At 44.9% G+C, this 57143-nt stretch overlaps 1 protein-coding gene across 1 annotated transcript; it reads left to right on the forward strand.

Annotated features, from left to right (window-relative positions):
- The first annotated feature begins 23220 nt into the window (after nucleotides 1–23220).
- Nucleotides 23221–55247, forward strand: LOC135506240 (zinc finger protein 513-like). The gene is made up of 5 exons (XM_064925760.1): nucleotides 23221–23333; nucleotides 24040–24177; nucleotides 26870–27007; nucleotides 45980–46789; nucleotides 53629–55247. Exons 2-5 carry the CDS (start codon nucleotides 24138–24140, stop codon nucleotides 54555–54557), a joined length of 1917 nt encoding a protein of 638 aa, XP_064781832.1. The 5' UTR covers nucleotides 23221–23333; nucleotides 24040–24137; the 3' UTR covers nucleotides 54558–55247.
- The last annotated feature ends 1896 nt before the right edge of the window (nucleotides 55248–57143 follow it).

Raw genomic sequence — 57143 nt, forward strand, 5'->3', positions numbered from 1 at the left:
CTGTGTCCTCTCCGTACTCTCTGCCTGGGCCAGTCATAAAGATCTATCTGTCCCGACCAGTACTGTGTCCTCTCCGTACTCTCTGCCTGGGCCAGTCATAAAGATCTATCTGTCCCGACCAGCACTGTGTCCTCTCCGTACTCTCTGCCTGGGCCAGTCATAAAGATCTATCTGTCCCGACCAGCACTGTGTCCTCTCCGTACTCTCTGCCTGGGCCAGTCATAAAGATCTATCTGTCCCGACCAGTACTGTGACCTCTCCGTACTCTCTGCCTGGGCCAGTCATAAACATCTATCTGTCCCGACCAGTACTGTGTCCTCTCCGTACTCTCTGCCTGGGCCAGTCATAAAGATCTATCTGTCCCGACCAGCACTGTGTCCTCTCCGTACTCTCTGCCTGGGCCAGTCATAAAGATCTATCTGTCCCGACCAGCACTGTGTCCTCTCCGTACTCTCTGCCTGGGCCAGTCATAAACATCTATCTGTCCCGACCAGTACTGTGTCCTCTCCGTTCTCTCTGCCTGGGCCAGTCATAAAGATCTATCTGTCCCGACCAGTACTGTGACCTCGACAGATGACAGCCACCAGAAAAATGGCAACAGAAAGTGCTGATTTGGTGCTTTCTTCACTTGGCTGAAGTGGGGACATGGAAGCTGGGCTTTTTCTCAATCTGTTAGGCACGGCATGGCTATAGTACAACCACCAGTGTTCTCAAAACAGACCAAAAGGTAGACGTTCTTGGCTCCTAAAACTACCTCTTCACTTCCTTCATAGTGGACACGCAGACATGAAACATGTATCCATGATTTCATCTGACTCTGATGAAGTATATCAATTATATTATTATTATTATATAAAGGGCCTCATTGTCAAAAATCCTGAGGTGTCCTTTTCATAGTCGGGCAGTAAGGAGTCTACATATTAACTGGTGAGGAGGACAAACATAAAAATATAAGCCGCAAGAAAAGTGAGGATAAATTTCGTATTTCGTACGACTTTGAATTAAGACAAAATAAAGCGAGCAACCAGGGTAAGTTGCTGTACGATAGTTATCTTAGTATTGTTAAATGTGTGAGGTGAAATAGTGGTGAGAATACCATGCATAGAGTTAATTTCATGTTATTTTTTTTTTCCTTTGTCGTCTTAAGAAGAACAGTCCACACAACACCAGTGTACTATCTGCTGCTAAATCAGCTGGGATTAAAGTGGAACCGACAGCGTTTTAAACAACATGAAATCTTATTCAAATCTGTTCATATAAACCCCCAGGAAGAATATGACAGTATTTTGTATTTTTACAAGTGAGCACTTTAAGATATGGTCATTTTCACATTATCATGAATTCATAGAATGTATGGAAATGACTTAAAGTAAGACATTTGTAAAAAAAAAAATTATATAGCAATATAGAGTGGGAAAACGGCCGTGTGATTGGACAATTAACACATACTGCAGTGAATAAAACATCTGTCCAGGACCAGAGACTATGCAGACCAGTGCGCCATAGCCAATCAGAGGCCTATATGTAAATAAGGCCTATATGCAAATAAGCCATTTGCCACACGGGCCTGCCATCATCCACTTTGAACTTGACAGTGTGTTTACAGGCAGTAGCAACATCACGATGTTAGATCATTCGAACGCATTCGCAAAAAAAGCCACATGATTGGATTTCTGCAAATATGTAAATACCAGGGGAGTCCTCTTACATTTGGGAACTTCACAGTCCTATCAATCAAACAAACATGGAAAGGTAGGCTCTCTCTTCCTCAGTTGCCTATGCACATCAACAAAAACAAAGTCAACAACTAATGCTAACCAGAGCGGGATAAGCTAAAATCTAACAAGGGAACGTTAGATAAACCCTCTCAAACTTTTTCAGCTAGTTGACCGTCAAATTTACACTGACAAACGATGGGGAATAGTAGCCTGCTCGTCTTCTGCAGCTTGCCTGCCAAACCAGGTTTGCTCCCCAACCCACGTTTTGGCAACATCATGGGAACTTGCCGCCCATTTGATCGATACCAAAGGAATTTGATTGACAACTAAGAGATATGCTAACTGTTCAAGTTCAGCATAGCTAGTTGCCTAGCTAGCAAACCGATTCACATTTCTGCTAGCTAAGCAAATGACATCTTCCTCTAGCTGTAGCCACTGAAAAACGATGAAGGGAAAAAGTTGGTCACTCACCTACTCAACCAATGACGTGACATCCTCCCAGCAGATAGCTAGCAAGCTAACTGTAGGTGCTGTGTTTTTAGCTTGCGAAATAAATAGCTAGCTACATAAATAGATGCGCTAGCCCAGGGGTGTCAAACTCAATCAACGCATGGGCCATATATATATTTTTTTTTTCCACAGGCCAGACATATTTGTTTTTACAGAAAAACGTGCAACTCAGTCCAGTGTCTGTATTATTTTGCCCATCTTAATCTTGTATTTTTATTGGCCAGTCTGAGATTTATTGGCCAGCCTTTTTTTTGTAACTCTGTCTCGAAGGCCAGCATCCCGGAGTCGCCTCTTCAACGTTGATGTTGAGACGGGTGTTTTGCGGGTACTCTTTATTGAAGCTGCCAGTTGAGGACTTGTGAGGCGTCTGTTTCTCAACCTAGACACTTTAATGTACTTGTCCTCTTGCTCAGTTGTGCACCGGGGCCTCCCACTCCTCTTTCTATTGGAATAAATACATTTCTGGCGTGTGAGGACGTGTTTGCTGGCCTCATAAATCCAGCTAGCTAATATTTAAAGAAATAAATAGTTATACTAACCCATTTGCAATCCCTTTAGCATTGCTTGCTGGCTAGCTACAGAGGTTAGATGGCTAGTTAGCTACAGTACAGTAGTTAGCTACTGCCATCAGTCGTTGTTGTGTTATCATATTTTGCCTATTCCACCATTTGTAGAATGCATAGTGGCATTTGAATATAGTGTGGGGGGAAAGGGACTCCGGACACACTGTGGACACGGTAGACACATTTAAAAGTAGGTGTAGATGCATGATGCATTCATAATTCCATGATAAGAACTCTCTGATCAGAATACTAAATCTGCATGAACTGTCAAGTCTAGACACGGCCATTTATACTCATTTCTGTGTCCTATTCAGTTGTGCACCGGGGCCTCCAACTCCACTTTTTTTTGCTATTCAGGCCTTGAGTTTGACACATGTACACTAGTCTATTAGCCATGTTATGACTGACTTGTGATCATTGCTAGGTTGATTGTATTGACATTCCCAGCCTCAGTTACATTCGTCCGTTTTTTTTTTGTCCAGAATATTGAGTCGTTGAAACTGAAACAGTTGCATCCTCAATGGAGGCAGCAAACAAAGTAACAGGCCAGCTGGGATTTACAACCTGATAGCAAAACGTTTTTTGGACTAACAAGAAATATATTGGTGAATTATATTAATCATGCATTGAACTGCATTCATCTATTCTGCCAACAATGCCTTACTGTACTGTACTGTCGTGGATTTATTTTATTTGATCAAATATAACCTATTTTTATAAAAGTTGGTTTTGAAGCATAAACTGGTAATGTGATACCTTTCCTGTATTTCCACAGGCACTGACCAGTCGGTGAAAATACCTCTCTGCTGAAGAAGAGCAGTGATTTCCAGGGGCAAACTGAAGACATGATGTGTGATGTGGAGACAGACCCAGTGGACCCCGATGGTCAACGGTGTGCATTTTTTTTAGTAACCTCCTCACCCTGGCGCTCCTCTGAAGTTTGAGGACATGATTGTGTCAGCAGACCGGAGAAGAATAGCCAACAGGGAGGAAGAAAAGCACCATAAGAATGAGGAACAGAAACGGAGCAACCGTTCACCGCAGCCCTATCTGATTAGAGACTATTTTCACTGACTCTTCACACCGGCTTCTGAATACGTTTTCGCTACGACTCCCACCATTACATACATGACTATATGACTCATCACATACGCTGCTGCTACTGTTTATTATCATCCCTGCTGCCTAGTCACTTTATACCTACCTATCGGTTATACAGTGTCTTCAGAGAGTATTCATACCCCTCGACTTATTACACATTTTGTTGTGTTGCAGCCTGAAATCAAAATGGATTAAATCTTTTGATATTATATTATATATTTACATTATATTAGATTATTATTAGATTATTATACTTTTTCTCTCATCCATCTATACACAATACCCCATAATGACATCACAATACCCCATAATGACAAAGTGAAAACATTCCAGAACATTTGTTTGTACAGAAATATCTAATTTACATAAGTATTCACACCCCTGAGTCAATAAGTACATGTTAGAATCCCATTTGGCAGCGATTACAGCTGCCAGTCTTTCTGGGTACGTCTCTGGGAGCTTTACACACCTGGATTGTACAATATTTGTTATATTCTCTTTATTTTTTTGTCCTACATTTATTGAGATTTCTATTTTACATAAGTATTCACACCCCTTTGCTATGACACTCCAAATTGAGCTCAGGTGCCTCCAATTTCCTTTGATCATCTTTGAAATGTCACTACAACTTGATTAGAGTCCACCTGTGGCCAATTCAATTGTTTGGACATTATTTAGAAAGAAACACACCTGTTTATATAAGGTCCCACAGTTAACAGAGCACGTCAGAGCAAAAACTATACCATGAAGTCCCAGGAACTTGGTCTGATGAGACAAAAATGTAACGCTTTGGCCTGAATGCAAAGAGCGCTATGTCTGGAGAAAACCAGGCACAGCTCATCACCCGTCTAACACCATCCCTACCGTGAAGCATGGTGGTGGCAGCATTATGCCATGGAAATGTTTTTCAGTGGCAGGGATCGGGAGACTGATAAGGATAAAGGGTACAATGAATAGAGCCAAATACAGGCAAATCCTTGATAAGAACCTGCTTCAGAGTGCAAACGACCTTAGACTGGGTGGGCAAAGATTTACGTTCCAACAGGACAACAACCCCAAGCATTACAGCGAAAGCAACACTTTGTCCTTGGGTAGGGCCAGCCAAAGGCCAGACTTGAATCCCATGGAAAATCTGTGGAAAGACTTGAAGATTGCTGTTCACTGCCACTCCACATCTAACTTAACAGAGCTTGAGAAAATCTGAGAATTGAGAATGGGAGCAAATACACAATTCCAAATGTACAAAGATGATACAGACATACCCAAGATGACTCAAAGCTGATACAAACAAACCCAAGATGACTCAAAGCTGATACAGACATACCCAAGATAACTCAAAGCTTTGCTGCCAATGACTGGAACGAATTGCAAAAATCTCTAAAGCTGGAGCCATATCTCCCTCTCTAACTTTAAGCATCAGCTGTCTGAGCAGCTTACCGATCACTGTACCTGTACACAGCCCATCTGTAAATAGCCCACCCAACTACCTCATCCCCATATTATTACTTATCCTCTTGCTCTTTTGCACCCCAGTATCTCTACTTGCACATCATCATCTGTACATCTATCACTCCAGTATTAATGCTAAATTGTAATTATTTTCGCCTCTAGGGCCTATTTATTGCCTTACCTCCCTACTCTTCTACATTTGCACACACACTGTACATATATTTTTCTATTTTTATTTTATTTTGTGTTATTGACTGTGCGTTTGTTTATGTGTAACTCTGTGTTGTTGTTTTTGTCGCACTGCTTTGCTTTATTATTGGCCAGGTCGCAGTTGTAAAATGAGAACTTGTTCTGAACTGGCCGACCTGGTTAAATAAAGGTCCAATAAATCAATAACAAAATGTAAAAGCTGTAATCGCCGCCAAAAGGTGCTTCTAGAAAGTATAGACTCAGGGATGTGAATACTGTACAGGGCCTTCAGAAAGTATTGACTCAGGGATGTGAATACTGTACAGGGCCTTCAGAAAGTATTGACTCAGGGATGTATTGACTCAGGGATGTGAATACTGTACAGGGCCTTCAGAAAGTATTGACTCAGGGATGTGAATACTGTACAGGGCCTTCAGAAAGTATTGACTCAGGGATGTGAATACTGCACAGGGCCTTCAGAAAGTATTGACTCAGGGATGTGAATACTGTACAGGGCCTTCAGAAAGTATTGACTCAGGGATGTGAATACTGTACAGGGCCTTCAGAAAGTATTGACTCAGGGATGTGAATACTGCACAGGGCCTTCAGAAAGTATTGACTCTGGGATGTGAATACTGCACAGGGCCTTCAGAAAGTATTCACACCCCTTGACCTGTTTCACATTTTTTATTTTATTTTTTATTTCACCTTTATTTCACCAGGTAGGTTAGTTGAGAACAAGTTCACGTTTGCAACTGTGACCTGGCCAAGATAAAGCATAGCAGTTCGACACATACAACAACACAGAGTTACACGTGGAATAAACAAAACACAGTCAATAATACAGTTGAACAAAAGAAAACAAAATGTCTATATACAGTGAGTGCAGATGAGGTAAGATAAGGAGTTAAGTCAATAAGTAGGCCATGGTGGCGAAGTAATTACAATATAGCAATTAAACACTGGAATGGTAGAAGATTGGCAGAAGATGAATGTGCAAGTAAAGATAATGGGGTGCAAAGGAGCAAAATAAATAAATACTGTATGGGGATGAGGTAGGTAGATAGATGGGCTGTTTACAGATGGGCTATGTACAGGTGCAGTGATCTGTGAGCTGCTCTGGCTGCTCTGACAGCTTACAGATCACTGCACCTGTACATTTTGTTGTGTTACATCCTGAATTCGTTACATCCTTCACACGACCCATCCTGAATTGATGGGTCATGTGAAGGAAATGCTACAACCACCCTTCAGCCACATCTTGCTAAGTGGATGGGTCACTATTGTCTCGACATGTTCACATGTTTATGAAATACAATAGATGGCCGTAATCACCCCCAGCCACATCTTGCTAAGTGGATGGGTCACTATTGTCTAGACATGTTCACATGTTTATGAAATACAATAGATGGCCGTAATCACCCCCAGCCACATCTTCCTAGGTGGATGGGTCACTATTGTCTAGACATGTTCACATGTTTATGAAATACAATAGATGGCCGTAATCACCCCCAGCCACATCTTCCTAGGTGGATGGGTCACTATTGTCTAGACATGTTCACATGTTTATGAAATACAATAGATGGCCGTAATCACCTCGAGCCACATCTTGCTAAGTGGATGGGTCACTATTGTCTAGACATGTTCACATGTTTATGAAATACAATAGATGGCCGTAATCACCCCCAGCCACATCTTCCTAAGTGGATGGGTCACTATTGTCTAGACATGTTCACATGTTTATGAAATACAATAGATGGCCGTAATCACCCCCAGCCACATCTTCCTAAGTGGATGGGTCACTATTGTCTAGACATGTTCACATGTTTATGAAATACACTAGATGGCCGTAATCACCCCAGATACATCTGGCTAACTTGATGGGTCATGTAATCATCTGAGTCTTTTGTTTAGACATGTTGCTAGCTAGCTAAACAATGAACCATAATCCCAAACCATAGCTAAAGTACAACCAGATTGTCATAGCTAGCCACCATAAATGAAATGCTGTAGAATAAATCTGCAGGTAGCTAAAGCGAACCAACTAGGTTCAATGTTAGCTAGATCGATACCATTAGGCTATAACTAGCAATGCAAATGGATTTCTGAGATACAAATAATATTACTACACAGATCATACACAAAACGTAAGCTAGCGACCCAGCAAGCTAACGTTCGCTGGCGACCCAGCAAGCTAACGTTCGCTAGCTAGTTAACAGTACACTTTCACTTGCAATGAAAATGACTTTCTGACAAAATTAGAAACTTATAATATTTGAAAATGTAGCTAGACTCTTATCTATATACATGGATGAACGTATCACAGCAGACTGGAACCATTTAACTCTGTTTTGTTTGTAGCGACATCTTGTTTGTGCCAGCGTTGTGTCAAGTCACTCCAGTTCACACTGACTGTGGCGTGGGCAGAAAGTAGCCCATCACTTTTCCCAACAGATTTGTCAATTGATGCCCTGAATTTAGCAGGCTCTATGTTGTTGAGAAAAGTAGCAAAACCTTTGTATTTCTCGATGGCTATCTTCATATCTTTCAAAAACCGGCGAGGTAGAAAGGACTCTCAACACATACTGAGCAACTCACATTATAGACAGAATCATGCTACATGCCAGACCAATCCAAACTCATCTCCCGGCATATCCAGCCCGCTCATTATCTCAGCCAATCATGGCTAGTGGAAAGGTTCCTGTATTTTTCCATGGCTAAACCAACTTGGCTCGTCATTTAACAAAGGTATTCGTATTTATGGATGGAATACAAATGTGTTATAACAGCACATGAACGTTCACATGTTCCAGAAGGAATTTCTCTTAACTTCTTCAACATTTTGTTGTGTAACAGCCTGAATTTAAAATGATTTTTTTTGTCACCGGGCTACACACACCCCATAATGTCAAAGTGTAATTATGTGTTTTGAAATGTTCAGAAATTAATAAAAAAATGACAAGCTGAAATGTCTTCATACAATAAGTATTCAACCCTTTGGTTATGGCCTAAATAAATGCAGGAGTAAAAATGTGTTTAACAAGTCACATAATAAGTTGCAATAATAGATACAGGCATCAATTTGACAGAGAAAAGAAGAATTTAGAAAATAATAATTGTTGCACAATCCAAGTGTGGAAAGTCTTAGAGACTTACCCAGAAACACTCACAGCTCTTAGAGATTTACCCAGAAAGACTCACAGCTCTTAGAGACTTACCCAGAAAGACTCACAGCTCTTAGAGATTTACCCAGAAAGACTCACAGCTCTTAGAGACTTACCCAGAAACACTCACCCCTGTAATTGCTGCCAAAGATGCTTCTAAAGAGCATTGACTCAAGGGTGTGAATACTTATGTAAATTAGATATTTCTGTATCATATATTTTTTAAATTAGCAAAAAATGTTTTTTTATACATGTTTTCACTTTGTCATTAATGGGGTATTGTGTGTAGATCGGTGAGAGAGAGAAAAACGACATCTATTTAATTTGAATGTGGGTTGTAAACACAACAAAATGTGAAAATAAGTCGAGGGGTATGAATACTCTCTTACGGTTGCTTACATGCTTTAACAACGGATTCACCACACATGAGCCGACAATGGGGCTTTCACTATGGGAACGGTGGAATTAGGTAACCCAAGTCCATTAGGACATGTGAAATGTGGCCAAGTTCCCTGGTGCACTCGGGCATAAATAAAAAAAAAGCAATAGGTGTTGAATTGATAATGTAGAATTAAAAACGTTATACTATTGCAATTCACGACTGTATAGTCACACTTACAACCTACTATTTTCCATCACACCTCATAATTGAACTGTTCTTCACTTCCAATACCAACAAGAGAGGTGAGAATAGAACGGCAGCTACATAAATCGCCTATTGTCAACGCTTTCCTTTCCCTAGTCTCGTTGCATTGCGCTGTCGTGTTACCATTTCTGCGCAACGATATAACTACATCCTGTAGACATGAATACTACACTTACTGTCGTGCTTGGAGGTGCCCCATGTGTGCCGCGGAACTCCGGGACTCTTGATAATCGCTCTTCCAGCTGATTTCAGAGCATCCATGCTTTAGGTGTGTCTCTGACAGTAGCCTAACCCAGCGTAGCAGGCGGAAAATAAACTCTGACAGCGGTAAGTGGATAGCCTACTTTAACCTGCGCTTGCTTTGGCTCCGAAACATAAACAGTAGACTAGTAGCCAGCCTACATACAATAGTCGACTACGAGTGAGTGATGCGCGGAATGAACCGCCCGGGTATAGGATTCGTGCGGCGTTCACATCCAGTCGGAACTAGGAAACTCAGATAACTCAGAATTGCTGATTCGTTGAACGCGGCACGTGTATAACTGCAAACATTTAGCATGTCAGAAATGTCCGTGTTTCCTAGTTCCGACCAACTCCCATTGTCTGAAACAAGGGTCGAGTGAAAGCATGGGCAACGCAGCCTCCATTTAACCCCGTTGCTTTTCGGTAGGCTACTGCTGAACCGAGGAACGGCGGAATATAGGGGGCGGTCACGAATGAAATGGGTGCCACACCCATTTCTGGAGGGTCGTTACATTGGATGCGGGCGGGGTAAACCTATGCGCAAAATACATCGTGTACATCATCTAGCTCAGGGATGGGTAACTGCACGGCGCGTTTTAAAGGCCCCCGGATCAAATCAAATCAGTCAGGTCTCAAATTACTGCTAGAATAGAATAATACACAAAGGACAATTTCAAAATGTAGTTGTGCTTCAGCAGTTTCTCTCTGTAGGTCAAAAGTGGTGTAAAGTACGTAAGTAAAAATACTTTAAAATACTACTTAAGTAGTTTTTGGAGGTATTTATACTTTACTATTACATTTTTTTGACTACTTTTACTTCACTACGTTCATAAAGAAAATAATGTACTTTTTACTCCATATATTTTACCTGACACCCAATAGTACAAGTTACATTTTGAAGGCTTAGCAGGACAGGAAAATAGTAAAATGTATGCACTTATCAAGAGAAAATCCCTGGTCATCCCTTCTACCTCTGATCTGGAGGACTCGGGCTTTGTTTGTAAATGATGTCTGAGCGTTGGAGCGTGCGTCTGGCTCCCTAAATAAATAAAAAATAAATAAATAAAAAATAATAAAAAATAGTGCGTATGGTTTCCTTAATATAAAGAATTTGAAATTATTTACACTTTTACTTTGATACTTAAGTATATTTTAGTAATTCCATTTACTTTTGATACTTAAGTATATTTAAAACCAAATACTTTTAGACTTTTACTCAAGTAGTATTTTACTGGGAATCTTTGACTTTTACTTGAGTTATTTTCTATTAATGGATCTTGACTTTTACTCAAGTATGAAAACAGAGTACTTTTTCCACCACTGTATGTCCGTGACTGATAGGCAATCAATAGGCGATAATATCAATGAGCCCATGTTCGATAATACTCAATGAGCCCATGTCCGATAATACTCAATGAGATAATACCAATGAGCTGTTAGATAATACTCAATGAGCCCATGTTAGATAATACTCAATGAGCCCATGTTAGATAATACTCAATGAGCCCATGTTAGATAATACTCAATGAATAGATAATACTCAAGAGCCCATGTTAGATAATACTCAATGAGCCCATGTTAGATAATACTCAATGAGCCCATGTTAGATAATACTCAATGAGCCCATGTTAGCCCATGTTAGATAATACTCAATGAGCCCATGTTAGATAATACTCAATGTTAGCCCATGTTAGATAATACTCAATGAGCCCATGTTAGATAATACTCAATGAGCCCATGTTAGATAATACTCAATGAGCCCATGTTAGATAATACTCAATGAGCCCATGTTGTTAGATAATACTCAATGAGCCCATGTTAGATAATACTCAATGAGCCCATGTTAGATAATACTCAATGAGCCCATGTTAGATAATACTCAATGAGCCCATGTTAGATAATACTCAATGAGCCCATGTTAGATAATACTCAATGAGGCCATGTTAGATAATACCCATGTTAGATAATACTCAATGAGCCCATGTTAGATAATACTCAATGAGCCCATGTTAGATAATACTCAATGAGCCCATGTTAGATAATACTCAATGAGCCCATGTTAGATAATACTCAATGAGCCCATGTTAGATAATACTCAATGAGCCCATGTTAGATAATACTCAATGAGCCCATGTTAGATAATACTCAATGAGCCCATGTTAGATAATACTCAATGAGCCCAATGTTAGATAATACTCAATGAGCCCATGTTAGATAATACTCAATGAGCCCATGTTAGATAATACTCAATGAGCCCATGTTAGATAATACTCAATGAGCCCATGTTAGATAATACTCAATGAGCCCATGTTAGATAATACTCAATGAGCCCATGTTAGATAATACTCAATGAGCCCATGTTAGATAATACTCAATGTTGAGCCCATGTTAGATAATACTCAATGAGCCCATGTTAGATAATACTCAATGAGCCCATGTTAGATAATACTCAATGAGCCCATGTTAGATAATACTCAATGAGCCCATGTTAGATAATACTCAATGAGCCCATGTTAGATAATACTCAATGAGCCCATGTTAGATAATACTCAATGAGCCCATGTTAGATAATACTCAATGAGCCCATGTTAGCCCATGTTAATACTCAATGAGCCCATGTTAGATAATACTCAATGAGCCCATGTTAGATAATACTCAATGAGCCCATGTTAGATAATACTCAATGAGCCCATGTTAGATAATACTCAATGAGCCCATGTTAGATAATACTCAATGAGCCCATGTTAGATAATACTCAATGAGCCCATGTTAGATAATACTCAATGAGCCCATGTGAGCCCATGTTAGATAATACTCAATGAGCCCATGTTAGATAATACTCAATGAGCCCATGTTAGATAATACTCAATGAGCCCATGTTAGATAATACTCAATGAGCCCATGTTAGATAATACTTGAGCCCTGTGCCCCTCATGAGGAGTTCAGATGTTGTGTGGCCCCACCCCCATTAGCTTTACCCAATACCTGATCTTGCTCGTTTGTTTTTTAAATAGTTTAAATTATGGACATGTTGATGGACATAGCTTATATATGGAATTAAATTTCTAAATGGACAACGACAAACTATTGTGGATGAATAAAAGCAGGGTTGCACAGCTAGGCTCGCGGGTAGATTCGATGAGCGTTCAATTCGCTTGAACGTTTGCTACGTTGCGGTACGTTTTGTACTGAACGACAGTACAAACTATCATGTATGTTCTGGAACAGACTTTGAGGTACGTTAGCTCCGTTTGGTGGGTGTGGCTTGGAGCAAAGAGTAACGTTTTTAAAGTGCAGTGGTACATGTTGCATGGAACAAGAGTAGATAACCTATAGCCAAAGCTAAAACTTTAAATCTAATAGAATATTGTGAAATTATAAAATCTAGTGCATAGCCAGACTATGTAGCTAGGATTACTTAAAACATTAAGAAAATAACAACTAGAGGGCCTAAAATCTTCTTAAAACCATAGTCACAAACAGCAAAATAAACATTTGATACAATCATCCCTTGACCAGCAACTGGTCAATCAACCAACTTGCAACAACATAACAGTTTGCATGCAAAGGTCTGAGTAAGGGAATGTGTCCCTGTAACCGTGTCCCTGTAACAGTTTCCCGTGACCGTTTCCCCAAACCGTGTCCCCTTAAGTAACCGGTAACCGTTTCCCGTTTCCCGTAATAACGTTTCCCGTGTCCCCGTAACCCGTTTCCCGTAACCGTGTCCCAGTAACCGCGTTTTCCCCGTAGACCGTTTCCCGTTTCCCCGTAACCGTTTCCCGTAACCGTTTCAGTAACCGTTTCCCGTAACCCGTTTCCCGTAACCGTTTCCCCCGTAACCCGTTTCCCCGTTTCCCGTAACCGTTTCGTAACCGTTTCAGAATAACCCCGTTTCGTAACCGTGTCCCGTTTCCCGTAACCGCTTTCCCCGTTTCCCGTAACCGTTTCCCGTCACCGAGAGTCCTGTGTGGCTCAGTTGCAACGCCAAGCGTCGTGGGTTTGATTCCCGCTGGGGCCACCCATATGTAAAAGTAGTGGCCCCAGCCGACTTGTAAGTCGCTTTGGACAAAAGCGTCTGCTAAATGGGATATATTATATATTATTATTATTAACCGTTTCCGTTTCCCGTAACCGTTTCCCGTCACCGTTTCCCGTCACCGTTTCCCCGTCACCGTTTCCCCGTAACCGTTTCCCGTAACCGTTTCCCGTAATCCGTGTCCCCGTCCGTAATCCCCGTTTCCCGTCCGTGTCCCGTAATCCGTGTCCCCAGACCCGTTTTCCGTGTCCCGTAACCGTTTCCCGTCACCGTGTCCCCGTAACCGTTTCCCGTAACCGTTTTAACCGTTTCCCCGTAACCGTTTCCCGTCACCGTGTCCCCAGTAACCGTTTCCCGTCACCGTTTCCCGTAACCGTTTCCCCCGTTTCCCGTCACCGTGTCCCGTCACCGTTTCCCCGTGACCGTTTCCCGTAACCGTTTCCCGTAACTGTTTCCCGTAACCGTTTCCCGTGACGTTTCCCGTGACCGTTTCCCGTAACCCGTTTTTAACCGTTTCCCGTCACGTGTCCCGTAACCGTGTCCCCTTAACCGTTTCCCGTAACCGTTTCCCCGTTCCCCACCGTTTCCCGTCACCGTTTCCCGTCACCGTGTCCCGTAACCGTGTCCCTTAACCGTTTCCCGTGACCGTTTCCCGTGACCGTTTCCCGTAACCCGTTTCCCGTCACCGTTTCCCGTGACCGTTTCCCGTAACCGTTTCCCGTCACCGTTTCCCGTGACCGTTTCCCGTAACCGTTTCCCGTCACCGGTCCCTGTAACCGTTTTCATTCATTTGTCTTTCATTTGTCTATGTTACCCATACAAGCACTGCCACCTCTTGCAATTATTACTAGGCTACATAACCTACCGAACCCAAACATAATTATTTATTTAACCTAGTAGGCATATTGACTAATTAATTAACCCAATCTATCAACGTACCCATCAACTATATAATAGAATGCTAATTGCATGGTCTCTTTATGATCAAAACTATACCCTGTATCAAATTATATTTAATGACAAGACTTAAAACGTGTGAAACACAGCCCATTTAGAATAACGTATTAAATCATTATTCAATCCAAATCAAGTTCTGTCCTTGGATGCAGATAATAGAATTTGCCAAACTCTACCGCTATTCTGCAGTGACTGGATCAGTATCAGTGCCACAGCGCCCTCTGTTGAATATGAGCAGTCATTACAGGAGATCCCTGTCCCCTCTTATCTGTGTCTCCTGTTCCTGTCCCTATGTCACGGCTGATGAATGGAGAGGACCAAGGTGCATTGTGGCAAATGTTCATACTCTTATTTCAACTGAACACGAAATAACAACATTAACAAAGAGAATGAACGAAAACCGAAACAGTCCTGTCAGGTGCAGAAACACAAAACAGAAAATAACTACCCACAAAACCCCTGTGGGGAAAAGCTACCAAAGTATGATTCCTAATCAGAGCCAACGATAGACAGCTGTCCCCGATTGAGAACTACACCCGGCCAAAACAAAGAAATACAAAAACATAGAAAAAAATAACATAGAATGCCCACCCCAAATCATACCCTGACCAAACCAAAATAGAGACTTAAAGGTTTCTGGTTCCGAGGTCGTGGCGGCACTGCTGGGGAGCACACAGACTTCCTCTCCGCTGATCCTAACATCCTGTAGGACTTCCTGGACGCTGGTGTCGCTGAGAGTGGGGTTGGTCTGGCCGCCAAGCTCCGGCCAGTGGTCGCTGACTACATGAGAGAATAGAAGATCTTCAAGAGAATTTCAGAAACAGCATCAGAATAGGACACCACTAAACAGTCAGCATCAGATTAGGAAACCACTAAACAGTCAGCATCAGATTAGGAAACCAGGAAGTCAGCATCAGCATCAGATTAGGAAACCACTAAACAGTCAGCATCAGATTAGGAAACCACTAAACAGTCAGCATCAGATTAGGAAACCACTAAACAGTCAGCATCAGATTAGGAAACCACTAAACAGTCAGCATCAGATTAGGAAACCACTAAACAGTCAGCATCAGATTAGGAAACCACTAAACAGTCAGCATCAGATTAGGAAACCACTAAACAGTCAGCATCAGATTAGGAAACCACTAAACAGTCAGCATCAGATTAGGAAACCACTAAACAGTCAGCATCAGATTAGGAAACCACTAAACAGTCAGCATCAGATTAGGAAACCACTAAACAGTCAGCATCAGATTAGACACCACTAAACAGTCAGCATCAGATTAGGAAACCACTAAACAGTCAGCATCAGATTAGGAAACCACTAAACAGTCAGCATCAGATTAGGAAACCACTAAACAGTCAGCATCAGATTAGGAAACCACTAAACAGTCAGCATCAGATTAGGAAACCACTAAACAGTCAGCATCAGATTAGGAAACCACTAAACAGTCAGCATCAGATTAGGAAACCACTAAACAGTCAGCATCAGATTAGGAAACCACTAAACAGTCAGCATCAGATTAGGAAACCACTAAACAGTCAGCATCAGATTAGGAAACCACTAAACAGTCAGCATCAGATTAGGACACCACTAAACAGTCAGCATCAGATTAGGAAACCACTAAACAGTCAGCATCAGATTAGGACACCACTAAACAGTCAGCATCAGATTAGGACACCACTAAACAGTCAGCATCAGATTAGGACACCACTAAACAGTCAGCATCAGATTAGGAAACCACTAAACAGTCAGCATCAGATTAGGAAACCACTAAACAGTCAGCATCAGATTAGGAAACCACTAAACAGTCAGCATCAGATTAGGAAACCACTAAACAGTCAGCATCAGATTAGGACACCACTAAACAGTCAGCATCAGATTAGGAAACCACTAAACAGTCAGCATCAGATTAGGAAACCACTAAACAGTCAGCATCAGATTAGGAAACCACTAAACAGTCAGCATCAGATTAGGAAACCACTAAACAGTCAGCATCAGATTAGGAAACAACTAAAAGCATCAGATTACCAGCATCTAAACAGTCAGCATCAGATTAGGAAACCACTAAACAGTCAGCATCAGATTAGGAAACCACTAAACAGTCAGCATCAGATTAGGAAACCACTAAACAGTCAGCATCAGATTAGGAAACCACTAAACAGTCAGCATCAGATTAGGAAACCACTAAACAGTCAGCATCAGAATAGGACACCACTAAACAGTCAGCATCAGATTAGGAAACCACTAAACAGTCAGCATCAGATTAGGAAACCACTAAACAGTCAGCATCAGATTAGGAAACCACTAAACAGTCAGCATCAGATTAGGAAACCACTAAACAGTCAGCATCAGATTAGGAAACCACTAAACAGTCAGCATCAGATTAGGACACCACTAAACAGTCAGCATCAGATTAGGACACCACTAAACAGTCAGCATCAGATTAGGACACCACTAAACAGTCAGCATCAGATTAGGACACCACTAAACAGTCAGCATCAGATTAGGAAACCACTAAACAGTCAGCATCAGATTAGATTAGCATCAGATTAGGACACCACTAAACAGTCAGCATCAGATTAGGACACCACTAAACAGTCAGCATCAGATTAGGAAACCACTAAACAGTCAGCATCAGATTAGGAAACCACTAAACAGTCAGCATCAGATTAGGAAACCACTAAACAGCCAGCATCAGATTAGGAAACCACTAAACAGTCAGCATCAGATTAGGAAACCACTAAACAGTCAGCATCAGATTAGGACACCACTAAACAGTCAGCATCAGATTAGGACACCACTAAACAGTCAGCATCAGATTAGGAAACCACTAAACAGTCAGCATCAGATTAGGAAACCACTAAACAGTCAGCATCAGATTAGGAAACCACTAAACAGTCAGCATCAGATTAGGAAACCACTAAACAGTCAGCATCAGATTAGGACACCACTAAACAGTCAGCATCAGATTAGGACACCACTAAACAGTCAGCATCAGATTAGGAAACCACTAAACAGTCAGCATCAGATTAGGAAACCACTAAACAGTCAGCATCAGAGCATCAGCATCAGATTAGGAAACCACTAAACAGCCAGCATCAGATTAGGACACCACTAAACAGTCAGCATCAGATTAGGAAACCACTAAACAGTCAGCATCAGATTAGGAAACCACTAAACAGTTAGCATCAGATTAGGAAACCACTAAACAGTCAGCATCAGATTAGGAAACCACTAAACAGTCAGCATCAGATTAGGAAACCACTAAACAGTCAGCATCAGATTAGGAAACCACTAAACAGTCAGCATCAGATTAGGAAACCAGGAAACAGTCAGTAGTCCACCTCGCCATTATAAATAAATCTAAAACGGTCTCCATGATCCGGCAGGGTGAAGTGGGAAACAGAAAGTCCCACCCTCTTCCAAGGGTGGTAACCCAGTGAGCAAAGAAAGTCCCCTCTCTTCCAAGGGTGGTAATCCAGTGAGCAAAGAAAGTCCCCTCTCTTCCAAGGGTCCCCTCTCTTCCAAGGGTGGTAATCCAGTGAGCAAAGAAAGTCCCCTCTCTTCCAAGGGTGGTAATCCAGTGAGCAAAGAAAGTCCCCTCTCTTCCAAGGGTGGTAATCCAGTGAGCAAAGAAAGTCCCCTCTCTTCCAAGGGTGGTAATCCAGTGAGCAAAGAAAGCCCCCTCTTCCAAGGGTGGTAATCCAGTGAGCAAAGAAAGTCCCCTCTCTTCCAAGGGTGGTAATCCAGTGAGCAAAGAAAGTCCCCTCTCTTCCAAGGGTGGTAATCCAGTGAGCAAAGAAAGTCCCCTCTCTTCCAAGGGTGGTAATCCAGTGAGCAAAGAAAGTCCCCCTCTTCCAAGGGTGGTAATCCAGTGAGCAAAGAAAGTCCCTCTCTTCCAAGGGTGGTAACCCAGTGAGCAAAGAAAGTCCCCTCTCTTCCAAGGGTGGTAATCCAGTGAGCAAAGAAAGTCCCCTCTCTTCCAAGGGTGGTAACCCAGTGAGCAAAGAAAGTCCCCTCTCTTCCAAGGGTGGTAACCCAGTGAGCAAAGAAAGTCCCCTCTCTTCCAAGGGTGGTAACCCAGCAAGACACCCTTGCCCGATCTCTTCTACATGCCAAGTGGACGTTAATCGCTGGACAATGACGGGGACGTACTTCAAGGGAAGCCGACGGGTGAGAAGCCATTGGTTTCAAGGTGTGACTATTGAAAAAGTCGACCCTGGCCAAAGATGGGTTCAGGTACATTAACCTGGAGAAAGAAAACCTGGTCAGACTGTTGCCGCGAACAGTGGCTGGTAGAGCACAGTCCACTCATACCTGTCTCTTTTCTGTTGTAATTAAAAACCGGTGCCCCTGGTTCGCCAGCACAGCCCAGTGCGGTCTGTTCCACCCCACCTCACTTGCCGGGCTACAGGGAGTATCCAGCAAGGACAGGTTGTGCAGGCTCGGTGCTCGAGACCTCCAGTGCACCTCTATGGTCCGGTCCATCAGGTGCCTCCTCCACGCACCAGGCCTCCAGTGGCAGCCCCACGCACAGGCTGTCACTCCGTCTCCTCCCTCCAGGTGCTCCCTCCTGTCCAGCGCTGCCAGAGCCTCCCGTCAGTTAGGAGCCGCCAGAGCCTCCCGTCAGTCCGGCACGGGTCTCCAGTCTGAGGTCGGCGGTGAGGGTTGCCGCTCCTAAGGCGCCACCTAAGTGGGCCGAGACTAAGGAGGAGTGGGGTCCACGTCCCGCGCCAGAGCCGCCACCGCGGACAGATACCCACCCAGACCCTGCCCCATGGGGTTAGGTTTTACGGCCAGAGTCCGCACCTTGACCTTGGGGGGGGGGGGGGGTACTGTCAGAAACAGCACCCTATTTCACATATTGTGCACTACTTTTTTCCAGGGCCTATGAGACTCTGGTCAAAAGTAGTGCACTATATAGGGGAATAGGGTGCCATTTGGGACATAATAAAAATAGAGACAAACAGTACATGGTTTACCATTACAACCTCACTTTCTGATTCATATGATGACCCATCTAATGTTATGAGGATCTGGGCCTAGCTTTAATGATGACCCATCTAATGTTATGAGGCTCTGGGCCTGGCTTTAATGATGACCCATCTAATGTTATGAGGCTCTGGGCCTGGTCCTAGCTTTAATGATGACCCATCTAATGTTATGAGTCTCTGGGCCTGGCTTTAATGATGACCCATCTAATGTTAAGAGGATCTGGGCCTGGCTTTAATGATGACCCATCTAATGTTATGAGGCTATGGTCCTAGCTTTAATGATGACCCATCTAATGTTAATAACAGATGGGTTATTACATAACAAGCAACTGTCCAAATTATGTTCATCCCCTTTTGTAAAAAGGTGGCATGACAAAGGGGTCGTTTAAAGGCATAGCTTGTAAAAATGCTGCCAACTTTGGATTCCTATCAAGGCTTTAGGGCGGAATAGAGAGATATAAGCTGTGTAAGAGATGTGATCTCTCTAGTGTTGTGTTTATAAAGAGCCAGTGATCCCAGTTGATTGGTGTTTATTCTGACTAAAGACATAAGGAAGCACATTAGATGTGAAGGTCAACAGTATGTTGATGGTTGTAGATTCGTGATTCATCTGTTGGCATGGAAATAACTATGAATTAGCAGGGAGCTAATGTGACCATTATAATTAGAGCATGCTAGCCAACTCGGTCCTACAACAATAACATACAAAAGCACATCCCCCTTTTGCCCTCAGAACAGCCTCAACTTGTCTTGGCATGGACTCTAAATCAAATCCGATTGTATTTGTTTAGCAGATGTTATTGCGGGTGTAGTACCTATGATGAAAATTACAGGCATCTCTCATCTTTTTAAGTGGGAGAACTTGCACAATTGGTGGCTGACTAAATACTTTTTGCCCCACTGTAAATGCTTGTGTTTCTAGCTCAAATAGTGCAGAAATATCTAACAATTCACAACAATACACAAAAGGTGTGGAAAGCGTTCCACAGGGATGCTGGCCCATGTTGACTCCATAACTTTCCACAGTTGTGTCAAGGCTGGATGGCTGGATGTCATTTGGGTGGTGGACCATTCCTGAAACAAACAGGAAACTTGAGCGTGAAAAACCCAGCAGCGTTGCAGTTCTTGACGAAAAACCGCCTGTCACCTACTACCATACCCGGTTCAAAGGAACTTAAATGTTTTGTCTTGCCCATTCACCCTCTGAATGGCACACACATACAATCCATGTCTCAATCATTAAAAATCCTTCTTTAACCTGTCTTCTCCCCTAAATGATTACCTCCCGGTAGCACTCACGGCAGTAGCCATGAAATGCTTTGAAAGGCTAGTCATGGTTCACATGAACAGCATCCTCCCAGAAACCCTAGACCCACTCCAATTCACATACCACCCCAACAGATCCACAGATGATCCAATCTCTATTGCACTCCACACTGCCCTTTCCCACCTGGACAAAAAGAACACCTATGTGAGAATGCTGTTCATTGACGACAGTTCAGAGTTCAACACCATAGTGCCCACAAAGCTCATCACTAAGCTAAGGACCCTGGGATAAACACCTCCCTCTGCAACTTGATCCTGGGCTTCATAACGTGTCTCCCCTCGGGAGACTGAAAAGATTTGGCATGGGTCCTCAGATCTGAAAAGATTTGGCATGGGTCCCCAGATCCAAAAGTTCTACAGCTGCACCATCGAGAGCATCCTGACCGGTTGCATCACCGCCTGGTATGGCAACTGCTGAGCATCTGTCCAAAAGGCTCCTCAACAGCTTCTACCCCCTAAGCCATAAGACTGCTGAACAATTAATCAAATGGCCACCATACTATTACATTGACCCCTCCCCCCCATTTGTTTTGCAGCTACTTGCTGTTTAACTATGCATAGTCACTTCACCCCTACTTACATGTACAAATTACCTGTACCTCCACACATTACTGGTACTTCCTGCATATAGACTCATTATTGTGTTACTTTTTAATCATTTTTTACTTTAGTATTTTTGGTAAATATTTCTTAACTCTTCTTCTGGAACTGCACTGTTGTTTAAGGGCTTGTATGTAAGCATTTCACAATAGGCTAAGCAGTGTTGGTCCGACACTTGTTGTAATCGGCGCATGTGTCAAATAAAATTAGATTTTTTATTTATTTTTTGAGCGAATTTAACGAGTGACATCAATAAGGGATCATAGCTATCCCCTGGATTCACCTGGTCAGTCTATGACATGGAAAGAGCAGGTGTTCTTAATGTTTTGTCCACTTGTGAAAACATCTCTCACACACACACACACACACGCACACACGTCCATGGCGTAAACATTGTGAATACTCGTAAACATTGTAAATATGAAAATAGAACACGGTATTTCAGAAAGTGACCTCGCTTGCATATTAACATCAGGCTGGGAAGAATTCGTGATCTCCTCTTATCTGCAAGCAGGACCTATGGCATAAAACCTCATTGATATGTAAATTCAACCAACCCGGAATACATAAACATCCCAATACATAACCAACCCTGTTATATACAGTAGGCTATGGACAGAGAGTTGGGTAAAAATATATGTTTGCCCGTTTTAAAATATCACGAAAAAAACTGTTGAGGTTGGTCCGTTTTATAGACAATAATCCATTGCCTAGAAAACATATTATACTATTTCAGATTATATGCTGAACATTTTTGCGGGGAGAAAAGTCCAAACGTATTTAATATGTAAAGAACCCCTTTGAGACACATTGAAAGCGGCACCATTCAACGCCTCGTTTTACAGGCTTGACACCGTATCGTCACACGGGTCGGTCTATTATTAATTAGGGGGTTTGACCAAGGCAGCAGTGCAGGGAGTGGCGAGGTTATTACATATTCCACCTCATTTTTTGTATACCTTTATTTTACTATTTCTAATAGTAGTAAACCGGCACCTTTACTTCTCTCTCTCCAGCGTGTTGTCTTCGAGAATCAACAACTAACTCTTCTCCTCGAACAGCAGAGGAGCGCGAACCTCCCACTGTTGTAAAACATATCTGGATATCAAAGCTTAGCTACAAAATTTGTCAGAGTGAATTTCGCAGAATCCCACAATTGGAGAAATTGTAGCGCATGATGCTGCGGAGGAGATCCCCCTACCCTTTGTAGAGCGAGCTTCCCCGTTATTTCACTCGCAGGCGCCTGTTGGTTCTTATCGGGGAGGGTGGGTGCAACCGTCCAGCTGCCTGCGGGTGGCACCCTCTAGTGACATAGACCGATGGGATCACTCTCCTATTCATAAATAGCTCAGCCTTGTCAAACGTTACAACACAGCCTCGTTCATTCATTTTCAAATGGGTTAAACATTAAGTGTCACGCAATTGCCCAAAAATGTAGCGTAGAAGTCTGCAACCATCAGGCTTAACCTCAAACTTCCCCATAAAATAGGTTAAAATGTGCGATTAAAATGTGCGATCTTGATAAATTCCCCAACATACATTTTAAGACATTGAATAAGAATGTATAAGAATATAATAACGTCTTCTTCTCCTGTCACAGCACATGAAATACACAAAAATATACATTTCACATGGCTAAAATGATTAGAAACACAAAATAACTACAAGTACCATGACTCAGATGACCGGAAATGAATTTAAGAAGCGGAAATACGTACAACAGCGAAAGCGAATGTATACAATGGAAATAAAAAAAACAATTAAGTTATGAAAAACAATATTAATTGCCTTTGTCGCCGCTGCAGATAAAGAAATGGCGGATATATAGACACGGTAATTTAGGTCTCGTTTATGCACGGCTACATGGAGCTTTACTGGCTACAATCCGAGAGGTTTATTTACTAAATGTAGCTTTGTAAATAAACGGTAGCTTGATAGCTAACGTTAGCTAGCTGGCTAATTTAGCACATACTGTACTTGCTGTTTAGCTAACTAGCTACTAATGTTAACCTTCACGCTATCATTAACTATCAAGCTTTCAGAGTACTTCATATATAACAAACCGGACATACATATCTAACATTGGCTAGCTATAATTCTCACGTTACTGGTTTGTTTGATCTTTCAGACAAATTAGCCTAGTAACGTTGTGTATTCGTTCATGTTAGTTAGCTAACATCATTAACCAGCTGGCTAGCTGTCTACAAAGGATCATTAAGGGCCAGGAGCAAGCTGCAACAACATCCACACGATAGCCAGCGATTCGATCTGCCTGCATTATCATACTCGACTTATCAAGCCATCTAACGTTAGCTCGCTAACTAGCGTTAGTTATTTAAAATGGCATTTTAATCATTGGTGTGGAGCTGGCAGGTCCGTGTATCACACGTTTGGTTTGCTAGCTAGGTAGCTAACTAATAAACTCCTATACCAGGGCAATGGAGATAGCTTGGGCTAATTATGCCTGAATTGCTTGAAAATGCATTGTCATATCTGGTTGATTGTCATCGATATCTATCTGTGTTTGTGTGACTATTAGAACCACTGGAGAAGCGGTTTCATGGATAAAAACAGAATGAGCTGATAGTTCCAGTGGTCTTTCAGAAGAGGTGGCAGAAGAGAGAGGTTGACCGGAAGATGCCAAGAAGAAAACAACAGAATCCTCAACCTGTCAAGTGTAAGGGCTCAAACGTTGATCTATTCTCTAGAGGGCAACATGCATGTTATGCTAATGACGGTCCTGATCTTTGTGCTCTGGTTTTAACGTTTCCTGTATGAGAGCAGATGGTCAAATATGAAATACAGGAACAACTGTATTCATTCACTAGAGAATTTTGTTTACTGGACCAGTTGTAGGGTGGGAACTAATGGTGACCACTTTCTAACATGCTGAAGATGAGGATCATCAAGTTCATGTAGCTAGAGACCAAAAAATACCAGAGACATAGAAATGGACACAAACAATCTGTCCCAACATTAACATTTTACTGGAGAACCTGGCTATGCTTAAACAGTTGTTTTCACTTTATAATCTTTGAGGAACACATGTGTAAGAAAAAAATATTTAAAAAAAACTATATCAGTCAGGAAATGACTTATTAGGTAAGATGCCGGAAGTGGCTCTGTCCAAATTTGACTTGACTTCCTGTGATTACTCACATCCAATCCCATCCAATCTCCTCGCCTCCTCACCAATATTGGAGAAAAAATGTCAGCGGTCCTTCCAATGTGTTTTGAGGAGGTGGTGAGGAGGTGGGAATTCAGGAAAGACTTGAATATGATTTAAGATACAGGAAACATCATAGAAACACTTCACCAGGCGTCTTGGTTTCTCATCGATGGCAGCAGATGGGATCTTGTCATTAACATTGGCTACTGCCTTAACTAAACCTCCTCTCCAATGGTCAAAGACCAATTAAGGCTGCGTCTCAAATGGTACCCTAGTCTAGCCTGACGACTCACACTAAATATTTTTTTTTTCTGCTGTCGTTCGCTACATATTTCAGTCTGAGCCTGACGTCATTGAAGTCCTTTGTGGTTTTCAAGGGGCACGAGGGCCGTTTTGTACAAAACAAAGTCCTCAACGCTTTCGGTCGTCTCTAACCAATTAGAGTATCAAAGCCAATGACTGATTTTCAAAAAAACGCAGCTTTACCCACCTGTGTGACTGGCTCTGGCCAAACCCATTGGTTTCTGGAGAAATCAGACGGCCTCGAATATGTTGGCATTCGGTGAAGGGTCAGGGAAGACTCCCGGAAAGGGAGATACCTAGTCAGTTGTCAAACTGAAATGTGTCTCCAGCAGGTAACAGTGGATTAACTGCCTTGCTCAGGGTCAGCATGACAGATTTTTACCTTGTCAGCTCAGGGATTCACTCATTGCGGAGAAGAAACTAACATCCGTGAGCGTGGTGTAGCGTTTGGCCCGAGCAAGGAGTCTGGAATGGACAGCTAGGCAAACCCTCTTCCCGAGAAAGTTCACAACTTTTGACCAGGGCCCCATATGGCTCTGAATTATACAGGGAGGCAGCCACTGACTCATGTACTGTCATGCATCACATTCTCCACTAGAGGGCAGCAGAGTATTAGTTCAATCAGAAGGCTTTTAAAGGGATACTTTGGGATTTTGGCACTACTTCCCCAGAGTCAGATAAACTTGTGGATACAATTTTCATGTCTCTGTGTCCAGTATGAAGGAAGTTAGTGGTACCTTCCCGAGCCAATGCTAACTAGCGTTAGCACAATGGCTGGAAGTCTACATACCTAATCCATACGTAATGAATCACATCCGGCTGTGATTGGGCGTCCCATTGGGCGGGACACAATTGGCCCAGCATCATCCGGGGTAGGCCGTCATTGTAAATAAGAATTTGTTCTTAACTAACTTGCCTAGTTAAATAAAGGTTAAAAAACAAAATACCTGTAGACTTCCAGTCATTGCCAAAATCCCGAAGTATCCCTTTAATTGTGGCAGACTGTCTTGGAAATTACTGGCAGGTGGTGTCTTTGACTATTGAATATTCATAGCTGTGTGTCAAGGGTGTTTTTTTGTGTTTTTTTTACATGAACTTGGAGCAATTAACATTTCTGTCAGAAAGGCTAGGAAAACATGGCTTGGTTAATATTCATACTTCCTTATGACTTCTAACCTTCATATAAAGCTATTTTCTAGGACACGATTTTATTATACTAGATTATTATACTAGATTATTATACTAGATTATTAATACTAGATTATTAATACTAGATTATACTAGATTATTAATACTAGATTATACTAGATTATTAATACTAGATTATACTAGATTATTAATACTAGATTATACTAGATTATTAATACTAGATTATACTAGATTATTAATACTATATTATACTAGATTATTAATACTAGACTATACTAGATTATTAATACTAGATTATTATTACTAGATTATTAATACTAGATTATTCATACTAGATTATTATATTAGATTATTAATACTAGATTATTATACTAGATTATTATTACTAGATTATTAATACTGATTATAAATTCTAGATTATTAATACTAGATTATTATACTATTTTATTAATACTAGATTATTATACTGGATTATTATTACTAGATTATTAATACTAGATTATTATATTAGATTATTAATACTAGATTATTATACTAGATTATTATTACTAGATTATTAATACTGATTATAAATTCTAGATTATTAATAGATTATTATACTAGTTTATTAATACTAGATTATTAATACTAGATTATTATTACTAGATTATTATACTAGTTTATTAATACTAGTTTATTAATACTAGATTATTATACTTGAGTAATAATTCCCTGACGAATATAAATAAAGGTTGTTTTTGTGTTTCAGTGGATTCTGAAGATGGTGTAGTGACCATTGGCGCTCCAGGAAGCCTGACCTTGAAGGCAGATTTCCTTCTGGGACACGACCTTGAGTTTGGTGACCCCGGCCATGACAAGATCCTAGGCTTGGACGACAAGTACTCAGGTTGGTACTAAATGTATTACAGCTTTATTCACACAGGTTGGTTTTGTTGGACAGAAATACACTGCTAAAAAACATAAAGGGAACACTTAAACAACACAATGTAACTCCAAGTCAATCACACTTCTGTGAAATCAAACTGTCCACTTAGGAAGCAACACTGATTGACAATACATTTCACATCCTGTTGTGTAAATGGAATAGACAACAGGTGGAAATTATAGGCATTTAGCAAGACACCCCCAATAAAGGAGTGGTTCTGCAAGTGGGGACCACAGACCACTTCTCAGTTCCTACACTTCCTGGCTGATGTTTTGGTCAATTTTGAATGCTGGCGGTGCTTTCACTCTAGTGGTAGCATGAGACGGCGTCTACAACCCACACAAGTGGCTCAGGTAGTGCAGCTCATCCAGGATGGCACATCAATGTGAGCTGTGGCAAGAAGGTTTGCTGTGTCTGTCAGCGTAGTGTCCAGAGCATGGAGGCGCTACCAGATGACAGGCCAGTACATCAGGAGACGTGGAGGAGGCTGTAGGAGGGCAACAACCCAGCAGCAGGACCGCTACCTCCGCCTTTGTGCAAGGAGGAGCAGGAGGAGCACTGCCAGAGCCCTGCAAAATGACCTCCAGCAGGCCACAAATGTGCATGTGTCTGCTCAAACGGTCAGAAACAGACTCCATGAGGGTGGTATGAGGGCCCGACGTCCACAGGTGGGGGCTGTGCTTACAGCCCAACACCGTGCAGGACGTTTGGTATTTGCCAGAGAACACCAAGATTGGCAAATTCGCCACAAATTCGCCACTTTCATCTGTGCTCTTCACAGATGAAAGCAGGTTCACACTGAGCACATGTGACAAATGTGACAGTCTGGAGACGCCGTGCAGAACGTTCTGCTGCCTGAAACATCCTCCAGCATGACCGGTTTGGCGGTGGGTCAGTCATGGTGTGGGGTGGCATTTCTTTGGGGGGCCGCATAGCCCTCCATGTGCTCGCCAGAGGTATCCTGACTGCCATTAGGTACCGAGATGAGATCCTCAGACCCCTTGTGAGACCATATGCTGGTGCGGTTGGCCCTGGGTTCCTCCTAATGCAAGACAATGCTAGACCTCATGTGGCTGGAGTGTGTCAGCAGTTCCTGCAAGAGGAAGACATTGATGCTATGGACTGGCCCGCCCGTTCCCCAGACCTGAATCCAATTGAGCACATCTGGGACATCATGTCTTGCTCCATCCACCAACGCCACGTTGCACCACAGGAGATGCCAAGGCGTTGTAGGGAGGTCATACAGGTACGTGGAGGCCACACACACTACTGAGCCTCATTTTGACTTGTTTTAAGGACATCACATCAAAGTTGTATCAGCCTGTAGTGTGGTTTTCCACTTTAATTTTGAGTGTGACTCCAAATCCAGACCTCCATGGGTTGATAAATTTGATTTCCATTGATAATTTGTGTGATTTTGTTGTCAGCACATTCAACTATGTAAAGAAAAAAGTATTTAATAAGAATATTTCATTCATTCAGATCTAGGATGTGTTATTTTAGTGTTCCCTTTATTTTTTTGAGCAGTGTATAACTTGAGATGTCGAGCATCTCAACTTAACTAGACAATTGTTAGGCCTAAATCAAGTCCTTAATCGGTACAAAAACAGGCATGAAAATGTATGCATAAGAGCGTCTTGCTAAATGACTAAAACGTAATGTAAATGGGCGATTGAAATCAAATCTATTTTATAACCGAGACCTGTTCCATGATAGAAGCATGTCGTGGAGTTCAATACGTTTACCGCTGAATAAATGTTGCATTGCCAGACACATTTGAGATGTTCTGGAGACCACCGAACAGTCGGGGTCAAGGTATGGCTGGGTAATATACATACTGGTATGAATTTTTTTTACAATATCGTCTATAACGGTATTTTGATGCGGTGCTGAATTAAATGAAAAGGTATACAAACTGGACTACTTCACTGTCAGTTCGGTCCTCGTCTGGTTGAGTATGTAACCATCAGGTTGGAGAAAGCCAATTAAAACCACTTAGGATTCATTTGTTGCCATACTAGGGTCACGCACAACACTACTCATAAAACACATTTAGAGATTTCATTGTTCAAATACGGCCAAATATTTGAAAAATATTGTAAAATGATATATTGGCCGTATCACCCAGTCCTATGTCAAGGTCTTGAGGCCTGAGTTATCTGCATAACATGCATACTAGCCTTGTTGGGCTTTAGACTGGTGCCTTGTTGGGCTTTAGACTGGTGCCTCGTTGGGCTTTAGACTGGTGCCTCGTTGGGTTTTTAGACTGGTGCTTCGTTGGGTTTTTAGACTGGTGCCTCGTTGGGTTTTTAGACTGGTGCCTCGTTGGGTTTTTAGACTGGTGCCTCGTTGGGTTTTTAGACTGGTGCCTCGTTGGGTTTTTAGACTGGTGCCTCGTTGGGTTTTTAGACTGGTGCCTCGTTGGGTTTTTAGACTGGTGCCTCGTTGGGTTTTTAGACTGGTGCCTTGTTGGGTTTTTAGACTGGTGCTTCTTTGGGTTTTTAGACTGGTGCTTCATTGGGTTTTTAGACTGGTGCCTCGTTGGGATTTTAGACTGGTGCTTCGTTGGGTTTTTAGACTGGTGCCTCGTTGGGTTTTTAGACTGGTGCCTCGTTGGGTTTTAGACTGGTGCCTTTTGGGGTTTTAGTCTGTTGCCTTGTTGGGCTTCAGACTGTTGCCTTGTTGGGTTTTAGACTGGTGCCTTGTTGGGCTTTAGACTGGTGCCTTGTTGGGCTTCAGACTGTTGCCTCGTTGGGCTTCAGACTGGTGCCTCGTTGGGCTTTAGACTGGTGCCTCGTTGGGCTTTAGACTGTTTCCTCGTTGGGTTTTAGACTGGTGCCTCGTTGGGCTTTAGACTGGTGCCTCGTTGGGCTTTAGACTGGTGCCTCGTTGGGCTTTAGACTGGTGCCTCGTTGGGTTTTAGACTGGTGCCTCGTTGGGTTTTAGACTGGTGCCTTTTGGGGTTTTAGACTGGTGCCTTTTGGGGTTTTAGACTGGTGCCTTTTGGGGTTTTAGACTGGTGCCTTTTGGGGTTTTAGACTGGTGCCTTTTGGGGTTTTAGACTGGTGCCTTGTTGGGCTTTAGACTGGTGCCTTGTTGGGCTTTAGCCTTGTGGGTTTTAGACTGGTGACTTGTTGGGCTTTAGCCTTGTTGGGCTTTAGCCTTGTTGGGTTTGAGCCCTGTTGGGTTTGAGCCTTTTGGGGCTTTAGACTGGTGCCTTTTGGGGTTTAGCCTTGTGGGTTTTAGACTGGTGACTTGTTGGGCTTTAGACTGGTGCCTTGTTGGGCTTTAGCCTTGTGGGTTTTAGACTGGTGACTTGTTGGGCTTTAGCCTTGTTGGGCTTTAGCCTTGTTGGGTTTGAGCCCTGTTGGGTTTGAGCCTTTTGGGGCTTTAGACTGGTGCCTTTTGGGGTTTAGCCTTGTGGGTTTTAGACTGGTGACTTGTTGGGCTTTAGCCTTGTTGGGCTTTAGGCTGGTGCCATGTTGGGCTTTAGGCTGGTGCCATGTTGGGCTTTAGACTGGTGCCTTTTGGGGTTTTAGACTGGTGCCTTTTGGGGTTTTAGACTGGTGCCTTTTGGGGTTTTAGACTGGTGCCTTTTGGGGTTTTAGACTGGTGCCTTTTGGGGTTTTAGACTGGTGCCTTTTGGGGTTTTAGACTGGTGCCTTGTTGGGCTTTAGACTGGTGCCTTGTTGGGCTTTAGCCTTGTGGGTTTTAGACTGGTGACTTGTTGGGCTTTAGCCTTGTTGGGCTTTAGCCTTGTTGGGCTTTAGCCTTGTTGGGTTTGAGCCTTTTGGGGCTTTAGACTGGTGCCTTTTGGGTTTAGCCTTGTGGGTTTTAGACTGGTGGCTTGTTGGGCTTTAGCCTTGTTGGGCTTTAGGCTGGTGCCATGTTGGGCTTTAGACTGGTGCCATGTGTTTTAGACTGGTGCCTTTTGGGGTTTTAGACTGGTGCCTTTTGGGGTTTTAGACTGGTGCCTCATTGGGTTTTTAGACTGGTGCCTCGTTGGGTTTTTAGACTGGTGCCTCGTTGGGTTTTTAGACTGGTGCCTCGTTGGGTTTTTAGACTGGTGCCTCGTTGGGTTTTTAGACTGGTGCCTCGTTGGGTTTTTAGACTGGTGCCTCGTTGGGTTTTTAGACTGGTGCCTCGTTGGGTTTTTAGACTGGTGCCTCGTTGGGTTTTTAGACTGGTGCCTCGTTGGGTTTTTAGACTGGTGCTTCATTGGGTTTTTAGACTGGTGCCTCGTTGGGTTTTTAGACTGGTGCCTCGTTGGGTTTTAGACTGGTGCCTCGTTGGGTTTTAGACTGGTGCCTTTTGGGGTTTTAGACTGTTGCCTTGTTGGGCTTCAGACTGTTGCCTTGTTGGGTTTTAGACTGGTGCCTTGTTGGGCTTTAGACTGGTGCCTTGTTGGGCTTCAGACTGTTGCCTCGTTGGGCTTCAGACTGTTGCCTCGTTGGGCTTCAGACTGTTGCCTCGTTGGGCTTTAGACTGGTGCCTTGTTGGGTTTTAGACTGGTGCCTTTTGGGGTTTTAGACACGTGCCTTGTTGGGCTTTAGACTAGTGCCTTGTTGGGCTTTAGACTGGTGCCTTGTTGGATTTTAGACTGGTGCCTTGTTGGATTTTAGACTGGTGCCTTGTTGGATTTTAGACTGGTGCCTTAGACTGTTTCCTCGTTGGGTTTTAGACTGGTGCCTTGTTGGGTTTTAGACTGGTGCCTTGTTGGGTTTTAGACTGGTGCCTTGTTGGGGTTTTAGACACGTGCCTTGTTGGGCTTTAGACAGCTCCTTTGTTATTTTATCATGTCAGGTATGATGGGGCTGTTTGCTACCTCCAGGCTAAGGGCTGTTGTGGTGACTGTATTACCGCCACAACGGCAGTCACAAGTCATGACCGCAGTCAAATTCCCCGCGACCATTTTTCACGGTAATCCGTTCCAAAACAGTGCAAATACCAAACTTCATAACAGCCCTCGTTAATGGCCTGATTTCCCTGGAATTGATCTGGTACTTCCTGTATATAGCTCCACATTGATCTGGTACTCCTGTATATAGCTCCACATTGATCTGGTACTTCCTGTATATAGCTCCACATTGATCTGGTGCTCCCTGTATATAGCTCCACATTGATCTGGTACTCCCTGTATATAGCTCCACATTGATCTGGTACTCCCTGTATATAGCTCCACATTGATCTGGTACTCCCTGTATATAGCTCCACATTGATCTGGTACTTCCTGTATATAGCTCCACATTGATCTGGTACTCCCTGTATATAGCTCCACATTGATCTGGTACTTCCTGTATATAGCTCCACATTGATCTGGTACTTCCTGTATATAGCTCCACATTGATCTGGTACGGGTACTCCCTGTATATAGCTCCACATTGATCTGGTACTGGTACTCCCTGTATATAGCTCCATATTGATCTGGTACACCCTGTATATAGCTCCACATTGATCTGGTACTCCCTGTATATAGCTCCACATTGATCTGGTACTGGTACTCCCTGTATATAGCTCCATATTGATCTGGTACTCCCTGTATATAGCTCCACATTGATCTGGTACTCCCTGTATATAGCTCCACATTGATCTGGTACTGGTACTCCCTGTATATAGCTTCACATTGATCTGGTACTGGTACTCCCTGTATATAGCTCCATATTGATCTGGTACACCCTGTATATAGCTCCACATTGATCTGGTACTGGTACTCCCTGTATATAGCTCCACATTGATCTGGTACTGGTACTCCCTGTATATAGCTTCACATTGATCTGGTACTGGTACTCCCTGTATATAGCTCCATATTGATCTGGTACACCCTGTATATAGCTCCACATTGATCTGGTACTGGTACTCCCTGTATATAGCTTCACATTGATCTGGTACTGGTACTCCCTGTATATAGCTCCATATTGATCTGGTACACCCTGTATATAGCTCCACATTGATCTGGTACTGGTACTCCCTGTATATAGCTCCACATTGATCTGGTACTGGTACTCCCTGTATATAGCTTCACATTGATCTGGTACTGGTACTCCCTGTATATAGCTCCATATTGATCTGGTACACCCTGTATATAGCTCCACATTGATCTGGTACTGGTACTCCCTGTATATAGCTCCACATTGATCTGGTACTGGTACTCCCTGTATATAGCTAGTTATATTTGGTGCATGTGATAAATAACATTTGATTTGAGAGAGGCACAGAGCTAGCAGCTGTAGGCTATTATGGAGGGGTGTGTGTGAGAGAGATTGTAGGGTCCATCCAGCATCTGCAGTGTCCATACAGCTTCTACAGTAACGTGCTTCGGGGAGTTCCTTCTAAAACGCACCAATCAAGGCTAATCTCCATAGCCAGCCAGCTCATGACTAGCAACTGGCTCAACGAAAGAATACCTTAGTACTTCTGAGATGTTGGACTCCAATTCCCGTGTGCTTTGACATTGGAGCTCAGCCAAGATGGCATCAAGTGAAACGGCGATTTCCCACATGCATCTCCATTTCAACCTTTTGATTATTTATATATACATGTTTTTTTGTGTGGTTTTGCGAGCTTGTGGCAAGCTTACGTTTCCATAGATGCTGTAAAGAGGTCAACCACAAACATGGGAGATGCCATGAGGGACATATCCGAATCTCTTCATTGCCCCCCTCCAGCAAAATTAGCCTACATTTGTATTTCCCACTATATTGAGATTAAAAATCGGAGTATAATGCTTGTATAGATGTCAACCTCAATACAATTTCATGTCATCAATCAACTGCATTACAGTTAAAAACAACTTTACTACCACCACCACCGATTTATGTATGCTAGCTATGCTAACAGCTGATACAAATGGGAGTTAGCAGTCACTTCTTCTAAATCCCGAAAAGGGTCACCTTCTAAATGTTATGCAGCAAAAACAGACAAATATATCAAAATCGGACTTTAGTAACCCCATTGTGGGCCTTTTTCTATTTTTTTTTACATCAATCATGACGGATATCCACAGCAGATTTCCTGAATGTGCACGAATCCACGGTCGATGTTCCTTTGACCTCCACCGCATTAATCCATATTTACCTCCCCGATATCTTTCCAGGAGTTCAAACTCAACAAAAAAAACCTACACGATATATAGAAATCTGTTTATTTATGTTAACTTGTTCAGATGAGGCCTTTAGTCAAAGTTCTCCCATGTTTGTTGTTAAGGAAATGTGTTTGAATAGGATGTACCGGTCCCACCTATCGTCAAAACAATCATGTTGATGTGGGAGCTATGCGGGGCGCACGGACTCTCCGTTATGGAGCGTTGATTTGGCAACAAGCATCTGAAGGCTCGGCAATTGCATCACACACACTGTACGGCGCCTCCCGCACCACATTACCAGATCAAGCATAACACCATGTGGTTATTGCCCTACGGTACATTTGACTTTGTCTTCACAATCCACGCGCCGCATAACAACAAAATGAATCGCGTTACACATGAGTAACGTCTAAGGTGGTTTACTACTGGTAGACAAAACAACACACAAGTTAAATAAATCTAAAGCATGCGACACTGCACACTAGTCCGGCTGGTGATTTGCAGCAGTGCGGATTCCCTCCCAATGAATTTAATTGGCTTCTGCCGGACCGCATACATTTTTACGCAAACGTTGTGCACAAAGCGTAAATCATCATCTATTTTATGGTCATTGTGGAATCTGTGGTGACCGTACAGCATTTGACTGATACGGCCTCCGTAAAAGTCAGGACATTCATACTTCTTGCGCTTAGCAGAGCTGTTGTCAATGAAGTGAGTTTGTGTGTATACAATAATAAATAGTACCAGATCAATGTGGAGCTATATACAGGGAGTACCAGATCAATGTGGAGCTATATACAGGGAGTACCAGTACCAGATCAATGTGGAGCTATATACAGGGAGTACCAGTACCAGATCAATGTGGAGCTATATACAGGGAGTACCCGTACCAGATCAATGTGGAGCTATATACAGGAAGTACCAGATCAATGTGGAGCTATATACAGGGAGTACCAGATCAATGTGGAGCTATATACAGGAAGTACCAGATCAATGTGGAGCTATATACAGGGAGTACCAGATCAATGTGGAGCTATATACAGGGAGTACCAGATCAATGTGGAGCTATATACAGGGAGTACCAGATTAATGTGGAGCTATATACATGAAGTACCAGATCAATGTGGAGCTATATACAGGAAGTACCAGATCAATGTGCAGAGGCACAAGGTATTTGAGGTAGATATGTACATGGAAGACAGGGTAAAGTGACTAGGAATTATTCAAATAAAGAACAGTAAATGATGTTTGTGCAGTCGGAAAATTTTCAGACCCCTTGACTTGTTACGTTACAGCCTTATTCTAAGATGGGAGATGTTTACCTTCACAATACCCCATAATGACATCACAATACCCCATAATGACATCACAATACCCCATAATGACATCACACTACCCCATAATGACATCACACTACAATGACATCACACTACCCCATAATGACATCACACTACCCCATAATGACATCACAATACCCCATAATGACATCACAATACCCCATTATGGGGCGGCAGGTATCCTAGTGGTTAGAGCTTTGGACTAGTAACCGAAAGGATCGAGATCGAATCTCCGTGCTGACAAGGAAAAAAATCTGTTGTTCTGCCCCTGAACAAGGCAGTTAACCCACTGTTCCTCGGTAGGCCGTCATTGAAAATAAGAATTTGTTCTTAACTGACTTGCCTAGTTGAATAAAGATACAATTAAAATAATGACATCACAATACACCATAATGACAAAGCGATAACATTTTTGAAATGTTTACAAATTTATTACAAATAAAAAACAAAGTATTCAGACCCTTTGCTTTTATCTCAGGTTCATCCTGTTTCCATTGATCATCCTTGAGATGTTTCTACAACTTGATTGGTGTCCACCTGTGTTAAATTCAATTGACTGGACATGATTTGGAAAAGCACACACCTGTCTATAAAAGGTCCCACAGTTGACAGTGCATGTCATAGCAAAAACCAAGCCATGAGGTTGAAGGAATTGTCCGTAGAGATCCGAGACAGGATTGTGTCGAGGCACAGATCTGGAGAAGGGCAGCAAAACAATTCTGCAGCATTGAAGGTCCCCAAGAACACAGTGGCCTCCATCATTCTTAAATGGATGAAGTTTGGCACCACCAAAGACTCTTCCTAGAGCTGGTTGCATGGCCAAACTGAGCAATTGGAGAAGGGCCTTGGTCAGGGAGGTGACCAAGAACCATGATGGTCACCCTGACAGAGCTCTAGAGTTACTCTGTGGAGATGGGAGAAATTTCCAGAAGGACAACCATCTCTGCAGAACTCTACCAATCAGGCCTTTATGGTAGAGTGGTCAGATGGATGCCACTCCTCAGTAAAAGGCACACAACAGCCCACTAAAAGAAACAAGATTGAACTATTTTTCACAATGCCAAGTGTCACGTCTGGAGGAAACCTGGCACCAATCCTACGGTGAAGCATGGTGGTGGCAGCATTTTGCTGTGGGCGTGTTTTTCAGCGGCAGGGACAGGGAGACTAGTCAGGATCGAGGAAAAGATGAACGGAGCAAAGTACAGAGAGATCCTTGATGAAAATCTGCTCAGGACCTCAAGACTGGGGCGAAGGTTCACCTTCCAACAGGACAACGACCCTAAGCACACAGCCAAGACAACACAGGAGTGACTTCAGGACAAGTCTCTGAATGTCCTTGAGTGGCCCAACCAGAGCCCGGACTTGAGTCCGATCGAACACTCTCTGGAGAAACCTGAAAATAGCTGTGCAGCGACGCTTCCCATCCAACCTGATAGAGCTTTAGAGGATCTGCAGAGAAGAATGGGAGAAACTTCCTAAATACAGGTTTGCCAAGCTTGTTACGTCATACCGAATAAGACTCGAGGTTGTAATCGCTACCAAAGGTGCGTCAACAAAGTACTGAGTAAAGGGTCTGAATACTTATGTAAATGTGATATTTCAGTTTTATTTTAACACGTGTTCAAAAAATTAACATTTTTTTTCTTTTTCTTTATGGGGTATTGTGTGTAGATTAATGAGGGGGGGGAAAACAAATGAATCATTTTAGAATAAATTTGTAACGTAACAAAATGTGTAAAAAGTTAAGGGGTCTGAATACTTTCCGAATGCACCGTATATAGTCTGGTGAGTGAGTATAAGTCAGTGCAGATAGTCTGGGTAACCATTAATTCACTATTTAGTAGTTTTATGGCTTCTGGGTAGAAGCTGTTTCGAAGCCTGTTGGTTCAAAAGCCAATGCTCTGGTACAGTTTGCCGGTTGGTAGGAAAGTCTATGGCTTGGGTGGCCGGAGTCTTGGATTTTTTGGGGGGCCTTCCTCTGACACTGCCTGACATAGAGGTTGTTTAACTTCTTCGATATAGGGGGCGCTCTTTTAATTTTTGGATTAAAAAAAACGTTCCCGTTTTATACAAGATATTTTGTCACAAAAAAATGCTTGACTATGCATATAATTTAACACTGGTTGTGCCTGTGGGGGCCAATTTAGTTTTACCATTATGAATATGCCCCTTTCACAAATTTAAATCTAGTGCTGAAACCTGAGAAGCGTAATTCACGAGGTGGTTCACGAGGTAACGCTGTAAGTAGTTCACGAGGTAACGCTGTATGTAGTTCACGAGGTAACGCTGTATGTAGTTCACGAGGTAACGCTGTAAGTAGTTCACGAGGTAACGCTGTAAGTAGTTCACGAGGTAACGCTGTAAGTAGTTCACGAGGTAACGCTGTAAGTAGTTCACGAGGTAACGCTGTAAGTAGTTCACGAGGTAACGCTGTAAGTAGTTCACGAGGTAACGCTGTAAGTAGTTCACGAGGTAACGCTGTAAGTAGTTCACGAGGTAACGCTGTAAGTAGTTCGAGGTAACGCTGTAAGTAGTTCACGAGGTAACGCTGTAAGTAGTTCACGAGGTAACGCTGTAAGTAGTTCACGAGGTAACGCTGTAAGTAGTTCACGAGGTAACTGTGTAGTCAGTGGTGTAAGTAGTTCACGAGGTAACAGTGTAGTCAGTGGTGTAAGTAGTTCACGAGGTAACAGTGTAGTCAGTGGTTTAAGTAGTTCACGAGGTAACAGTGTAGTCAGTGGTGTAAGTAGTTTGAGGTAACAGTGTAGTCAGTGGTGTAAGTAGTTCACGAGGTAACAGTGTAGTCAGTGGTGTAAGTAGTTCACGAGGTAACGCTGTAAGTAGTTCATGAGGTAACAGTGTAGTCAGTGGTGTAAGTAGTTCACGAGGTAACAGTGTAGTCAGTGGTGTAAGTAGTTCACGAGGTAACAGTGTAGTCAGTGGTGTAAGTAGTTCACGAGGTAACTGTGTAGTCAGTGGTGTAAGTAGTTCACGAGGTAACAGTGCAGTCAGTGGTGTAAGTAGTTCACGAGGTAACAGTGTAGTCAGTGGTGTAAGTAGTTCATGAGGTAACGGTGTAGTCAGTGGTGTAAGTAGTTCACGAGGTAACAGTGTAGTCAGTGGTGTAAGTAGTTCACGAGGTAACGCTGTAAGTAGTTCACGAGGTAACGCTGTAGTCAGTGGTGTAAGTAGTTCACGAGGTAACAGTGTAGTCAGTGGTGTAAGTAGTTCACGAGGTAACAGTGTAGTCAGTGGTGTAAGTAGTTCACAAGGTAACAGTGTAGTCAGTGGTGTAAGTAGTTCACGAGGTAACAGTGTAGTCAGTGGTGTAAGTAGTTCACGAGGTAACAGTGTAGTCAGTGGTGTAAGTAGTTCATGAGGTAACAGTGTAGTCAGTGGTGTAAGTAGTTCATGAGGTAACAGTGTAGTCAGTGGTGTAAGTAGTTCACGAGGTAACAGTGTAGTCAGTGGTGTAAGTAGTTCACGAGGTAACAGTGTAGTCAGTGGTGTAAGTAGTTCACGAGGTAACAGTGTAGTCAGTGGTGTAAGTAGTTCACGAGGTAACAGTGTAGTCAGTGGTGTAAGTAGTTCATGAGGTAACAGTGTAGTCAGTGGTGTAAGTAGTTCATGAGGTAACAGTGTAGTCAGTGGTGTAAGTAGTTCACGAGGTAACAGTGTAGTCAGTGGTGTAAGTAGTTCATGAGGTAACAGTGTAGTCAGTGGTGTTTATCACTTAAAAAATAGAGACAAAGAAAAATCACTGTCTGTTGGAAAACTAAACGCTTGCCTACATTTTATCATTCATTTTTATATTTCTGCTTTTTCTATGAGTATTAGGTCCGTGGCTATTTTGTGAAATTGTTTTTTACACAAAGTTCATAACCAGCAGTAAATATCTGTCTGAAAATTCTTTGAGAATCCTTGATTAGGTTTACTAAAGCAATGTGCCATGAACAATATTTGCATAAAAGCATTTGACTACACATTGAGCTGTCTCTCTGTGTTGGTGACAGCTCCTTTAGTATGACAGACAGAGAGAGAGAAATAAACCCACTGCTGGTTGGGTGCTGCTCAGGGACATTTCTCCCTCCCTCCCTCCCTCCCTCCCTCCCTCCCTCCCTCCCTCCCTCCCTCCCTCCCTCCCTCTCCCCTTCTTCTCCCCCTCCCTCCCCTTCTTCTCCCCCTCCCTCCCTCCCTCCCCCTCCCCTTCTTCTCCCTCCCCTTCTCCCTCCCTTCTCCCTCCCCCTCTTCTCTCCCCCTTCTCCCTCCCTCTCTCCCTCCCCTTCTTCTCCCTCCCTCACTCCCCTTCTTCTCCCTCCCTCACTCCCCTTCTTCTCCCTCCCTCCCCTTCTTATCCCTCCCCTTCTCCTCTCCCCCTTCTCCCTCCCTCTCCCTCCCTCACTCCCCTTCTTCTCCCTCCCTCCCCCTCTCTCTCTCCTCTCTCTCTCCTTCTCCCTCCCTCTCTCTCCTTCTTCTCCCTCTCTCTCTCTCCTTCTTCTCCCTCTCTCTCCTTCTTCTCCCTCCCTCTCTCTCCTTCTCCCTCCCTTTCCCTCTCTCTCCCCTTCATCTCCCTCCCCTTCTTCTCCCTCCCTCTCCCCCTCTCTCTCTCTCCCTCTCTCTCCTTCTTCTCCCTCCCTCTTTCTCTCTCTCCTTCTCCCCCCCTCTCCCCTCTCCCTCTCTCTCTCCTTCTCCCACCCTTTCCCTCTCTCCCTCTCTCTCCTTCTCCCTCCCTTTCCCTCTCTCCCTCTCTCCATCTCTCTCTCCTTCTCCCTCCATCTCTCTCTCCTTCTCCCTCCCTTTCCCTCTCCTTCTCCCTCCCTCTCCCTCCCTCTCCCTCTCTCTCCTTCTCCCTCCCTTTCCCTCTCCCTCTCCTTCTCCCTCCCTTTCCCTCTCTCTCCCTCTGTGGCCTCTTTGTCAGAAAGAACAATCTGAAAAATGGCAAAGGAAAATATAAAAAAAGAGCAGTGGCAAGCAGCCGCCATTATTATATAAGGGTGATAAAAAGACGCAGTGCCATTATCATCAAGGACACCATTATCATCAAGGACACCATTATCATCAAGGACTCCATTACCCTGGAAACCATTTATTCATCATCATCATCATCATCATCATCATCATGTCCTGTCTGCCTCCTGCTCCCCCGCTGTCATCGTCATCATCATCATCATCATCATTACCATCAGCCACTGCCATTATAGTCATCATCATTAGGCTTGGTAATCATCCAGCAGGCAGAGTTTCTAGCAGAGCAGGGACAGACGAGCTCAATAAAAGGCTGTATCAGACTCCCACCTTGCTCACAGTCCCTCTCTGCCTGGCTAGGAGAAGGAGGTTTATCTCCCATTCCTCACTGCTGCTGGGTTTAGTTCAGAGAGAGAGAGAGAGATAAGGCCAGAAAGAAGGAGAGAGACTGAGGGAGAAGAAAAACACTAAAGAGGCCTAGCCACGACTAGGTCAGAGAAGGCTGCTTCTTCACAGTCCGAGATAAAGGGAGACGGAGAGCGAAGGATTTAGAGAGGGAGAGAACAGAGGCCGAGCCAAACTGTCTGTTCTTTCTCCTCGTTTTGGGGGGAGGCCTACTGCAACAGAGGCATCTTATATTTCACCCCTTATTATTTGGATCAATACTGCAAACAGCATAGCGGTAATACAAGCTGCCAGCACTGTGAGTATGAAACACTATCTACGTAGAGCTATGAATTATTATTTGCTAGAACAGAGATTGTATTTGCCTTTTTGAATTGGTTTGATTCCAACTGAATGTATTCTAGTCTGACCTCGGAGATGGAGCCAGATACCTTCTGAATGTATTCTAGTCTGACCTCGGAGATGGAGCCAGATACCTGCTGAATGTATTCTAGTCTGACCTCAGAGATGGAGCCAGATACCTGCTGAATGTATTCTAGTCTGACCTCGGAGATGGAGCCAGATACCTTCTGAATGTATTCTAGTCTGACATGGAGCCAGATACCTTCTGAATGTATTCTAGTCTGACCTCGGAGATGGAGCCAGATACCTGCTGAATGTATTCTAGTCTGACCTCGGAGATGGAGCCAGATACCTTCTGAATGTATTCTAGTCTGACCTCGGAGATGGAGCCAGATACCTGCTGAATGTATTCTAGTCTGACCTCGGAGATGGAGCCAGATACCTGCTGAATGTATTCTAGTCTGACCTCGGAGATGGAGCCAGATACCTGCTGAATGTATTCTAGTCTGACCTCGGAGATGGAGCCAGATACCTTCTGAATGTATTCTAGTCTGACCTCGAAGATGGAGCCAGATTGCCTGCTGAATGTATTCTAGTCTGACCTCGGAGATGGAGCCAGATACCTTCTGAATGTATTCTAGTCTGACCTCGGAGATGGAGCCAGATACCTGCTGAATGTATTCTAGTCTGACCTCGGAGATGGAGCCAGATACCTTCTGAATGTATTCTAGTCTGACCTCAGAGATGGAGCCAGATACCTGCTGAATGTATTCTAGTCTGACCTCAGAGATGGAGCCAGATACCTTCTGAATGTATTCTAGTCTGACCTCGGAGATGGAGCCAGATACCTTCTGAATGTATTCTAGTCTGACCTCGGAGATAAAGCCAGATACCTTCTTGTGAACACTAAAATGTTCTTTGGCGTCTAGGGCAAGCAGTCTTTGCCAGGATTCGAAAGACACTGTTTCACATTAGGGCTTTTAAATTGTTCTGTTGAGGGTTTAATCAAATGCAGGTCTGTCAGATTTACCTCCGTCCCAAATGGCATCCTTTCCCCCTATATAGTGCACTACTTTAACCGGAGCCCTATGGGCCCTAATCAAAAGTAGTGCACTACTCTGGTCTAAAGTAGTGCACTATAAAGGGAATAGGGTGCCAGTTGGGATCCATTCTTGTCTGTTTAGTCTGACCTGTCTAACACTGTCTAAGTATTGTCAGCACATCTGCTATGGGTTATTGGGTTCGGAGGTTTGGATATTTCACTCTTGATAGGAGATAGGGATGTAAATGTTTAAACGAAATTGGGATCCTTAAACGTTAAGAAAAAAAAAATCCCTAACCAAAAAGACAAACATGTTTTTTTTTTGGTCAATGCAGAAAGTTAACTGCTTAGTGGGTCAATTTCCACAACAAAGAGCGTTGAAGCACGAGGCTCAACTGCTCTACTGTTTTGGTGCCCTGGTTCTACCACAGTTCTGGCCAGACGTAGTACAGCTGCCACCGTAAGTTACCTTTTTCGTAGCAGGTTAGGAGAATTTATGTGGAAGGTAGGAGACTTAGGTTAGGAAAAGGGTTAAGGTTAGCTAAAATGCTTTCCTAACCTGCTACAAAAAAAGTTTTAAAGGCCTGCCTATACTGTGCCCCTCGCCTCTCTCTCTCTCTCTCTCTCCGTCCCTCGCTAGCTCGCTATGAAAGATGTGATTGTTTGTGTTCTCGGAATTACTGCAACTAATCAGTCTCTTCCGTTTCAAAAATACTGAATCGTCAAAAGGAGTCGAATCTTGACACTCACCAATGGGAGTTGACGTACAAGGAGTCAAGGAAATAATTATTTTGGAGTTGGGAAAATGGCAGAGAAAGGCTAGCGACAGCAGTGAAGTCCTGTATGGCAATATATTGAGAAGTTAAATGAGAAGGACATGCAAACTTTGCGAGGTGGGGTACAGTAAAGGGTAGTACAGGTGGCGTGTTTAACCATCTGACAGGGACGCACCGTGACACCCAGACCCGATGGGGTACAGTAAAGGGTAGTACAGGTGGCGTGTTTAACCATCTGACAGGGACGCACCGTGACACCCAGACCCGATGGGGTACAGTAAAGGGTAGTACAGGTGGCGTGTTTAACCATCTGACAGGGACACACCGTGACACCCAGACCCGATGGGGTACAGTAAAGGGTAGTACAGGTGGCGTGTTTAACCATCTGACAGGGACGCACCGTGACACCCAGACCCGATGGGGTACAGTAAAGGGTAGTACAGGTGGCGTGTTTAACCATCTGACAGGGACGCACCGTGACACCCAGACCCGATGGGGTACAGTAAAGGGTAGTACAGGTGGCGTGTTTAATCATCTGACAGGGACGCACCGTGACACCCAGACCCGATGGGGTACAGTAAAGGGTAGTACAGGTGGCGTGTTTAACCATCTGACAGGGACGCACCGTGACACCCAGACCCGATGCTTGTTGATGCATTGGGAAATGATCCATTTGTCACATCCAATGATTTATACATGCACTAGATGCCTGATATGGGGCACTGTTTCGAAGCTACCTTGCCTCCATCTTGTGGTGCGGCAGGTAGCCTAGTGGTTAGAGCGTTGGACTAGTAACCGAAACAAATCACCCCAAGTTCGAATCCCCGAGCTGACAAGGTAAAAATCTGTTGTTCTGCCCCTGAACAAGGCAAGCCGTTCCTAGGCTGTCATTTGAAAATAACAATTTGTTGTTAACTGACTTGCCTAGTTAAATAAATAAAGGTAAATAATCTTGGCTCTCCCTCACCATTGTGTTGAAGCCACTGTGTCTCCATCTTGGCTCTCCCTCACCATTGTGTTGAAGCCACTGTGCCTCCATCTTGGCTCTCCCTCACCATTGTGTTGAAGCCACTGTGCCTCCATCTTGGCTCTCCCTCACCATTGTGTTGAAGCCACTGTGCCTCCATCTTGGCTCTCCCTCACCATTGTGTTGAAGCCACTGTGCCTCCGTTTTGGCTCTCCCTCACCATTGTGTTGAAGCCACTGTGTCTCCATCTTGGCTCTCCCTCACCATTGTGTTGAAGCCACTGTGTCTCCATCTTGGCTCTCCCTCACCATTGTGTTGAAGCCACTGTGTCTCCATCTTGGCTCTCCCTCACCATTGTGTTGAAGCCACTGTGTCTCCATCTTGGCTCTCCCTCACCATTGTGTTGAAGCCACTGTGTCTCCATCTTGGCTCTCCCTCACCATTGTGTTGAAGCCACTGTGCCTCCATCTTGGCTCTCCCTCACCATTGTGTTGAAGCCACTGTGTCTCCATCTTGGCTCTCCCTCACCATTGTGTTGAAGCCACTGTGCCTCCATCTTGGCTCTCCCTCACCATTGTGTTGAAGCCACTGTGCCTCCATCTTGGCTCTCCCTCACCACTGTAAAAAAAGATTTAGGAAGATATAGCAATGCATTTAATGTCTACATTTTGTTTTTGACACATGTTATTCTATTACAGACATAAACATGAGTTATAGATTACTAATGCTACTGTCCCCACTACAATTGTTATACTTTTTTAAATGTTTTGTCATTTTTAATTGAAACGCTGTAGAAGTCCATTAATTCTGATGCAGGGGAGTGCCAACATGGCCGACCGGTGGATTCAAAGCCTCTCAATGGCCAAAACATAGCATCATCAATCCAGGGTTTATATTCATCATTGGTTCCATCCCTAATAGGAGAAAGAGGATTGCTTGTTATTGTTGGCCTACGGAATGCATTCTGTACAGTGTTCACATGGATGTCTCTGTACAGTGTTCACATGGATGTCTCTGTACAGTGTTGTCTCTGTACAGTGTTCACATGGATGTCTCTGTACAGTGTTCACATGGATGTCTCTGTACAGTGTTGTCTCTGTACAGTGTTCACATGGTTGTCTCTGTACAGTGTTGTCTCTGTACAGTGTTCACATGGATGTCTCTGTACAGTGTTCACATGGATGTCTCTGTACAGTGTTGTCTCTGTACAGTGTTCACATGGATGTCTCTGTACAGTGTTCACATGGTTGTCTTTAGATGGGAGATCCATTGTTGATCTGAAGAATATAACATATGTTTAATGTAGAATGTTTTTTGGTCTTTTTTGGTAATAAAAATGAAAGGCTCCCCCCACAAAAAGTAAATATGAAGGGCGAAAAAGTATGTTGCCCCTTACTGTAGAGACTCGTCGTTCACCTCCCCTCCTGTAGTGTAGATGGGTTCCCAGTCTGTAACGTGTCTCTCCTCCTGTAGTGTAGATGGGTTCCCAGTCTAACGTGTCTCTCCTCCTGTAGTGTAGATGGGTTCCCAGTCTGTAACGTGTCTCTCCTCCTGTAGTGTAGATGGGTTCCCAGTCTGTAGCGTGTCTCTCCTCCTGTAGTGTAGATGGGTTCCCAGTCTGTAACGTGTCTCTCCTGTAGTGTAGATGGGTTCCCAGTCTAACGTGTCTCTCCTCCTGTTGTGTAGATGGGTTCCCAGTCTAACGTGTCTCTCCTCCTGTAGTGTAGATGGGTTCCCAGTCTAACGTGTCTCTCCTCCTGTTGTGTAGATGGGTTCCCAGTCTGTAGCGTGTCTCTCCTCCTGTAGTGTAGATGGGTTCCCAGTCTGTAACGTGTCTCTCCTCCTGTTGTGTAGATGGGTTCCCAGTCTAACGTGTCTCTCCTCCTGTAGTGTAGATGGGTTCCCAGTCTAACGTGTCTCTCCTGTTGTGTAGATGGGTTCCCAGTCTGTAGCGTGTCTACTGATAGTTTATTGTACTGTGAGGATTCATCATAACAGCTCTTCTATCTGCCTTTCAGACTCTGTAGCGGCTGAGATCGGCTTCTCTGTGTATCCTCTGGGGGATGAGGAAGAGAGTTGTGCCTTCAGCCGTCTCAGTATGGAGAGTGACGCAGACGAGCCCCACACCGCCACCGAGAGCTGCAGGGACCAGGAGGACGGTCCAACCTCCCAGCCCGACCTCGAGCCCCCCTTCCCCCCCTACCTGTCCTGCCGGGGCTGTGGTCTGGATCTGGTGGGACCCTACTGCCACCGCTGCTGCAAGGGAGGAGGAGGAGGGGGATTCAGCGGCGCGTTCGGTGGCTTTCGCTCCGGTTCGCGGTCACAAGCGGACGATAGCGAGGAAGGAGGGGACGTAACGGACGACAACTCCATAATGGGTGACGACGGTCCCAACTCCAAGCTCCACTCCTGCCAGTTGTGTGGGTTCTCCTCACGCTATGCCAATCACGTCAAGAGGCACATGAAGACTCACAACGGGGAGAAGCCGTACCACTGTCCCCTGTGTACCTACGCCTCGGCCCAGCTGGTCAACCTGCAGAGACACCTGAGGATTCACACTGGGGAGAAACCATACAGGTGTGACTGCTGCTCCTTCGCCTGCAGTTCCCTAGGCAACCTGAAGAGGCATCAGAGGATGCATGTGGCTGGACAGCCGGGACAGGGGGCGGGACAGGAAGCAGTGAGACCTGCCTGCGCATCTCCTATTGATCCCTCTACTATTGGTCCTCCTGCTAATGGCCCTCCTGCTGTTGGTCCTCCTGCTAATGGCCCTCCTGCTAGTGGGCATGGTCTTAAGAGGAAGGAGGAGCCCAGTGCTTCAGCTGAAGGTATTTTTCAATATATAATAAAAATATAAAACGCAACAGTTTAAAAGATTTTACTGAGTTAGTTCATAGAGGGAAATCAGTCAATGTAAATTAATTCATTAGGCCCTAATCTATGGATCTCACATGACTGGGGATACAGAATAAAAAGTAAGGCTGTGGATCAGAGAACCAGTCAATATCTGGTGTGATCACCATTGGCCTCATGCAGTGACACATCTTCACATAGAGTTGATCAGACTCTTGATTGTGGAATGTTGTCTCACTCCTCTTCAATGGCTCTGCGCAGATATTGGCAGGAACTGGAACACTCTGCCGTACACGTCGATCCAGAGCATCCCAAACATGCTCAATGGGTGACATGTCTGGTGAGTACGCAGGCCATGGAAGAACTGGGACATTTTCAGCTTCCAGGAAGTGTGTACAGAACTTTGCTTAATGGGGCGTTATCATGCTGAGGTGACGAGTGGCACCACAACGGGCCTCAGGATTTCGTCACGGCATCTCTGTGCATTCAAATGGCCATCGATAAAAATGCAAATGTGTCCGTTGTCCGTAGCTTAACCCCACAATGAGGCTTTTCACTAACGTCGGCAAACCGCTCGCCCACATGACACCATCTGTCCGGTACAGTTAAAACCAGGATTCCTCCATCGAGAGCACACTGTTCCAGCGTGCCAGTGGCCATCGAAGGGGAGCATTTTGCCCACTGAAGACAGTTACGAGGCCAAACTGCAGTCAGGTCAAGACCCTGGTGAGGAAGAATAGCACGCAGCTGAGCTTGTCTGAGACGGTTTCTGACAGTTTGTGCAGACCCATAGTTTCATCAGCTGTCCGGGTGGCTGGTCTCAGACGATCCCGCAGGTGAAGAAGCCGGATGTGGAGGTCTTGGGCTGGCGTGGTTACACCTGGTCTGAGGATGTGAAGCTGGATGTGGAGGTCTTGGGCTGGCGTGGTTACACCTGGTCTGAGGATGTGAAGCTGGATGTGGAGGTCCTGGGCTGGCGTGGTTACACCTGGTCTGAGGATGTGGAGGTCCTGGGCTGGTGTGGTTACACCTGGTCTGAGGATGTGAAGCTGGATGTGGAGGTCTTGGGCTGGCGTGGTTACACCTGGTCTGAGGATGTGAAGCTGGATGTGGAGGTCCTGGGCTGGCGTGGTTACACCTGGTCTGAGGATGTGAAGCTGGATGTGGAGGTCCTGGACTGGCGTGGTTACACCTGGTCTGAGGATGTGAAGCTGGATGTGGAGGTCCTGGGCTGGCGTGGTTACACCTGGTCTGAGGATGTGAAGCTGGATGTGGAGGTCCTGGGCTGGCGTGGTTACACCTGGTCTGAGGATGTGAAGCTGGATGTGGAGGTCTTGGGCTGGCGTGGTTACACCTGGTCTGAGGATGTGAAGCTGGATGTGGAGGTCCTGGGCTGGCGTGGTTACACCTGGTCTGAGGATGTGAAGCTGGATGTGGAGGTCCTGGGCTGGCGTGGTTACACCTGGTCTGAGGATGTGAAGCTGGATGTGGAGGTCTTGGGCTGGCGTGGTTACACCTGGTCTGAGGATGTGAAGCTGGATGTGGAGGTCCTGGACTGGCGTGGTTACACCTGGTCTGAGGATGTGAAGCTGGATGTGGAGGTCCTGGGCTGGCGTGGTTACACGTGGTCTGAGGATGTGAAGCTGGATATGGAGGTCCTGGACTGGCGTGGTTACACCTGGTCTGAGGATGTGAAGCTGGATGTGGAGGTCTTGGGCTGGCGTGGTTACACCTGGTCTGAGGATGTGAAGCTGGATATGGAGGTCCTGGACTGGCGTGGTTACACCTGGTCTGAGGATGTGAAGCTGGATGTGGAGGTCCTGGGCTGGCGTGGTTACACCTGGTCTGAGGATGTGGAGGTCCTGGGCTGGCGTGGTTACACCTGGTCTGAGGATGTGAAGCTGGATGTGGAGGTCTTGGGCTGGCGTGGTTACACCTGGTCTGAGGATGTGAAGCTGGATGTGGAGGTCCTGGGCTGGCGTGGTTACACCTGGTCTGAGGATGTGGAGGTCCTGGGCTGGTGTGGTTACACGTGGTCTGAGGATGTGAAGCTGGATGTGGAGGTCCTGGGCTGGCGTGGTTACACCTGGTCTGAGGATGTGAAGCTGGATGTGGAGGTCCTGGGCTGGCGTGGTTACACCTGGTCTGAGGATGTGAAGCTGGATGTGGAGGTCCTGGGCTGGCGTGGTTACACCTGGTCTGAGGATGTGAAGCTGGATGTGGAGGTCCTGGGCTGGCGTGGTTACACGTGGTCTGAGGATGTGAAGCTGGATATGGAGGTCCTGGACTGGCGTGGTTACACCTGGTCTGAGGATGTGAAGCTGGATGTGGAGGTCCTGGACTGGTGTGGTTACACCTGGTCTGTGGTTGGGAAGCTGGATGTGGAGGTCTTGGGCTGGCGTGGTTACACCTGGTCTGAGGATGTGAAGCTGGATGTGGAGGTCCTGGGCTGGCGTGGTTACACCTGGTCTGAGGATGTGAAGCTGGATGTGGAGGTCCTGGACTGGCGTGGTTACACCTGGTCTGAGGATGTGAAGCTGGATGTGGAGGTCTTGGGCTGGCGTGGTTACACCTGGTCTGAGGATGTGAAGCTGGATGTGGAGGTCCTGGGCTGGCGTGGTTACACGTGGTGTGAGGATGTGAAGCTGGATGTGGAGGTCCTGGGCTGGCGTGGTTACACGTGGTCTGCGGTTCCGAGGCCGGTTGGACGTACTGCCAACTTCTCTGAAACGACGGAGGCGGCTTATGGTAGAGAAAAGAACATTAAATTCTCTGGCGGGCATTCCTGCAATTAGTATGACAATTGCACACTGCCTCAACTTGAGACATCTGCGGTAATTATGACAAACTGCACATTTTACAGTGGGCTTTTATTGTCCCCAGCACAAGGTTCACCTGTGTAATGATCATGCTGTTTAATCAGCTTCTTCATATGCCACACCTGTCAGGTGGATGGATTATCTTGGCGAAGGCTCACAAACAGGGATGTAAACAAATGTGTGCACAACATTTGATTGAGGCTTTTTGTGTGTGTGGAACATTTCTGGGATCTTTTATGTCAGCTCATGAACTAAAGATTTAGGTTCTTCAGTTTCACCATTTGGAATACTTTAAAGATGTGTTCATGTATATTTTCATACAATTACACTACCGTTCAAAAGTTTAGGGTCACTTAGAAATGCCCTTTTTTTTTTAATTAACATCAAATTGATCAGAAATACAGTGTAGACGACTATTGTTGCTGGAAATGGCAGATTTAAAAAAAAAAAAAAATGGAATATCTACATAGGCCCATTATCAGCAACCATCACTCCTGTGTTCCAATGGCACGTTGTGTTAGCTAATCCAAGTTTATCATTTTAAAAGGCTTATTGATCATTAGAAAAAAATGTTTGCAATTATGTTAGCACAGCTGAAAACTGTTGTGCTGATTTAAAGAAGCAATAAAACTGGCCTTCTTTAGACTAGTTGAGTATCTTGAGCATCAGCATTTGTGGGTTCGATTACAGGCTCAAAATGGCCAGAAACAAAGACCTTTCTTCTGAAACTTGTCAGTCTATTCCATGCGTGAAATTGCCAAGAAACTGAAGATCTCGTACAACACTGTGTACGACTCCCTTCATGGAACAGCGCAAACTGGCTCTAACCAAAATAGAGCGATGAGTGTGAGGCCCCGGTGCACAACTGAGCAAGAGGACAAGTACATTAGTGTCTAGTTTGAGAGACAGATGCCTCACAAGTCCTCAACTGGCAGCTTCATTAACTATTACCCGCAAAACACCAGTCTCAACATCAACAGTGAAGAGGCGACTCCAGGATGCTGGCCTTCTAGGCAGAGTTCCTCTGTCCAGTGTCTGTGTTCGTTTGCCCATCTTAATCTTTTCTTTTTATTGGCCAGTCTGAGATATGGCTTTTTCTTTGCAACTCTACCTAGAAGGCCAGCATCCCAGAGTCACCTCTTCACTGTTGACGTTGAGACTGGTGTTTTGTGGGTAATATTTTATGAAGCTGCCAGTCTGAGGTGCAGTTAATTGCAGATTTCTGAGGCTGGTAACTAACTTATCCTCTGCAGCAGAGGTAACTCTGGGTCTTCCTTTCCTGTGGTGGTCCTCATGAGAGACAGTTAACTCTAATGAGCTTATCCTCTGCAGCAGAGGTAACTCTGGGTCTTCCTTTCCTGTGGCGGTCCTCCTGAGAGACAGTTAACTCTAATGAGCTTATCCTCTGCAGCAGAGGTAACTCTGGGTCTTCCTTTCCTGTGGCGGTCCTCCTGAGAGACAGTTAACTCTAATGAGCTTATCCTCTGCAGCAGAGGTAACTCTGGGTCTTCCTTTCCTGTGGCGGTCCTCATGAGAGCCAGGTAACTCTAACTAAGCCTCTGCAGCAGAGGTAACTCTGGGTCTTCCTTTCCTGTGGCGGTCCTCATGAGAGCCAGGTAACTCTAACTAAGCCTCTGCAGCAGAGGTAACTCTGGGTCTTCCTTTCCTGTGGCGGTCCTCATGAGAGACAGTTAACTCTAATGAGCTTATCCTCTGCAGCAGAGGTAACTCTGGGTCTTCCTTTCCTGTGGCGGTCCTCCTGAGAGACAGTTAACTCTAATGAGCTTATCCTCTGCAGCAGAGGTAACTCTGGGTCTTCCTTTCCTGTGGCGGTCCTCATGAGAGCCAGGTAACTCTAACTAAGCCTCTGCAGCAGAGGTAACTCTGGGTCTTCCTTTCCTGTGGCGGTCCTCATGAGAGACAGGTAACTCTAATGAGCTTCTCCTCTGCAGCAGAGGTAACTCTGGGTCTTCCTTTCCTGTGGCGGTCCTCATGAGAGACAGGTAACTCTAACTAAGCCTCTGCAGCAGAGGTAACTCTGGGTCTTCCTTTCCTGTGGCGGTCCTCATGAGAGACAGGTAACTCTAATGAGCTTCTCCTCTGCAGCAGAGGTAACTCTGGGTCTTCCTTTCCTGTGGTGGTCCTCATGAGAGACAGGTAACTCTAATGAGCTTCTCCTCTGCAGCAGAGGTAACTCTGGGTCTTCCTTTCCTGTGGCGGTCCTCATGAGAGACAGGTAACTCTAATGAGCTTCTCCTCTGCAGCAGAGGTAACTCTGGGTCTTCCTTTCTTGTGGCGGTTCTCATGAGAGACAGGTAACTCTAATGAACTTATCCTCTACAGCAGAGGTAACTCTGGGTCTTCCTTTCCTGTGGTGGTTCTCATGAGAGCCAGGTAACTCTAATGAGCTTATCCTCTGCAGCAGAGGTAACTCTGGGTCTTCCTTTCCTGTGGCGGTTCTCATGAGAGACAGGTAACTCTAATGAACTTATCCTCTGCAGCAGAGGTAACTCTGGGTCTTCCTTTCCTGTGGCGGTCCTCATGAGAGACAGGTAACTCTAATGAGCTTATCCTCTACAGCAGAGGTAACTCTGGGTCTTCCTTTCCTGTGGCTGTCCTCATGAGAGACAGGTAACTCTAATGAACTTATCCTCTGCAGCAGAGGTAACTCTGGGTCTTCCTTTCCTGTGGCGGTCCTCATGAGAGACAGGTAACTCTAATGAGCTTATCCTCTGCAGCAGAGGTAACTCTGGGTCTTTCCTGTAGTGGTCCTCATGAGAGACAGGTAACTCTAATGAGCTTATCCTCTGCAGCAGAGGTAACTCTGGGTCTTCCTTTCCTGTGGTGGTCCTCATGAGAGACAGGTAACTCTAATGAGCTTATCCTCTGCAGCAGAGGTAACTCTGGGTCTTCCTTTCCTGTGGCGGTTCTCATGAGAGACAGGTAACTCTAACTAAGCCTCTGCAGCAGAGGTAACTCTGGGTCTTCCTTTCCTGTGGCGGTCCTCATGAGAGACAGGTAACTCTAACTAAGCCTCTGCAGCAGAGGTAACTCTGGGTCTTCCTTTCCTGTGGCGGTCCTCATGAGAGACAGTTAACTCTAATGAGCTTATCCTCTGCAGCAGAGGTAACTCTGGGTCTTCCTTTCCTGTGGCGGTCCTCATGAGAGACAGGTAACTCTAATGAGCTTATCCTCTGCAGCAGAGGTAACTCTGGGTCTTCCTTTCCTGTGGCGGTCCTCATGAGAGCCAGGTAACTCTAATGAGCTTATCCTCTGCAGCAGAGGTAACTCTGGGTCTTCCTTTCCTGTGGCGGTCCTCATGAGAGACAGGTAACTCTAACTTATCCTCTGCAGCAGAGGTAACTCTGGGTCTTCCTTTCCTGTGGTGGTCCTCATGAGAGACAGGTAACTCTAACTTATCCTCTGCAGCAGAGGTAACTCTGGGTCTTCCTTTCCTGTGGCGGTTCTCCTGAGAGCCAGTTTCATCATAGGACTTGATGGTTTTTGCGACTGCACTGCACAATGTTCCGGATTGACTGACCTTCATGTCTTAAAGTAATGATGGACTGTTGTTTCACTTTGCTTATTTGAGCTGTTATTGACATAATATGGACTTGGTCTTTTACCAAATAGGGCTATTTTCTGTATACCCACACTACCTTGTCACAACACAACTTAATGCGTTTGAGCCAATCATGAGGAAAGAAATTAACTTTTAACAAGGCACACCTGTTAATTAAAATGCATTCCAGGTGACTATCTCATGAAGCTGGTTGAGAGAATGCAAAGCTGTTATCAAGGCAAAGGGTGGCTACTTTGAAGAATCTCAATTTATTTTGATTAACATTTTTTTTTTTGGGGGGGGGGGTTACGACATGATTCCATGTGTGTTATTTCATAGTTTGTCTTCACTATTATTCTACAATGTGGATAACACTAAACCTAAACCCTGTGTGTGTGATGACTAATTTGACCCACCTCTGCTCTGATTTCAGAAGTGGTGAGGTCTGATCTAAACCTCCACAACAGAGACTACCTGCCACGCTACAGCAGACTAAGGTTACAACCACCACTGGAGCAACAGCCCCCAAGACTTCTTGAGGGGCCTGGACTTGGGGCTAGGGTCGGAGCTGGGACTTTAGGAAGGTGTTTGACTGGGTCTGGAGTCAGACCTGTGGTGGGAGTGAAGTCAGAGGAGACACACAGAGACTCTCTCCTTCCTCTGCTCTTCCCCTTTACCTGCCGTCTCTGTGGTACCCCCCTGGAGGACGAGGACGGTTCCACTGCACAGATCTGTGCCAAATGCACCCTGGACATGCTGACCAAGGAGTCATCTGGCCCCAACAGCCCCGGAGAGCGTGGGGACAAGGTCTACACCTGCAGTGCCTGTCCCTTCCTCACCCACTACCCCAACCACCTGGCGCGACACATGAAGACGCACAGCGGAGAGAAGCCGTACAAGTGCCCTCAGTGCGACTACGCCTCCGCCCACTTCGACAACCTGAAACGCCATCACCGCGTGCACACGGGCGAGAAGCCGTACAAGTGCCACCTGTGTGACTACGCCTGTGGGAACCTGGCTAACTTAAAACGTCACCAACGAGTCCACTCGGGCGCCAAGCCGTTCCAGTGCGCAGTGTGTAGCTACAGCTGTAACCAGAGTATGAATCTGAAGAGACACATGCTGAGACACACGGGAGAGAAGCCTTATAAGTGCCAGCAGTGTGGCTACACCACGGGACACTGGGACAACTACAAACGACACCAGAAGAAACATGGCCTCGCCACCGACGGATGGGTCAAAGTTCAGATGTCCGGCGGGGGTCAGGATGAGGGGGGTGAGGAAGAGGACGAGGAAGAAAGGGTGGCGGGACAGCCGCAGAGGAAAGAGGAAGAGGCGGTGATGCAGTATATGTCCAGATAGGAACAGAGCTGCACCACAGAACAGGGGAACATGGGAAATGACAGCTTAAACTACCAGCAAAATCCTAGATTTTTTGTTGTTGTCGTTTTTGTCAATGATTTCTCTGCAGCTGCTATGTAGAATCATGCACAATTCTAGATGGTGATTATTAGTGGAAATGTTTGATGCCTTTTGGACAGAAAGTAAAGGAGAGAAGGAAGGCTGCTGCTGTGTTGACAGATGAATGGACTGGGATGAGGGTTCTACTTTAACGTCCGCAACTAAATACTGCCTGCATTGTCCACCATATGCTGTTCTCCCCCCCAACACATACCAACAGTGCCGTATATATCCGAACTTCATTGACATTATGCCTTACAACCCACATTTCAGTTGCCCTATTGACTAGGTATGCATCTCCTCTAACCAGTCTGCTATTCCATCTCCTCTAACCAGTCTGCTATTCCATCTCCTCTAACCAGTCTGCTATTCCATCTCCTCTAACCAGTCTGCTATTCCATCTCCTCTAACCAGTCTGCTATTCCATCTCCTCTAACCAGTCTGCTATTCCATCTCCTCTATAGTCTCCACTTACCAGTCTGCTATTCCATCTCCTCTAACCAGTCTGCCATTCCATCTCCTCTAACCAGTCTGCTATTCCATCTCCTCTATAGTCTCCACTTCATCCTCCATAGCTTCTATCTTCCTCAACCCCCCTCTCTCCATAATAACCCTCCTCAGTCTCTCCATAATAACCCTCCTCAACCCCCCCTCTCTCCCCATAACCCTCCTCAACCCCCCTCTCTCTCCATAATAACCCTCAACCCCCCTCTCTCTCCATAATAACCCTCAACCCCCCTCTCTCCATAATAACCCTCAACCCCCCTCTCTCCATAATAACCCTCAACCCCCTCTCTCCATAATAACCCTCAACCCCCCTCTCTCCATAATAACCCTCAACCCCCCTCTCTCCATAATAACCCTCAACCCCCCCTCTCTCCATAATAACCCCCAACCCCCCTCTCTCCATAATAACCCTCAACCCCCCTCTCTCCATAATAACCCTCAACCCCCCTCTCTCCATAATAACCCTCAACCCCCCTCTCTCCATAATAACCCTCAACCCCCCCCTCTCTCCATAATAACCCTCAACCCCCCCTCTCTCCATAATAACCCTCAACCCCCCTCTCTCCATAATAACCCTCAACCCCCCTCTCTCCATAATAACCCTCAACCCCCCCCTCTCTCTCCATAATAACCCCCTCAACCCCCCTCTCTCCATAATAACCCTCAACCCCCCCCTCTCTCCATAATAACCCTCAACCCCCCTCTCTCCATAATAACCCTCAACCCCCCTCTCTCCATAATAACCCTCAACCCCCCTCTCTCCATAATAACCCTCAACTCTCCATAATAACCCTCAACCCCCCCCTCTCTCCATAATAACCCTCAACCCCCCTCTCTCCATAATAACCCTCAACCCCCCTCTCTCCATAATAACCCTCAACCCCCTCCCTCTCCATGACAACCCCCCTCTCCATAATAACCCTCAACTCCCCCCCTCCATAACCCTCACCCCCCTCTCCATAATAACCCTCCTCAACCCCCCTCTCTCTCCATAATAACCCTCAACCCCCCCTCTCCATAACCCTCACCCCCCTCTCTCCATAATAACCCCCTCAACCCCCCCCTCTCTCCATAATAACCCTCAACCCCCCTCTCTCCATAACCCTCAACCCCCTCTCTCTCCATAATAACCCTCCTCACCCCTCCCTCTCTCCATAATAACCCTCCTCAACCCCCCTCTCCATAACCCTCAACCCCCCTCTCTCCATAATAACCCTCACCCCCCCCCCTCTCCATAATAACCCTCAACCCCCCCCTCTCTCCATAATAACCCTCAACCCCCTCTCTCCATAATAACCCTCAACCCCCCCCTCTCCATAATAACCCTCAACCCCCCCTCTCTCCATAATAACCCCCTCACCCCCCTCTCTCCATAATAACCCTCTCTCCATAATAACCCTCAACCCCCCCCTCTCTCCATAATAACCCTCAACCCCCCTCTCTTCTTGGGGCACGTTTAGATAGAAATGTATGTAGAATAAGGAGTCATGTCTGCTCTATTCATGGTATTTCTATCTGGCTACTGAACCTGGCCCCGTTAAGGTGCTCTACCGGTGTGTGGATTTAGCCTGGTCCCAGATCTGTTTGTGCTTTTTTCATTCTAGAACAGTCAATGACAATAGGAGTTGACAAGTCAGACCTGGGACAATAGGAATGACAAGACAGCCCAAACAGACCTGGGACCAGATCTGGGACCAGGCTAGGTAATGACAAGACAGCCCAAACAGACCTGGGACCAGGCTAGGTAATGACAAGACAGCCCAAACCAAAATGACAAGACAGCCCAAACAGATCTGGGACCAGGCTAGGTAATGACAAGACAGCCCAAACAGATCTGGGACCAGGCTAGGTAATGACAAGACAGCCCAAACAGATCTGGGACCAGGCTAGGTAATGACCATAGGAGTTGACAAGACAGCCCAAACAGACCTGGGACCAGGCTAGGTAATGACAAGACAGCCCAAACAGACCTGGGACCAG

The sequence above is a fragment of the Oncorhynchus masou genome, chromosome 19 (assembly GCF_036934945.1).
Source record: "Oncorhynchus masou masou isolate Uvic2021 chromosome 19, UVic_Omas_1.1, whole genome shotgun sequence".
Lineage (NCBI taxonomy): Eukaryota > Metazoa > Chordata > Actinopteri > Salmoniformes > Salmonidae > Oncorhynchus > Oncorhynchus masou.

Coding starts and splice junctions, on each gene's coding strand:
- LOC135506240 (XM_064925760.1), top strand. CDS start 24,138: ATGCCAAGAAGAAAACAACAGAATCCTCAACCTGTCAAGT. Junction 27,008..45,979: donor CTTGGACGACAAGTACTCAG/GTTGGTACTAAA, acceptor TCTGCCTTTCAG/ACTCTGTAGCGGCTGAGATC. Junction 46,790..53,628: donor GCCCAGTGCTTCAGCTGAAG/GTATTTTTCAAT, acceptor CTCTGATTTCAG/AAGTGGTGAGGTCTGATCTA.